Source organism: Peromyscus californicus, unplaced genomic scaffold, assembly GCF_007827085.1.
Source record: "Peromyscus californicus insignis strain IS unplaced genomic scaffold, ASM782708v3 Scaffold_10__1_contigs__length_136768540, whole genome shotgun sequence".
NCBI lineage: Eukaryota > Metazoa > Chordata > Mammalia > Rodentia > Cricetidae > Peromyscus > Peromyscus californicus.
In genome coordinates, this window is record NW_026294391.1 from 96,591,142 (window position 1) to 96,663,230 (window position 72,089).

Sequence of the window (72,089 nt, forward strand, 5' to 3'; positions counted from 1 at the left end):
ACACTAGGCAAAACTTCATTCACACACATTCATAGAGGCCCAGATGTTTAAACTAAAAATTATAAATTAAACATAAGTAAAAGAAAGGATAAAGAGAATATTATTCAAGCCCAAATGGAAATGATCGCAATTTTCCTCATATATACTGGGGATAAAATTTAAGAAACTGATTAAAAAATTTTTGAGTTAGTATTAAACCTTGGATGGGTCCTAATACCAATATTTGTGATAACTGGCTAGGAATAGGGACACATGACTTTTATCCTAGCATTCCAGAGGCAGAGGCAGTCACATAACTGTGTTTGAGGCAAGCCTGTTATAATGGTGAGTTGCTGAAGAGCCAGTACTATGAGAGCTCTGTCTGGAAAAAAAATTCCTAGCTTTCCTGGAACTCGTTTTTGTAAACCAGGCTGAACTCGAACTCTCAGAGATGAGCCTGCCTCTGCCTCTCAAGTCCTGGGTTTAAAGTCCCGCGCCACTACTGCCTGGTTAAAAAAAAATTAGTATAATTAAAATAAAAAATAAAATTTGTGGCCCTGCTGCGGTGGCACATGCCTTTAATGCAGGCCTTCAGGAGGCAGAGAAAGGCAGACATCTGAGTTAAAGGCCAGTCTGCTGCGTTCTCAGACAGCCAGACTACTCAGAGAAACCCTGACTCGAAAATCCCCTCCCCTCACTCCTGATTGGAGGTCTGATGCTGACAGACACGCAGGAAACTCTGCCCATTGAGCCTTAGCAACAGTGCAGGCAAGGACAGTGATTGGCAGGCGTCACTAGCCAAGTGTTGAGAGCTGCAGGATAGTCCAGGAAGAGAGTCTGCATGGGGCGCCCTCCTCTTTGACATGGCTTGGAATCCAGCTCCTGGTGGCCATATGATGACAAACCGTGAGGGTAACAGTTCTTTGTAGTCATGTCTCTATGCATGTAGCAGTTGGGCCCCTCTCCGTCCTCAGGGTCCCCTCTACTCGGGAAGAATCTTGATGGAGAAGCCTCAGTATCACACAGGCTTCATAAAATGGCGCCTGGCGGTGTGGACCGTTGCAGAGAGGCTTTGAGCTCTGTTTCTCCTGTCTTCTTCCCCACTGAACATCCTTCCATCCTGTCTGTCCCTGGGCCCGTTGTGCGTCATCCACTCCTGTTTTCCAGAAGGGAAGCTTAAAAATGACGAGTGAATTAATGACTTTTGAATGGGGCAGGGACTGAATCGGACGGTATTTTTTTTCCTTTTTTTTTCTTTCGTTTTCCTTTTTGTTTTTTTCCAGACAGGGTTTCTCTGTGTAGTTTTGGTGCCTGTCCTGGAACTCACTCTGTAGACCAGAATGGCCTGGAACTCACAGAGATCCACCTGCCTCTGCCTCCCGAATGCTGGGATTAAAGGCATGCAGCACCACGGCCAGGCTCTTCAGTTATTTTCAAATAACATCCAGCCTCTTACTGAGTCTCGACCCACGTGATCTTTTGGTGAAAGTACAGAGATAGCTTTCTTTTCTCTTGGTTTTCGAGACAGGGTTTCTCTGTGTGTCTTTGCGCCTCTCCTGGAACTCGCTTTGGAGACCAGGCTGGCCTCGAACTCACGGTGACAATCCTGCCTTTGCCTCCTGAGTGCTGTGATTAAAGGCTTGAGCCACCACCGCGTTCTGGGGATCTGGGATGGAAAGATGGAAAATGGGCATTGGTTGGTGGATTTCTGTGGATGTTTGTCGTGATAATGACAAACTGCTGACTATGTCATTGCTTCACTTTGCCCCCTCGTCATGGCTCCCCGCGATTGCCCCCTCTAATCCCCTTGTCCACATCCCCCTTACCATCCAACATACTGTCCCTATTCTCTAAACCTAGAAACTGTAGGACTTGTTGTATGATGTCCAGAGACCCAATAAATCAGAGCGGGAGAGGGGGGAAAGGGAGAGGTTGGGTGTGGGGCAGAGATGAGAGTTCCAAAATAGCAAATAATAGGAGCAAGGAAGGCAGGCTCTACAAATGGGCAGAGCCACACAGGTGTGAAGGGAGGAGCAAAGTGAGTGTCCATAGCTGGAGTAGGGGCTGGACTTGGAGAGGAACCATAAAATGAACTGGGAGAGGAGGGGCCAGCTACTAGAGAGCAGGCCTGCCTAGGGATGGAAAAGGGAAGGGAATTTAGAAGGCACACAGTAGGCTCAGTAGCATTCTCAGATAGTGAGGTGCTGAGGCAGGAGCAGTCTTGACCCTGGGTGTTTTAAGGCAGCTTGGATGAGCAGGTGAGAGGAGAGCTTCAGAACAGGAAGAGAGGATCAACAGAAGCATCAGTGATTCAGGGGAACAGGGAGCAACCAGAACCTTATCCACAAGGAATGCCTCTACATAAAAGCATGGTGATCCAGATGAAACGGCCTCTGAGTAAATATGTGCATTTACATCCTTCTAAGGTTTCTGAAAATGTGTACAGTTGGAATTTCTCAGAAAGGGACATGAATATTGAAAGGAAATGGCATCGGCTCAGGACACCCCAAGACCAAGTTCTTAGCACAAAGGAGATCTATTTGCCCCAGAGTGACAGAGGTCAGGGCATAAGAGACAAATGTAGGAGTTTTCCTATCCCGGGGATGCTCTCAAATAACCACTCAGAGGTTATATTTATTACAAATGCTCAGCCAATGGCTAAGGCTTGTTATTAGCTAACTCTTACATTTAAATTAACCTATATTTCTAGTTATGCTCTGCTCCATGGCTCGTGGCTGGTTACCTCAATTTCTACATGTCCTGCTTGCTCCACAGCTGGTTGATGTCTCCAGACTCCACGCTTCTTCCTCCCAGTATTCTCAATTTGACTTTCCCACCTAACTTTATCCTGTTCAGCATTTGGCCAGTCAGCTTCTTTCTTAAACCAATCACAGTGACAGATCTTCGCAGTGTGCAAAAGGATTATTCTACATCAGATAAAGACAGATAGAGGACAGTTTAGAAGGGGAAGGGAACAAGGGAAAGGGACAGGAATGTTTGTCCTGGAGAGGGACAAAGGACTGCCTCTGGACAGAGAGGCGACAGATGTGGCCCAGCCAAAAATGGCAGTTTATGAAGGTAAAAGAAGAAACCCTGTGTTAGGATGAAGTGTTTCATTAGACTGGAGCATGTTAGTTAGGTGAGCCAGAGGGGGCTTTTGATGGCTGGACTTTAATGCTTGGATGGCTGGAAGTTGGTAGTCAGCCTCAGGAGGAAGAAGTGGTCATATAAGTGAATGGACCTTGATGGCTAGCTTTATGAATGCAATCTAGTGGATTTTTAGCAAGGCAGAGTCATTGGGGGAGAAGGGAAAGGATGGCCAGAGCCATGTTTGCCATGCTCAGGCTTTTAGAAACCCTTCAGTAGCCCTCCCCACATTAGTACAAATTAAGATCTTAGACTCTTGTGGTTTTAGTCAGGGTCTGGCTGTATAGCACAGGCTGACCTTCAGTGAGCCTCCAAACCTGGCAGGTTGTTTGCTTTCTTGGTGGTTTTTTTTTTTTTTTTGCCTTGAAATTTTTTTCTATGCTACTTCTGTACCCCAAATAGAATCCATTAAGTACTTTTTACAAAAGTACTCGAGAAAGCCTTTTGCTGTCACAATTTGTTACCTAGCAATCCAATTTTCAATTTAAGGAATTAAATACTGCATACTTTTTTTTTTTCATATCAAATATCTTTTTTTTTTTAATTTATTTTAATTTATTTTGCAATACAATTCAGTTCTACATATCAGTCACGGATTCCCTTGTTCTCCCCCCTCCCGTCCCCCTCACCTTCCCCCCAATGCCCCCCCCCCCATTCCCATCTCCTCCAGGGCAAAGCCTTCCCCACAGACTGAGGTCAACCTGGTAGACTCAGTCCAGGTAGGTCTAGTCCCCTCCTCCCAGGCCAAGCCAAACAATCCTGCATAGGCCCCAGGTTTCAAACAGCCAACTCATGCAATGAGCACAAGATCTGGTCCCACTGCCTGGATGCCTCCCAAACAGATCAAGCCAATCAACTGTCTCACCCATTCGGAGGGCCTGATCCAGTGTGGACCCCTCAGCCATTGGTTCATAGTTCATGTGTTTCCATTCATTTGGCTATTTGTCCCTGTGCTTTATCCAACCTTGGTCTCAACAATTCTCACTCATATAAACCCTCCTCATTCTCGTTGATTGGACTCCCAGAGATCCACCCAGGGCCTAGTCATGGATCTCTGCATCCAGATCCCTCAGTAGTTGGATGAGGTTTCTAGCACAACAATTAGGGTGTTTGGCCATCCCATCACCAGAGTAGGTCAGTTCGGGCTGTCTCTCGACCATTGCCGGCAGTCTGTTGTGTGGGTATCTTTGTGGATTTCTGTGGGCCTCTCTAGCACTTTGCTTCTTCCTGTTCTCATGTGGTCTTCATTTACCATGGTCTCCTATTCCTTGTTCTCCCTCTCTGTTGTTGATCCAGCTGGGATCTCCCGCTCCCCCAAGCTCTCTTTCCCTCGACCCTCGCCTTTCATTACCCCCACTCATGTCCAGGCTGTTCATGTAGATCTCATTCCATTTCTCTGTCATTGGGCGATCCCTGTGTCTTTCTTGGGGTCCTGTTTTCCGGGTAGCCTCCCTGGTGATGTGAGTAGCAGACAATTCATCCTTGTTTCATGTCTAGTATCCTGCTATGAGTGAGTACGCCTGTCAGAATGGCTAAGATCAAAAACACTGAAGACACCTTATGCTGGAGAGGATGTGGAGCTAGGGGAACTCTCCTCCACTGCTGGTGGGAATGCAAGCTTGTACAACCACTTTGGAAATCAATATGGCGCTTTCTTAGAAAATTGGGAATCAATCTCCCCCAAGATCCAGCTATACCACTCTTGGGCATATACCCAAGAAATGCTCAACCACACCATAAGAGCACTTGTTCAGCTATGTTCATATCAGCATTGTTTGTAATAGCCAGAACATGGAAACAACCCAGATGCCCTTCAACTGAAGAATGGATAAACAAAATGTGGTACATATACACAATGGAATACTACTCAGCAGAAAAAAACAATGGCATCATGAGGTTTGCAGACAAATGGATGGATCTAGAAAAAATCATCCTGAGTGAGGTAACCCAGACTCAGAAAGACAAACATGGTAAATACTGCATACTTAACAGAATTTCATTTCCTTTTCTGATAACACACACTCTTATTCTCTCTCTCTCTCTCTCTCTCTCTCTCTCTCTCTCTCTCTCTCTCTCTCTCTCTCTCCCACTCTCTCCCCCCCCCCCCTCTCTCTCCCTCTCTCTCCCCCCCCTCTCTGTGTGTGTGTGTGTGTGTGTGTATACACATGACAAGTTTGTTGAGCTGTGATTAAATGTGGATGTACTCACACAGGGAGACCAGAAGTCAACACTGAAGATGAACAATGAGAGACAAGTCTCTCATTTGTCCTGGATGACCGATTAGACTAGGTTGGATGGCCAGTGAGTGAGTTCCAGGAATTCTCTGTCATCTGCCTCCTCATCTCTGAGACTACAAATATATACCACTGTGCTCAACATTTTATTTACATTCACTGTTTATTTTTTCATTTCTGTGGATTTGTGCAGTATGTGACCTCCTACACTGCACAGAGTGGATTAGAGGACACGTCACAGGAGTTGGTTCTCTCCATTCAAACCGGGTATCCAAATATCCAACTAAAGTGTTCAGGTGTGGCAACAAGTGTATTTATCCACTGAGCCATATCACTGGCCGTCAAATGTGGGATTTTTAGAGGAAACTGGCTATTCAATTTGAGAACTAAAGGTTGCATTTCAAGCATTTACCAACTGAGGTATCTCATCTGCCCTTCTAACAATGTATATGAATCATAAACTTTCTCCAGTCTAACTAGGAAGATATGGGCATACAGCAATTTTGGAAATCACTTTTAGGAAGAACTAGAGAAATATCATAATATTATGTTCATAATTTCAGGTAATCCATTTGAAATCTTTTAGTCTAATGGCATGTTTATAATTAGTAAGCTTGGCTACCCTATCATTTTCATATAATTCAATTTAAAGATTGTTGCATTTATTTTTTTTCTGTTGTTTGAGACAAGGTCTCACTATGTATCTGAGGCTGTCTTAACACATTATGTGACCAGACTGTCCTGAAACTCGGTATGTAGCTAGCCTCCAAAGTCCCTCTTCTGTTTCGACCTAAAAACTGCTGAGGTTATAAGTGACATTCATCATGCCACACTCATCCATGCATTTTTTTCATTTGTTCCATTTGGTTTTAAAGAAATGGTTTCTTCATGTAGCATTAAATGGATGTGGGCTAATAATGAGCTCTGAACACAGTGCATGCTTCTCCAGCCTGAGGCAATGAGTTTAAACCACAGGATAACACATTTAAAACCATAATATACAGTTAGACATGGTGACACATGAATATAATGAGGCTGGTATAGGAAGATTAGGAGTAACAGGGCCTCCTCAGCTATACAGTGAGTTCAAGGAGAGCCTGGAATAATACAATAAAAAAACACTTCAGATATTAATTTTTCTCCCCCCTTGTGGTGATACACTGTCGCCCAATAAATTGTGCACCTTAATAAACTTATCTGTCGTCAAAGAACAGAACAGCCACTAGATAAACATACAGGACAGAAAATGGTGGCATATATACCATTAATCTTAGCATTTCTGAGGTAGAGATCTATCTGGATCTCTATGAGTTCAGAGCCACATTGGAAACAGCCAGGCATGGTGACACACGCCTTAACCCCAGGAAGTGATGGCTGGAAGCAGAAAGGTATATAACACATGAGGACCAGGAAATAGAGGCCTTTTTAAGTATATAGGCTTTGAGTAGCAGTTCAGCTGATATCCATTCCAATGAGGACTCAGAGGCTTCCAGTTTGAGGAAACAAGATCAGCTGAGGAATTGTCAAGGTGAGGACAGCTGTGGCTGGTTCTGTTTCTCTTATCATTCAGTGTTCACCCCAATACCTGGCTCTGGGTTTGTTTTAATTAATATTACCTTTTAAAGATTCATTTTACACCCCCTTCTCTTCCCTTCCCTTTTGAATCTGAAGTACATTTAAGATTAAAATTTCCTACTCACCTAATTTTCATTCATGTTTGCATTTTAAATTCTGAAATCTGGGCCCTTTGTTATTGAGAGAAGCACCAGGTCATATGAAGTTTTCTCGGGGTGATGCCATATCTGTGTCCCAAGTAGAAAGCAAAACAGAATAAGGGCCAGGTGAGATGACTCAGTGGTCAATGTACCTGGAGACAAGCCTGACAGTCTAGACCCCACATAGTAAAAAGAGAATGAGTGGGCACCACAACAATCTACACACACACAAACACACAACTAAAATAACTGTAAAATCAAAATGATATGTATTGGGTAATTAGCATCCCTAGAGGTATATTATACAAAGCTTGCCACGTAGCTGAAAACCACACAGAAGCAGACATGGAAAGTGGAGCCAGTATTTATTTGGACCACCAGCTCCCAAATAGTAACATAGAGACTTCTTGTTAATTATGAAACCTTGGCCTTAGCTTAGGCTTGTTCCCAACTGTCTCTTAAAATTGAAATTAACCTGTTTATATTAATCTTTGTTCTGCCATGTGGCTCCTTACCTCTCTTCAATATGGCACATCTGACTTTCTCGGCATGTGGCTAGTGAATCTCCCATGCCTCTGATTCTTTCCCAGAGCTTTTGTCTGTGCCAAGAATTCTGCCTTTCCTCTCCTGCCTAGCTATTGGACATTCAGCTCCGTATTAAACCAATCAGAAGGTGCCTTAAGCAGGTGAGGAAAGACAGAGATACATCTTTCCACAGTGTATAAATAGATTATCCCAACAGGAAAGTAACATGCTTGTGTTTGAAGATTGAGTGTGATTGAGTGTGGTATCACATTCCTGTAATCCTTGCTTCTCTGGAGGCTCTGGAAAGAACTATTTCAAGACCCCCTTAGGCTGCATAATAAGGTCTTTTTTCAAAATCAGGAAAAAGCAAAAGGGTGGGGCTGAGCTTATAGTTTTCCTCATGAAGTAGGTACCTAGCATTTATAAAACCCCCAAGTTCAATCCCCAGGGCAGCATTAACCAGACATGGTCTCATACATTTGTGATGACTCAGCAGACAGAGTCAAGTGGATCAGATCTACTAAGCTGTCTTCATCTGTAGAGCAAGGTGGAGGCAAGCTTGGGCTAAATAACACCCTGTGTCCGAAGAATTAAAATTTGCACAGGCCTAGGTATGTAGCTCAGTCTTAGACCTACATAACTTCATGAACATATTAAAAGCCCTGGATTTAGTCCCCAGCACTACAAAAAATAACCGCTGAATGTTATATTAAATTATCCACTATTCCTGTTTTATTTCACCTCTTTCAGTAGACAAGGGAGGGTTACTGCTTTCACCTAAACAAGTCGTCTTTCAAATATTGATCTAGACCTGAACACATCAGACGAATCAGGACTTCAATGTCAACCTCAACTGCTCAATGAGTTCAGGGACACACTAGACTACATGAAAAATGAAATAAAATAACTTAATGAACTAAGTTCATATTTTAACTAAGAGCCAAACAAAACTTGTTAGTAATGTGGCTGGGACAATTGCTCAGTTGCTAAAGAGCTTGTTGTATAAGCTTGAGGGTCTGAGTTTGATTCCCCAGGGTGCTGGCATGATAATAGCACTCTTGAGGTGGTGGAGACAGTAGGATTCCCAGGACTTGCTGGATAGCCAGTGTGGTGAAGGAGTGATGTACAGGTTCAGGGAGAGAACTAGTCTCAAACACTAAAGTGGAAAGTGACTGAGAAAGACACCCAAGTTCACCTCTAGCCACCACCTCTACACACACACACACACACACAGAGAGAGGCACACACGCACTCATGAATGCACGCACACACATGCACACACACAGGCACGCACTCACACACACTTTAGTATGGGTAGAATGTCATAGTAGCTTGTTATCCCAGGACTTGGAGATACTGAATCAGGGAAATTTCTACAAATATGAGGCCAGCCTGTGCTACAGTATAAGAAGTGGTCTTAAATAAATCTTTTGAGAGTTGAAAGTACAGTTAAATTGTTAGACTGCTTCCCTAGTATGCACAAAGCCTTGACTTTGATTGCCAGCCTTGCATAAACCAAAGAATGGTAATGCATGTTTTTTTCCACCACACGTGCTCACAAGAGGCAGAGAAATCACAGATTCTAGATCATATTCAGCTGTGTAGAAAGTTAGCCTGCTTTATGAGACCCTGTCACAAAAAAGTCACTCTCAAATTTTTATTTATGTACATCACCACCAACATCACCTTAGTTTCAACTTTTTAGAAACATACCAAATATTTGTGTCATATGATATTTTGAAATTCACCTAAAGAGATGCAAGACTTATGTTGAAAGTAGTTATTTTCCTTGTTTTCTCTTACATGCACAGGCAATTTTTAAAACTACTTCTTCCATATTTGACATTATGATATAATTAACTTATTCCTAAACTTTTCATTTCCTAATATAAAGGCTCACATATGACTAGGCTTGCTCTCTTTAAAATTCATAGCATATTAGTAATTTTTATTACGTGTATATGTGTATGTGTGTATACATATATGAAGATGGACCTTCTCACACTTTTTAAAATGTTCTTAGAGATATTTCTTGGCCTGTTGATGCAAGGACTCACCTTATATCCCAGGCAGGCTTCAAATTTCTGATATCCGTACCTGGGATTACAGGCTTGGGGCATGGTATATAGGCAAGTTCTGTTTTAGTAAGTCTCTCAGGTGATTCTTACATACTGTATATAGTATGAATTTTGACCCACACTCTATAATCTGTGATCTCTTCTATACTCTGTATGTTACCATATGGAATTGTGAGGACATTCCAGAATGGGTGGAAATGTTATTTTCTTAGCTGAGAAGTAGTCTCACTAGTCACTCAGGCTGGCTTGGAACTCATGGCCCCTCCTTCAGACCTCCACTCTGGCTCTCAGGATTTGTGTAAGGATATATTTAAAGCCAGTGAATATACTTTCATATAACAAAATTCAAACATCGATTACTATCTCCTACAAAAAAATAGTGAAACATAAATTTGCACAGATTTGAAAACAAAAATTCTTGTGGGCAAAAAGGTGGCTCAGAAGTAACGTTTGGATCAGCACTGTTCTTGCATATACCCAGATTTTTGTCCCAGGACCACAGTCAGGTGGCACAAAATTTTCTGAAACCCCAGATTGGTAGGGGTTCCTGTCATCTTCTGAACTGACAGGCACTAGGCAAAAACTTCATTCACACACATTCATACAGGCCCAGATGTTTAAACTAAAAATTATAAATTAACCATAAGTAAAAGAAAGGATAAAGAGAATATTATTTAAGACCAAATGGAAATGATCGCAATTTTCCTCATATATACTGGGGATAAAATTTAAGAAACTGATTAAAAAAATTTTGAGTTAGTATTAAACCTTGGATGGGTCCTAATACCAATATTTGTGATAACTGGCTAGGAATAGGGACACATGACTTTTATCCTAGCATTCCAGAGGCAGAGGCAGTCACATAACTGTGTTTGAGGCAAGCCTGTTATAATGGTGAGTTGCTGAAGAGCCAGTAATATGAGAGCTCTGCCTGGAAAAAAAATTCCTAGCTTTCCTGGAACTCGTTTTTGTAAACCAGGCTGAACTCGAACTCTCAGAGATCAGCCTGCCTCTGCCTCTCAAGTCCTGGGTTTAAAGTCCCGCACCACTACTGCCTGGTTAAAAAAAAATTAGTATAATTAAAATAAAAAATAAAATTTGTGGCCCTGCTGCGGTGGCACATGCCTTTAATGCAGGCACTCAGGAGGCAGAGAAAGGCAGACATCTGAGTTCAAGGCCAGCCTGCTGTGTTCCCAGACAGCCAGACTACTCAGAGAAACCCTGTCTCGAAAATCCCCTCCCCTCACTCCTGATTGGAGGCCTGGTGCTGACTGGCACACACTAAACTCTGCCCTTTGAGCCTTAGCAACAGTGCAGGCAAGGGCAGTGATTGCCAGGTGTCACTAGCCAAGTGTTGAGAGCAGCAGGATAGTCCAGGAAGAGAGTCTGCATGGGGCGCCCTCCTCTTTGACATGGCTTGGAATCCAGCTCCTGGTGGCCATAGGATGACAAACCATGAGGGTAACAGTTCTTTGTAGTCATGTCTCTATGCATGTAGCAGCTGGGTCCCTCTCCGTCCTCAGGGTCCCCTCTACTCGGGAAGGATCTTGATGGAGAAATCTTAGCATCACACAGGCTTAGTAAAATGGTGCCTGGTGGTGTGGACCGTTGCGGAGAGGCTTGATGGAGAAGCCTCAGTATCACACAGGCTTCATAAAGTGGCGCCTGGCGGTGTGGACCGTTGCGGAAAGGCTTGATGGAGAAGCCTCAGTATCACACAGGCTTCATAAAATGGTGCCTGGCTGTGTGGACCATTGCAGAGAGGCTTTGAGCTCTGTTTCTCCTATCTTCTTCCCCACTGAACATCCTTCCATCCTGTCTGTCCCTGGGCCCGTTGTGCGTCATCCACTCCTGTTTTCCAGAAGGGAAGCTTAAAAATGACGAGTGAATTAATGACTTTTGAATGGGGCAGGGACTAAATCGGAGTTTGTTTTTTCTTTTTTTTTTTAATTTTTTTTTGTTTTGTTTTACTTTTTTGTGTTTTTGAGACAGAGTTTCTCTGTGAAACTGTCCTAGCTGTCCTGGAACTCACTCTGTAAGCTGGACTGACCTAGAACTCGGAGATCCTCCTGGCTCTGCCTCCTGAATGATTGGCTTAAAGGCGTGTGCCACCACCTCCTGATTCTGTTGTTATTTTAAAATTATACCCAGCGTCTTGCTGAGTTCGACCCAAGTGACCTTTCAGATATCTGTCCAAAGAAAGCTTTCTGGGGATCTGGGAATTGAAAGCTGGAAAATGGGCATATGTTTGGTGGATTTCTGTGGATTTTTGTAGTGATAGTGACAAACTGCTGACGATGTCATTGCTTCATCTTGCTCCCTCGTCATGGCTCCCCACCATTGCCCCCTCTTATCCTTTTGTCCACATCCCCCTTAGAATTCAACATACCATCCTCGTTCTTTGAACCTTGAATCTTAAAAATGAAGTGGAGATTAAGGATTGTTGAAAGGGGCAGGCGACAAAACTGGTTATTTTCAAAACGTAAAGCCCTTTGCTGAATTCTCACCCACGTGGCTGCATAGCTGGAGCCCAGGGCTAACTTTCTAAGCATATATTTAAGGATGTGCCAGAAAGACACAGATAAAGAAAATTTGATAGGTGGGTGTGTTTGGTTGGTTGTGGTAATTATGAGAAGCTCCTGAACCTGACATTTCTTTTTCTACCACTCCCCACCCCCACCATGGCAACCACAGTTTCATGCTACCTGGCCATTTTCCAAGCCCCCCTTCCTTGCCCTAACCCAGCCAGCCTTTGCCCTGCCACCGGTCATTTCTGATCCTCTAACCCTATCCTGCAGGACTTTCTGTATGTTAGCCAGGGCTATTATAAGAGACAGGAAAGGGACAGAGGTATGAGTACCAAATTATGATAAGACACAGGAGCAAGAAGGGCAGGGTATAAGATGGGAGGATCCACATGGAGGTATGAATGGGGTGGCCAGCCAAGCAGGAGCACAGGACTAGAAACGGGGTTGTACTTAGGAGACTGACCAATAAAAAAGAGAAGAAGGATAGAGGGGACAAATCATAGAGAGGTGAGCTGAGAAAGGGAGGTAAATTTAGCAGGGATACAGAAGGTGCAGGGGAAGTAGTGTCAGCTACTCAAACGCTGAGGCAGGGCAGTGCTTCATGCTGGAAGTGTGAAGGAAGCTTGGGCAAGACAGCAAGGCCCTGACATAAGAATAAGGGTGGATGAGCATGGAGGCAGAGGGTGATCAATGTGGAGGAGTCATTTATAGCAGGGTGGGAGAGTAAGAGAAACCATCAGTGATGCAATGGACGAAAGAGCACCCATAACCCGAAAAGGGGAAGTAGAGCAGGGATAGAAGACTATAGAAATTCGGGAGGAAGTCATGTTGTGTGGCTCATTAGTAAAAGTGGATGCCTCTTTTGAATATGAAGATGAAAAGCACTGCAAAAAAGACAAAAAGAAAATGTGTCTTTATATTATGGGGAGAAGAAGGAGCAAGAAAAGTGTACTTTGTAAATGACAGCAAGTTAACAGGGAGAGAAATTCTGGAAATAGAATGTGTGGATTAAAGAGAACCATATAAAAAAATGAAAGCAAGACAAGTGGAACCTTCAGTGAGTGTGGGAATGCAGCAGACAGAAATGTCACATGTTAAATGATAAATATACTCTTTTTACCATTGAATTCTGTGAGATAATTGTATATTGTGGGTCTAGAGCTTTATGTTGAATTTATCAGCATTTTCTCCTGAGGGTTAGCTTTTTTTTTTTTTTTTTTTGAGGGTTAGCTTTTTTGTTTTTACTTTGTACATAGTATCCTTCCAGCATAAAATTGTTTAATGATAATAGATCAATTCACTTACTATTCTCTTTTGTGTTTGATGCTTTGCTTTCATATCTAAGAGATCCAAAATACTGCTTTAAAGAATGTTTTGTCATTTTCATATTTACCCTTTTGAATGTAAGTGGTGAACCACCCTGGAGCTCAGCTAGCCTCCAATGGAAGTCCATCTAAGTCCCCCTTCTTCTACATGCTGAGATTGTACATATAAGCCATCTTTCTCTTTCCTCGCTCCAGACTCCCCATATACCTCTGTTGTTGAATTTTATTTTACTGTAGCCCCACATAGGGTGCCAAAATGTTGTTATTTGCTTTTTTCTCTTTCTCTTTCTCTTTTGGGGGACCTGCCACCCAGGTCCCAAATAACTCACACACAGAGGCTTTTTCTTAACTATAAATGCCTGGCCTTGATTTGGCTTGTTTCCTAACAGCTTTTCTTAAGTTTAAATTACCCTACCTACCTTGTGCCTCTAGGCTTTTAGCTTTCTCTATTTCTGTGTTTTTCTTTCCTTCTTATTAAATGTCTTTCTGTGTTGCTGAGTGACTGGCCCCTAGCATCCTCCTCTCCTTTTTCTCTTGTTCTTTCTTCTTTTCCTCGCAGAGTTCTCCTTCTGTTTATTCTCTCTGCCTGCCAGCCCTGTCTATCCTTTCTCCTGCCTTGGTATTGGCGATTCAGCTCTTTATTAGATGATCAGGTGTTTTAGACAGGCACAGTAACACAGCTTCAAAGAGTTAAATAAATGCAACATAAAAGAGTGCAATACAGCTTTGTATTATTAAACAAATGTTTCACAGCTTAAACAAATGTAACACATCTTAAAATAATATTCCGTACCTCTGCTTGCTCTTTTCAAAGACATTGTTCTCTTCTTTCATGAATAATTATTACATACATCTCTTTATCTATCTATCTTTAGTGTGTCTGAATATAGAGAAGGAAAGAAAGTTTTCATGAGTACTCATAAATATAAATACAAACTGATCATTCTGATTAATATTACTTCCTGGTATTGGTTTTCAGGGCTATTTGTTTTGTTATAAACAATTGGTGTGTTCTTCCCTGGGGAAGACAATTTCTCCCCCTCAGCATTCTTCAGTTGCCTTCAGCTTTTGGGTTGGATTGAGCCCTCTTGGTGTTCACTGTGCACATTAGCCTGTATATTGGTGAATTCCTTGTTCAGACCTCATTTAGGCAGTCAGATTGATGAGACTTTGTGGATTTAGCTTCTGATTTTACAAAGAGATACAATGACAGCAATCTACCTGTTCCTCTGACCCTTAAAATCTTTCATCCCCCTCTTTCCCAATGTTCCTTGATATTTAGGTAAGGGGTTTGTTTGTTTTGTTGATGTATCCCTTAGATTGGGACCCACAAATACACATTTTGATCAGTTGTAGCTTCCTGTAATGGTCTCAGTGTGTAGCAAATGGAAGTTTTCTCAATGAGGACTTTGTTTGTCTTGAGTTTCTTGTAGAATATTATATTAAGTTTTTTCTTTTAGTTTCATAGTACATTTCCAATTTGTGAACAAAGATGCCATATCCTAATATATTTTTTCTTATATTTCAATTTAAACATAGCTGTATTTACTTATTTTTCTTTTATTTTTTGAAGCAAGGTCTCACTATGTAGCTCAGACTGTCCTGAATTGTACTGTGTGATTCAAACTGTCCTGAAAATCACTATGAATCCCAGACTGGCATCAAATTCAAGCTTCCTGTGTCAAGCCTTTTTTTCTATTTTTAAATTATTTTATTTTTATGTATATTTTGTTTGAATGCTCTGTCTGCATGTATGCCTGCATGCCAGAAGAGGGCATCAGATCCCATTATAAATGGATGTGAGTCACCCTGTGGTTGCTGGGAGTTGAATTCAGGACATCTGGATGAACCATCAGGACTCTTAACCACCCTGCCATCTCTCCAGTCCCTGCCTAAGCCTTCTAAGTGTTGAGAGTATAAATATGAGCCTTCATGCCAGGTTCATTTCATGGAGTAATTGTTTTCATTCATTAGGCGTGGTTTCTAAGAAAAGGTCTCATTTAGTCCACACTGGCCTCAGAGTCCCAGTATAGCTAGGATGAGTCTGAGTTCCAGATCCTTCTGCCTCGATCAAGTGCTGAGATTCCAGCTGTGTACCACCATACAGTGATCATCTGTTAATATGATTGGAAATATTTATGAAATCTCAAGTACTTAGCTTATATAATGTAAACTAATGTAGCATTAATGCACGTAGGCTAGGCAGAACTTTGGGACACAGTGAATTTTTATTTAGCATGAGACTCTCAGGTAAATCCCAAGATAACACAATTAAAAAGATAATATAAAGCCAAACACGGTGACACCTGAATGTTAGGAGCCTGGGACAGGAAAATTAGGAATTACCAGGCAATCCTAAGATACAGTGTCACTGATTGTGGTGTCGTATTCCTGTCATCCCTGCTTCTCTGGAGACTGTGGCAAGAGAATTGTGAGGTCACGTCTTCCCTGGACTACATAATAGGGTACTTTCTCACAGTTGAGAAGAGAAAAATCCCTGGCTGAGCTTATAGCTTTGCTCATAGAATACATGCCTAGCACTTTTAAATCCCTAGGTTCCATCCCCAGAACAGCATAAATCAGGTATGGTGGCATACACTTGTGTTCCTAGCATTTAGAAGGTAATGTTCAGAGTAATCAGGAGGACCATAACATCAACCTCTGACTCCAAAATACACATGTACACCAAATACACACATGCATGCACACACCATGCACACATACACCAAAAAAAAATAGCAGAAAGAATGGTGGGTTCCTTTCAAATAACTGAAGTGGTTATCTAAATTATTGTATAATTATTGTGGAGTATTCATCAGTTTCCACACATACTATCAGACTCAATACTTTCAGTAAGTGCTGTTTATTTGGTCCATTAATATGATCCTGTGATATGCATTATATGAGATGTTCCTTCCTGCAAACACATTCCTGTTCATAATACTGTTTGAGCCATGGTTTCTAGTCCTTCACTGACCCTCGGGGATTTGGGGGGATTTTATGTCTTCTTTACTTTTATAATGCCCTATCTACCTCTACTCTATTTTAACCAGGCTGATCTTCCTCCTGAAAACTCTGGAGTTGTTTGTCTTTCCTGGAGTGTCAGGATCTTTCCCCCTCATTGAAATTCTGTGCCTCCCACATGCCTCGGCCACAAAGCTTTTGCAACTGTTGCAGTGCAGAGCAGTCTGTCTTTTCTCCGCTGCTCTCCTCGAGCATTTATTTTCTATGTTACTCAGTGGGTGCTTAATCACATGCAGGCAATTTACAGCCGGGAAATGGGGTGTTATGTTCTAGTAGCTCATTTGTGTGCCAGCTGTTAGATACACAAAGCATCTCTTCCGTAGAAATAATTTTATAAAGGATGAATTACATTTCTAGGGTGATACTCAGAGGTCTGTTTGATGCACATAATAGCAAAGATGTAATGCTGCCATGCAGATCACAGGGTGTTAGGATGAAAAGCTGGAAGTTGAGGATGGCTCCGTCAGTAAACTCTTTGCCATGCAAGTGTGAAGGCCCGAGTTCAGATCCCTAGCAATTACATATGTGCCAGTGTACAGAGTCCAGACACTGATGCATGAACAGTTCCAGAAAAGTCCTCACAGCCACCAGTTTCCAGGTCCCTGTGCAGAATCAAGTTGGCTAGAGAGATTTTTCTTGGCCTGTCAGAAATGAGAACCCCCTTGGGCTGGAGAGTTCTTACAATAGAAATATCTCTCAACCTCCTATAAGTAATTTTCCCTAGGGAACAGGCATCCTGACAGTCACCTCTTTCCAGGCAAGTGTCTCTGCCTTATATTGTAAATCAGAAACCAAAAAAAATCTACTCCTTGATACATTTTTATTATCTACCTTCTCTACTAGTTACTAGAAACAAGATTTTCCTGTTAGAATAAAAAGAATCCAAAATCATTAAAGAACCCTCCAAATGACAGGAATACAAATCTTCCTGTCTACAGTGGCTTCCAAAGAACCACCTAATGATAAGAAAGCAAAATATACCAGGTTTCTCTCAGACATCTTTACAAGTAGATGCCAAAAACACAAAAGGCAACCACCTCTTCTAACAAATAGTTTCAAGAAACCTTGTAACTCTCACTAACTGGAAGAGCCAAATGACAAATGGAAATTAGGCAGGATCTTCAAGAAGAATTTTTTTTAATGAAAGTATGCAAACCTTATACTCTGCAGACATAAGCAGATGACTCCCACAAGCCAAAATCTTTTTCCTTTTACCACTGAGCCATGGTAACAGCCAACACCAGGAGTTGGGAGATACCCAGGACCTCAGATATGACCCTGCAGCCGCTGAAATGTGCCCAGCTTCTAACCGTGGGGCAGACTTGCCAAGAGAAGTCTCAAGATCTGGGCTCTTTGTCCTGGCTGAGGCTCTTCAATACTTTATCAGTCACATCAAATCCACTACTTGCCCCTGTATTTAAGAAACAAACAAACACGGTGCTAGGAGTTTGTAATAGTAAATGGTTTTATTTATCGTTTGAGCCAGAACTGGGTGGGCTCTCTTTTCTTTTATGTAATGTACATTTTCTCTAAATTGTAAACCAAACACAAGTACATATGCATATATAGATTTAACTGTGAGACACAATATCAGAATCTTTCCCTGGAAGAAAATTCCTTCCCCTGGAAGTTACATCTTCAGACATTTCCGAACACTAGCCAGGGATTACCTGAAGAAGTTGCAATCCTTTACCAGCCCTGCTACAGTGGTACATTAGCATGACTTTTGAATGTTCAAGGGATTTATGTTCTAATTTTAATTCTATCATTAGCCACCTTTGACATACCACTTCCCCTCTTGGATTTGGTTAGGTTTGGCTATTTCTTTGATTTTTGTTTGTTTGTTTTGTTTTCTTGAGACATGAGTTTTATGTAGTCCAGGGTAGTCTCAAACCCCCTATTTACCCAAGGTTGTCTCCTAATACCTGATTCTCCTTTCTCGGCTTCCCAAGTGCTGGTGTTGCACGCATGTGCTGATAAACCTGGTGGTGTGCACTCTCTGGAGTTTCTGATTTTTCATCTGCAAAATGGAAGATTTAGTTTTTCCCAACTGGTGTCTCTGTTGCAAATTCAGAGTGATTCTGACTACATTTTGGCTAACTGAATTTTAGTCTGATTTCAGGAAAGGTGACTTAGGAGATGGTGGAAATGAAACAAAATTTGGGAGTGATTATTTTCAAGCCTAAAATTCTCATGTCCTTTCTAGCTTTTCACCATTTTCATTTCCTTGTGTGATAGACTGTCCAGACATACTGCTGTTGTCTACTGTGGTGCTTGTCTTTCTATCCTCTATGGAGATGTTCCCTTCTGCACTGTATGTATGTCTTCCCTGGCACAAGTGACTTCTTTACCTGAAATTAAATAGTGAAATAAATATACCAAAATGGAAAAATACCAGAGGAAATTGAATTTCCTTTTAACATGTGATGTGCCATTAAAATGGAGCCCAGCAATTTGGGAGAAGGGTCGGTTAGTAAAGTGCTTACCACACACACATGAGGACCTGATTTTGGATCCTTGACACACATAAAAACCTGGATATGATGGTGTACTTGTAATCCTAGCACTGGTGAAGGGGAGGGCACAGACAGGAAGATCTTGGGCTTTCTGTATAATCAGGGAAGCCAAGTCAGTGAGTTCCAGTTTGAATGAGAGATGCTGTCTCAAAAACCAAGGTGGAAAATGATTGAAGATGACACCAGACATGGACCTCTGTTCCTTGACAAGCATACACACACACACACACACACACACACACACACACACACACACACACACACACACACACCATAGAGAGAGAAAAAAATAATTTTTAAAAAGCTGATCCCATATTACATGATGATGGTACTTTATAGAAAAGCCAGTACTGTTGCTTATAGATCTAAATTAAGTGAAAACAGTAACCATTTTGAAGAAAACCTAAATACCATCACCTTTTATTTTTCCAGGTGGTATACAGCCTTAGATTAAGGATAAATAAGTAACAATATAAGGTGTTATCAAATCAAGAGGTTCTGTCTTTTATATATTTGGGTGGATTTCAGAGTATGTATCTGCCTTCTCTCTTCTAGACCAATTAGTATGAGTCCAAACATCTTGATGCTTTTAACCAGGTAGTGGATGTGAACCATCTAACCATTTGTTGAATACAGACTACAGCAGTCATCAGACTGCAGCAGTCATCCTGTTAGAAATGAATCTCCTAGATGCTCGTATTAAAAGCTCATACCAGTGGCAACACGGACCACTGTCATTGACCTGGCCACAATCAGTAGCACAGACCACAAACAGCAACGTGGCCTCAGGCAGCAGCACAGAGCATGAACATCAACATGACCTCCGGTGGCTGCACAGAGCACAGATTCCAACATGGCCTCTGGTGGTAACACAGACCACAGATATTAACATGGCCTCAGCAATGCTGGGCTGCTGCCTAAGACCGTGTTGATGTTCATGGTCCATGTTACCACAGAGGACATGTGGATGTCCATTGTCTGTGCTGCCATCGAGTGCCATGTTGGTGTCTGTGATCTGTGCTATCACCAGAAACCATGTGGAAGTCCATGATCCCTGCTGCCTTTGGCTGTTATGGGCAAGAAAGCTTCTTTTGCAGTGGTACCGATGACTGCAGACTCATAATTGAGAATGAGAGACATTGAAGGCTTTGGTGACAAACACTCCCCCCCCCCCAAAAAAAAATAGAAACAGTCTATACAGGAATACATTGAAAAGAGTCCTTTAAAAGTGTGGCAGAGCTGCTGAAGTGAAGATCTTTGCAGTTGATGGCTTCTATAGGGGTGGGGTGGGGAAGGACTCAGTTATCTTTAAGGGGCTGGCCACTGGGAGCTTGACCATACTCCAGTGAGTATATGGGCAACACAAATTGATCTTGGTGTATGTTTTTTCTTTTTGGGAGGAGGGCACAAGGGTGGGAGAATGGATCTTGGGAGAATGGGAATCAAGTGTGATCAGGGTGCATTGTATGAAATTCCCAAACAAATAATAAAAATATTCTGTTGGGGAAAATGATGCTCATCCCATCTGAAGTGTGGACGTTTTCCTTTCCATAGCACCACTATCGTTCTGTACTCTTGTTTTAATGTTTGTTCATTCATACTATTAGGGATTCATGTCTTACTTGAAATTAGGCCAAACTGATGGGAAAATAAAACCATATATTCTATTCAAAAAAAAGGATTTTTAAAGTTATAGGGCTACTTTGGTACTGACTGGGTGTCACGAAGACTGAACTTGTTTTTTTATGAAGTTATGGATGAGCTGAAAAGTAAACATTCAGTTACATGGTATTTGGGTAGCAATTTTATATATTTTACTTCTGATATAAAGGGAGTGATATGTGTTGGAGTGTGTTTCGATTGAAACGTCAGGTGTCTTAAGTTGTCTGGGGCAAGTGACACCATGGAGAGCCTTTAACTATGTAAGTGTTCTCTCCCTGAGTGCATAAGGGAGACTACTGATTACAAAGTATTATCTCCTGTCCAACTTGTGTTCAAGAAAATATATGTAATTAATTGTCTTACATTGGCATTTATTTACTCAGGAATGATGCTATTTCTCTGAAACTAAAATAACACTAGGTAAAAGCATTATTTAAATGGTCTCTATTGAGCTACTATGACCTGAAAGCCTTTTGTTTGTTTGTTTGTTTGTTTGTGTGCTTGTAAATGAAGTTATCATGAATCCGTTTGATGGAGAAGCTTCATGTTATTTATGGAAACTTACTAAGTATGTTGGCACATGCCTATAACCCCAGCACTAAAGAATCATGGATAAGTTAAGTGCTCCTTGAGACCAGCTTGGTCTACATAACAAAATCTTTTCTCAAACAAACAAGCTGGAAAAAAAAAAAAAAGGAAAACATTTGGGAAGATGTCTCCATGGATAAAACACTTGCCTGGCAAGCATCAGAACCTAGGTTTAAATATCCATAATCTGCATAAATCTCTGTATAATAGCACAAATCTATAATCACAGCAACATGAGAGGCAGAGATAGAGAAATCCCAAGAAGCTCGAAGGGCCAGCTAGGCTGACATGCACAACAAATAACAGACCCTGTCTCAAGGTGAAAGGTGGGGGCAGACACAATGACGTTGTACTCTGACTTCCACACATGTGCACCTACACACACACACACACACACACACACACACACACACACACACACACACACACTGCTTTGTGACTTAAATCCTAGGGAATCATGAACAAAACATAGTCACCACATACAGGGAACCAACAACAGGCTAAAATAAAGATAGCACTGAAGTTCAGTGCGATGAACCAATAAGTTCATTGGAGTTACTAATTAAAGTACTAATGAGAGATTACTCACAGCAGAAGGGATGGCTCAAAAGCAGCTGCATCACAGAAATTCCACCCTAACATCGATGACAGTTTAGGAATGCTGGAACCCTGAAAATTACTGCAAACTTGCAGTCAGCTCAACAACTCCACAGTAGCTTGGCTAACCCAGTCCAGGTCTCCTCAGCAGTCCCTACTGTTTATATAACACTGGGTGAGAGGGCCTTGTACATCTATCTGGTCAATTTCAAGGGTTTTCTGAGTGATTTACCGCCTGAGTCTCAATGAGCCTCCTTTTAGAACTTGCTAAGTCTCGTGGAGTTGGAGAAATGATTGTGACAGCATGCACAGTACCTCAGGCCAGACGAATTCCCAGCATGGTGGGGAGAGATGGGCAATTTCTATTGGCAGTTGATAGCTGCCTGGAGGGAGAGAGTCAGTTTTCTTTAAGGGTATGGCCCTAGCATGTCACTCACACTCAAGTGGATGGCTACATCCCCAAGAGTGTATGGGCAGCTCAGATTGGAGTTGAGGAAATTTGAAAATAGGAGGGCTCAAAGGTGAGTGGGTAAGAAATAGGAGATGGATCTGAGAGGAGTTGGGGGAGGAAGGTGAATATGGTCAAAATCGATTGTATGAAATTCTTAAAGACTTAATTTTTGAAAAAAGTTTAACTTTTTTTAAGAGTGCTTGCTCTTTCAAAGGACCAGAGGTTCATTTACCACATGGAAGCTGGATGCTTCACCACTGCCTATAATTCTGTTTGCTATTGCTGTGGTTTTCCAAATTTACTACTATTCTAGTGTTAGGAGTTTTTTTAAGGGGTAATGGTTGTTCTATATGTTCTGAAGTATGATGTAGATTTGTGGCTAAGAACAGATAAATTGTCATTTGACTTTTTCCATTTTCTTCATTTTTCCTGTAATTTCTGGTGCAGATGAAATTGGACTCCATAGACATCTAGAATCCTCTGACACTGAAGAAGAATACCATGAGGAGAATGACATACAGAGACCAAGCTCCAGAGAGCGAACCATTACCCCTATGCATCATTGGGGGAGAGGTAAAGTATATTTTTTAAAAAAAGCACACATGGTAAAAACTAACATGCAGCTTCTAGAACTTCCAGTGTTCTAATGTTGTGTTGTGTTACATGCTTCATTTCTCTCGGACATGGGCTTGTACAGGGTTGGGAAGAATTTATTCTGGGTCAAATGAGAGAAATGATTAATTGGTGAGTTACTTTTCTAATGGAGAGCAGGGTGAGAAAATAAGCGGATCAATAACCTAACCACTCTAACAACCACATGTTGTTATAAAGGAATGTCACTTGGTAAAGAGAATGAAGTAGAATGTGAAGAATGTCTCCTCTAGCCATAACATCATTGTTTAGAGTAGTGACCATATTTTAATATGAACACACTATACAGATTGTCATTGTAAAGAAGTATTTCCAACAATTAAGGGTCTCTGATCTACTCAACAGTTTAGCATCATCTTAACATGGTGCATATTACAAGCCTCTGCAAGCTTACCCAAATTTATTGCAGCCTTCATATGAATCTTTCAGTGGTTCAGCCTCTAATGAGAAACAGAGAGAGCAGTTATTGTAGGGGCTATACAGCTAAGACAGGTAAGAAAGTCTATTCTCGTGTATTTCCCAGTAAAACACAAAACTGATCTTTAAAGCTTTTCAGAGATTTTTATTTTTTTAATTAATTTATTTTTCTGAGATAGAGTCTTATGTACTACAGGCTAGTTTCTCATTCACTGTGAAACCAAGGATAACCTTAAACTTCTGATTTTTCTGCCTCTACCTGTCAAGTGCCAGGACTACAGATACGTGTCGGCACACTGAGTTTTATGTTGTATTGGAGATCAAACTCAGGGATTTTGTGTGTGCTAAGATGGCAATGTGCCCACTGAGCTACATTCCCAGATCATATTTTATAAGTATTTCCTAAGCTATCTCTATACCCAAAACAAAGTAGATAGTGAGGAAAATATTGATAGGATTAATTAAAAACATCATTTTTCCCATCTCTCCTTTTTTATGCTGGCATATTATTTTATTTGATTCCAGATATGTCTCAACCTTTGTACCATACACAACGAAACCTTAACTACTGTGTAAAATGAAGATTTCCCCTTCCAAGTAGTAAGTATAGATAGGATGGCAAAAGCTGTTATAGAATTCAGTTAGACAATTGGACACTGTCAGAATGATGAAAGAGGAGATGTTTTCCATACCAAGGCCAAGCTTCTAAAAACTGATTCTGAAAGTTACTGAATTCAGTGATGAAAATACAGAAAATAATTTTTGTCAAAATAATATACAGGATTCAGAGGTGGCCATAGGGGAAGAAACGGGAATTTTTTTGGACAAAGACTTTCAGAAAATCAGCCTTCACATCATCTGGTAAGTGAACACCAAATGTTAACAGAAATCAAGAGTCTGAAATGTAACATTGTTCCTTTTTAACTCTCTCTGTGTGTGTGTGTGTGTGTGTGTGTGTGTGTGTGTGTGTGTGTGTGTGTGTGTGTGTGTGTGTTTTGAGACAAGGTCTTGCTGTATAAGACAAACTACTGTATTATTTAATACTATGTAGCCTAAGATGGCAAAGAACTTTTGATGTTCCTCCTGCCTCAGTCTTCCAGAGTGCTGGGACTATGCTCATGTTGAGTGTCTTAGTTACTTTTCTCTTCCTGTGACAAAACACCATGATCAAAGCAACTTAGAAAAGAAAGAGTTTATTGGAGCTCATGGTTCCAGAGGGTTAGCATCCATAATCATCATGGTGGGAATGTGACAGCAGAGAGACAAGCATGACATTGGAGCAGTAGTTGAGAGTTTTCATCTGATCCACAAGCATGAGGTAGAGGGAGAGTTCTAACTGGAAATGGCATGGGCTTTTGTAATCTCAAAGACACCCCAAGTGACACATCTTCAACAAGGCAGTGCCTCCTAATTCTTCCTCTGGTGGTTTGAATGAAAGTGACCCCCATAAGCTCATGGAGAGTGGCACTATTAGTATGTGTGGCCTTGTTGGGGGAAGTTTGTCATGTGACAGGCTTTCAGGTTTCAGATACTCAAGCTAGGCCCGGCATCACTCTCTCTTCCTGCTGCCTGCCAAACTAGATAGAGAACTCCATGCTCCTTCTACCGGCACCATGTCTGCTTGTGTGCCCCCTTGTTCCCCACCATGATGACAGTGCTAAACCTCTGAACTTTAAGCCAACCCCCAATTAAATGCTTTCTTTTATGAGAATTGCTGTGATTATGGTGTCTCTTCACAGTAATAGAGACCCTGACAAGACACTTCCCAAGCAGTTCCAATAACTGGGGATGAAACATTCAAATATAGGAGCCTATGGGGGTCACTCTCATTCTAAACATCATGCTTAGCTAACATATTTTGTAATAATAAGAATAATTTTCAATTCTGTTGAAATCAGAGATTTCTTCTTAGGTTTTTCCATGCTAGTATGTATTTAATTTAAATTTGGTGTTTTTGGCTAACTTATTGTCCCTGAAACTATTATAATAAACATTTTATTTTTATTTTCAATCATTATCAGGAATTTTGAATTTATAAAATATAAAAAATAGATTGCTGGTGACTGTATCATTTATCCAACATAATTAGTCTCATTTTTGTCCTCATACAACCTTTGATCTTAAGTTATAGTGTAAAAATATTTTAATAGCCTTAAAAATTAATTACACAAACCAGAAATTAAGACTAGAGTGACGTTTTCATGGTTAAGAGCCCTTGCTGCTTTTCCAGAGAACCCAAGTTCAATCCTCAGCAGCAACATCACATAGCTGACAACATCCTATAACTCCAGATCCAGGGGCTGTGGTCCTTCTTCAAGCCTCTCTGGGAACGCACACATATGTGGCCTCAGCCTTTCAAGTGCTGGGATTATAGGCATGAGCTATTACACCTTGTCTATATAATTGTTTTCAATAGGTTTGTGCTTGCAAATAGGAATAGAAAATGGTATAGGTGCTTGCTACACAAGCCTAGCCAACCCAGTTGGATCTCTGGGACCCTTGTAGAAGTGGAAGAAAGAAGTAGCCTCATGCAAAGTTGGCTTCTGACTTCCACATGCGCACCATGGCATATATACACACACACACCATGGACATATACACACAACTCTCTCTATATATATAAGGTTAATATATATATATATTAAACCTTTAAAATTATTTATTTCTTAAGTATTTACTTTTTTCTTAATAGTATTTATTTCTTAAATTTAGGAATCTTATAGTACCTAACTTGATGTAAATAATTTCTTGGGATAAAACAGATGGGAACCACAGCCCTGCTCATACTTAGCATGTACTGTACCACTGAGCTACAACCCCAGCCCAGAAAATATTCCTTATATAAACATTTATGAAAATATTGGAAACTCTGTTAAAAGGGTCTTCAGGAGATGTGCCTCAATCCTGTCTTTCATGATGACTCACTGTTCTCCCAACACTAGTCACTTAAAATGAAAAAGTTAACATGGGTATTCTACCTAATATACTTACTCATGTTTTCAATAGAAATACTGGAGAACGGCTATGGATTTAGCCTATAGCAAGTCAGCTGATCTTTCATACTTTTATTTTAGTCAAGTTGTGTACACATAATATTCTTCGTGCTAGTACCTGCCTCAGATTTAGCAATTACTTCCAGCATTTATCAGTGTTGTCGCAGGACATGGTAATTCCAAATATAAGGGATGCTTTCCTTGCTAAACCACATATACTAGTTTACAGCTTGCTTTCTTAGCACAGTCCATATGACTATTTATTTACACTTACGGACATCATAGACATTTGTCAAAGTTTTCACTATTTCCTTTTTGATGATTCACTATACAGGACTTTTGGTTTAAAAACTGAAAGGATAGAATAGCTGAATTGTTACCTGATCCATTTATTTGAACTGCATCAAGCCAACACTTTGCTTCCTCTGTAGCATACTTCCCACTTGATTGTTTTTCTCCTTAGAATTAAGTATTTTTTTATTGAAAGATAGTTTTTTTTAATGACCACTGGGCAGGGAAATAATCAACAGAATAATTTGGAATGCTTTTCTTTGATCTAAAGAAGTTGTGTTACAAAACATTATTAAATATTCTATCACTCTTGGGGCTGTGGAAATAGTTCAATTGGTAGAGTACTCACCTTAGCATGCATAAAGATCTGGGTTCAGTCCTCATTACCACATAATACCAGTTGTTGTGGTATGTGTCTTTAATCATAGCACTTGAAGTGGAAGCAGGAGTTTCAGAAGTTCAAGGTTACACTTGGATACATAGTGAGTTTCTGGCCAGCATAAGATCCTGGACCACTCCGCCTGCCCCCCCAAAAAGAAAAAAAACACTCTCCTCAATTATGAAGTCGCATAGTTTGATTGTTTCATTATTTGTTTTTTTGTTTGTTTGTTTTCAAGACAGGGTTTCTATGTGTTGTTTCAGTGCCTGTCCTGGATCTCGCTCTGTAAACCAGGCTGACCTCGAACTCACAGAGGCCTGGCTCTGCCTCCAAAGTGCTGGGATTAAAGGCGTGCGCCACCACCACCCGGCTTGATTGTTTCATTATTAAAACTCATGGGACAGCTAATTTTTCATATTTTTATGTTACATTGTATTAACATCTTTGTGCAAGTGACATAGTACATCAGACTTAGGTCTTTAAGTTGCATCTGGAAACTAGTATATAAAAAAGGTAGTCATAGTATAATTCTAGGAGAAAGTCACTGATAGAAATGGTTTTGAGAACCTGGGTGTACTGGCACAAGCTTATTCAAGCATTCATGAGAATCTCAACTTCCAGGCTAACCTATATATAGTGAGATCCTATCTTAAAAGAGAGGAAGGGATGGAGGAATGGGAGAAGGAAGGAAGGAGGGAAGGAATGGTTTTAAAATATCCTTATGACTTAATCAAATCATGGACTATCTGTCTCATTTGTATTATGTAATTGGACTCCTTTGTAGATGAGGCATGATAACAGTGAAGATCGATCAGAGTGGAATGGAAACCAATCAGAAGAGAGACAGCTACAAATAGAAGGAAATCAAGTTTCCTTCAGGAGAGTTCATGGCCACTCCCAATCTCGTGGCCGCCATATTATCAGATCTCATGGCCCCCACTCCAGAAGATCTCATAGCCACTTTAGGAGAGCTCCTGTCTACTCAGATAGATCTCATCATGACCATGCAGATAGACCACATGATGACCACCGAGATAGACCACATTATGACCACCCATATAGACCACATCATGACCACCGAGATAGACCACATGATGACCACCCAGATAGACCACATTATGACCACCCATATAGACCACATCATGACCACCCAGATAGACCACATCATGACTACTTAAATAGACCACATCATGACCACCCAGATAGAGTACATCATGACCACCCAGATAGACTACATCATGACCACCCAGATAGACTACATCATGACCACCCAGATAGACTACATCATGGCCACCCAGATAGACCACATCATGACCACCCAGATAGACCACATTATGATCACTCAGATAGACCACATCATGTCTACTCAGATAGACCACATCATGACCATTCAGGTAGACTACATTATGACCACCCAGATAGACCAGATCTTGACCACCCAGATAGACCACATCATGACCACCCAGATAGACTGCATCATGACCATACAGATAGACCACATCGTGACTACTCAGGTAGACCACATCATGACTATTTAGGTAGATCATATCATGATCACCCAGACAGACCTCATCATGATTACCCAGACAGACCTCATCATGATCACCCGGAAAGACCTCATCATGATCACCCAGACAGACCACATTATGATCACCCAGGTAGACCACATTATGACCACCCAGGTAGACCACATCATGACCACCCAGGTAGACCACATCATGACCACCCAGGTAGACTACATCATGACCACCCAGGTAGACCACATCATGACCACCCAGGTAGACCACATCATGACCACCCAGGTAGACCACATCATGACCACCCAGGTAGACCACATCATGACCACCCTGGTAGACCACATCATGACCACCCTGGTAGACCACATCATGACCACCCAGGTAGACCACATCATGACCATCCAGATAGACCACATCATGACCATTCAGGTAGGTTTCATCATGACCATTCAGGTAGGTTTCATCTTGGCCACACAGAGAGAGCTCATCTTAACTATGAAGGGTTAGGTCACCATGACCACAGAGGGAGAGCTCGTCTTAACCACACAGGGATAGCTCATCATGACCATGCTAGGAGAGCTAATGATGGCCATGGAGGGAGAGCTCATAACAACCATACATGGAGATCTCGCAGTCATGAAGAGAGATATCGTGGTCAAGCAGAAAGATTTGGAAGAATCCAATCATCACCAGAATCTGAACCTGAAATTGACAGGTAAAAGCAAAATTAGTACTTTATCAATGTTAGTACAATGTTTTGAATGATAAGGAAATGTATAAGCATGTTTTCTATTTCTGTATCTTAATAGCAAAGTGTGTATTTTCTTAATTCAGAAATTGTTCCAATTCAAACTGTTCTAATTATGTGGTTCATGGTATCAACTGACATGCACATGCAGTTACCCAAGTTTGTTTCCCAGTTTCTGACCTTTCCGATGAGGCCTATCCAATAACCAAAGTATGTTCACTTAGTATCTAGTTCTTTTGCATCTTCCAAACTAGTAGGCAAGGTAATGTACTGACAAACTGTGCTAAATCGATAAGATATAACTAATGGTAATAAATTTGTTTCCTTCCTTTATATCCTTCCTAAGGAGTCCTACAAGTCTTTAGCAGACAAATAATCTCAATCAATCTCTCTCCCCCCCCCTCTTCTTTATGTGTATTTCTGTCTGTGTCTGTGTCTGTCTGTCTGTCCGTGTGTCTCTGTGCATCTGTCTCTGTCTCTCTGTCTCTCTCTCTCTCTCGCTCTCTCTCTCTCACTCTCTCGCTCTCTCGCTCTTTCTCTCTCGCTCTCTCGCTCTCTCGTTGCTGTTAGAAATTATGCCGAAGGCCTTTTGCATGTTAGACAAGTGATTTACTTCTGAACCACAACCTCAGCCCAGCAGATGTATCTTGGAGTAGCTCATTTCCTCCAAAACCACTGTCTAAAGTGTATGCTGTCTTCAGTAGTAGGGTTACCTTCAAGGTAAGCAAGGCAAACAAGGGCAACAGCACTAGCCTGTATTGTTTTGGGAGTCTCTTCTACTTCCAGGACCAACCATTGAAAGGGAGGTTTCCCATGCCTAGCACTGGGATTTTGTTAGGTTGTCTATGATCCTTGTGGGGAGCATTGGCACTTAGAATAGCATAACTTCATTCAAACTACATACATATGTTTAAACACATGTTTGTGTGTATTGTAAATACTTTAAGTAAACAAAAATTACTGTTTTCCTATGACTTTGTTAAACATTCTTAGTGTTAACTATTGTTCCATCCTTCTTCTCCCTCTGTATTTCCTGCCCAAATTCCAGTTAAATTCCTAACCTATTTTCTCATATTTCCTTTCACAGCACCAGTGTCCTACTCTACACCTCTCTAGAGCACCTAACTCCTCCCACTATGGTCCCTTTGTACTTTCCTAGTTCCCGAGGTTATTCCAGGTTATATATTCTCCTTGAAGGATTAAGAGGATCCACAAAAAAGAGAGAACATGCAGCATTTATCTTTCTGGGTCTGGGTTACTTCACTTGGTATATTTCCTAATTCCATCCATTTACTTGCAAGTTTCTTAGATGTAGCATACAGCTAATAACTGATTATTCTACGTTTCAGTAAAGAGAATTCATTTGTAATGTTCTCCTTAAAAATGTTAAATAGGGGGCCATAGAGATAGCTTAGCAGTTAGAGCACTTGATGTACCAATACCCACATGACAAACCAGGTGTCCTAACCAAACCTGTAGCCAGTTGCTGAAATGGGGAGAGACAAGACTGGTCACTGGGGCATGCTGGCTTCCAGACTAGTCAAGAGAATGTGAGCCCCAGTATCAGGTAAAGACCTGGCTGAAAACATAGGTGGAAAGTGATTGTGGAGAACACTTGGTGCCACCTTCTGGCATCTCCTTGTGTATACAGGAACATGTATCAACACATCCGCATACTCTGACAGAGATGCATACATACATAAAATTAAGTAAATCATTCACAAATGTTAAATAATCTGTCAATGATATGTTGTAGTGAAAATTATTTTTCTGAATTTTAACCCTTTATGATGAATGCCAGATTCTCTACAATAAGAGAAACGACTGAATACTTACTAGCTCAGGAACAGCAGAGAAATGAGCTAATTAATCTGAATGGAGAGGTAAGTGCAATGCTTTCTACTTTCTACCCCCCAAATTTTATGTATCATGTTCATTTAACTAGGCTTTCCTTTTGTGTCTTTTTTGCTTCTTTGAAAACTTGGCTTTTATTTGCATTAATGATTATTTTCATGAGTTTAAAAACAAGTTAGCAGAATGAATGTACAAAGAAGCCATATATCATGTTATATGTGCTTACAAAAATGGTTTCCAGTATAATTATTGCTTGAAAGTTTCCTCCTTGGGCTGGGCATGGTATCAGACACCTAAGATCCCAGTATTCGGGCAGTTCATTCAGAGAGAGCTTAAATTCAAGACAGTCCTGTGCTACATAGCAAGACCCTGTCTGAAACGAAGCATGAGGAGCATAGCTCAGTCAGAAGAGGGTTTTTACCTAGCATGGACCAGACACTACTTTCCATCACCTACTCTGCAGAAACTCAAACATGGCGCCACACACCTGTAATCTGAGCCTTTCATTCCCGTTCTTTTTACCTCCGCACACTAAATGCTGTGCTGTGGTTACAGGTGGGTGCCATCATGGCCACTCTCGGGTCCTCCTCCCCCACTGCCACCGCTACCACTGACTAGGACCTCTGTTAGACAGTCTATTTTGTGGTGGGTTGATCAGGGCCAGTTAACATTTCTATGAAGTGGTTATTTATGCTTTATTCTGTTCAACTGACTACACATAAATATAACATATCATCACTTACAAAGTAATTGTAAGAACAGGAGAGATAAGTTGGTGGTTTTAAAGCATCTAATTTTTATCAAAAATCTGAAAACTCCAAATTGGTATAGAAATGATACTTCATAAAATGAAATGACTGATGTAGCACAGTTTTCCACCTTAGTTAGTTGTTACAAAGACCATCAATGTCTCAAATTTGTCGAATATACAGATTTTGAGACAGTCCTATGTGGCTTTTTCTTGTAACTCTGATACTACCCAGGCTTCAGATAGATAATGTTTGAACCCAGGGCACATCAAGATCTAAGAGAATTTCTCTGGATCACTACTCTAAAGCCTTGGGGAAGTCACTTGATTCTTCTCAACTTCAGTTTTACAACATATAAAGAAGGCTTAGACTGATTTATCCCTAAGGGCACACTGCCTTTGACAGTATTGAATCTCTGTGCAATATCAGAAATTGGGTGTGACACTTGTAAGGTCAGCAAGAATGAAAGACAGACAAGGGACTGAGTGACTACATAACAGCACAGGCTATATTTGGGAAGACATGTAATAGGGAGATCTCTAGTTCAAGAAACGAAAGAGCCTGTGATGCTCTTAGTACTTCCAGAGTGGGAAAACTTTCCTTTTGGCCTGATGGTGATCATAGCTAAGAGTTAGCAGTCAGTGTTCAGTTAAACAATGTCAGAGGATCAATATCACTTGGCTAGCCATTACTGGGGGGGGGGGGGTGGAAAGCATAGGGTAGGCAAGAATCTAGGGAAGGAATTTACTTTAGTTCTAGGAGTTTAGTCACTTTAGTTTGGTGATTGTCATGGTTAACCAAGATGGGGAGACTTTACAAGATGGCCAAGGCCAGAGCTAAGCAAAGGGAATATTGTCATGTAAATGCTAAAAGTTGCAATTTAGACTAAAAAACAAAACACCTTGTGCTGAGTAAGGCTATCGTTTCAATAATTTGTTTCAACTTTGTCCATTTAGATGATAGAAGAAGGCTACAGCAGCTCTGAAGAAAGTGATGAAAGTTCTGACAGGTGAGACAAACTTTGGACAATCTTAAGAGGAAAATATGAAAACTGGCATTGACTATAGCATCCAGGCCAGAGCCTTACAACCTGACTTTGAAAACTAACACTTTGTGTAAATAATCCTAGTCAGAATCAGAAAAGCTTTAATTAAATCTTCCTGGCTTGGTTTTATTTTTACTTCTGAGACTTGTCTATATCATATTCTGTTGATATATGTTCAGTATCATAATTTTGCATCTAAACTAGCTGTCTCTCTCTACAGGAATTATCACTGGAGAAATCAGAATGATTAAGATTGTTTGATCATTTCAGTTTTAAAATTGGAAACTGGTGTGTAATAACAGGGTATGCTAGACAAGCTAGATGAATCTCAACATCCCATTTTTAGCAGCAATCGTAGCAAAACTTAGCCTGTGATGGGATCAGGGAGGCAAGAATTCTATGTTCCATTATGCCGTCTTAGATCTTTGTTGCTATGGACCTCTGTAACAAAAACAGGTTGAAATACAAACATAAGAAAAAGAAGTTTCTGGCCATGACTACTTGCTATACAGGTGGGAGGTAGTGAGGGTTCCTACCACAAGAGCAGACTTGAACATGGTCTATTAGATTTTTGTACTTAAATATCATCCTCCCTGAAACAAAGATCTGGGGGAAGGTCTGCTCAGGAAGATGGTCAGGAAAAGAGTGGAAAACAAGAGCTGCATTTGTTGCTTATCCTTCTCTTTGTAGGGTAAGAAAGGGAAACCCTTATAAATGGAGATTACCTTTGGAGATGTACGTTTCTCTCATAAAAGGGTGACTTTTACTTTTTCATTTGGTTTCCACAGCTGCCCATGTGTCTTGTGTTTCTCAAAAGGATTAGCTCAGCATTAGTGGTTACAGAAAAGAGGCTAATTATGGATAGTATATTTTGGCCTCTTTCAGTGGAGTTTAGGAGTTGGCCTCTTGAAGTGGTATTGGGGGTGGCTGTCTAAAACTCATTGAGTGATACTAGGAGAATTTATGCAAATGGAAGGAGAAAAATGTTGCCATACTACCTTTGAAATGGACATAACCTAGGTAACTTATGAAATAATTGAAAGCTGTAAGTAAGTACTTTTATATCCATAATTTAATTTAGCCCTAAAATTCCTTTCTGGTAAGGTATTAGCATTTCCATATTACAGAATGATAGATTCAAACTGAAGGAGGACTGATGGTTGATTTTTCTGGCACTACTGGGGATCAAACCTAAGATCATGTGCACACACAAACTAAAAAGATTTACCAGTGTGCCATGGAGCTCCACTCCAGCCAAAGAAGATGGTTTTTGTTTTGTTTTGTTTTTTAACTTCCCCAAATCATACAACTAATAAAAAGTGTGAAGGTACATTCAAATACAGTTTGTATTTCTACAAAACCTATGGGACTGGGCAGTGGTGGCATACACCTATAATTCCAAAACTAGGGAGGCAGAGGCAAGTGGATCTCTGTTAATTCAAGGCCAGCCTGGTCTACAGAGTGAGTTGCAGGACAGCCAGGATGATACAGATTGCCTTTCCACAACTACAAGTACAAAGGAGGTTTAATTCTTACAGTGCTAGAACATTCACCTTCTTTCATTGTTTAGACAATTACTATGGCTGTAGGCAGCGGATTCAATCTTGGTGAGTAGGAAAAGGATAACCACAACCAGGGAACAAGAGTGGAAAGAGGTTTATTACTTGAACAAGAAGGTGGTGTGGGAAGTAGTGGGCTGTCTTCAAGAGTGTGGAACCTTTCTCAGTTCTTGGTGAGCTTAGCTTTGGAGGGCTAGAGTCTTGGTAAACTCAAGAGCCACCAAAGCCAATGGCTTTCTAGTTCTTGTCTTATAAATTTGAAGAGTGAAGTTCATGGGCCACAGAGAGCAAGTTTTAGGAAGAAGTATTTTGTTAGAGCCAGCTTAAAAGAAAGAAGGCATAATTCCTGTAGAGGAAGAGCACATCTCCAGGGACAGGGACTGTCAAGGTGCTACTCTGGGAATATTTTTAAGAACGTAGAACAGAAACTGGTGTGAGGTATAAGGAAGGAAATAGGCTGATCAGTCCAGTGTATCATCCAATAGGAAATGTCTAGGCACCTCCTCTCTGTCTCAGTCACTCCCTCCTCCAGAGCTTCCATTCAAGACTAAGAGGAAATAAGAAACCAGGAAGCAGAACTCTCTTCTGATGTTCTTGGCCTCCAAAAAGGACATTCTCAGGACTGCTGCTTTGGAGCCTAACACATTATACAACATGCTCAATCAGAGATCATAATATCATATGGTACAAAACAAAACAAAACACTGCCAACTGCCCCTAGGTGGAGAATTTAGTACAATAATAAGTAAGGTCAACTGAACTGAATGAGTCAGATACTAAAAGTTTCTCTAAGAGTTTCGGCTAAAACGTTAGCTCCACAAACAGATTTGAAAGCTGAGGACATTTAAAAAGTCATTCAAAAGATCAGTAGCCTTTTCACCACCACCACTCCATATGCTTGGGAATTTGCCCCAAAATGTGCCTACCTGTACCACACACAGCAACTTAGAACAAAACCCGTCCATCACCTCCCAGTTTGGTAGGTCAGATGTCCAGCTTTGCTAGTCTGCTAGAGATTCCCATACCTGGAATCATGGTACTACCCTGGGTGCCCTCTTATTAGAAGGTTCTGGAGAGGTGCCTACTTCCAAGATCATTCCAGTGGTTGGCAGAATCGAGTTGCTTGCTGCTTGTAAGCCAGAGTCCTTTCTTCAAAAACAAAACCTGAACTACCTCACTCCCCTCTTGTAAGATACCAGTTCCATCTTCAACACAACCCACACACACGTTTCCACCCAAATCACATCCTTCTCACTGTTGATCATCCTGATTTCCACTTTTTACCTTGTTCTATGATTGCATTAGGTAAGCCAGGTACATGTTGTTAAAGGGAAAAAAAAGGGAAAAGCTAGAGAAAATGCAACAATAATTTTATGAGGAAACTTAACATTGAAGGACTCAGTAGAGTGCTTGCCTGGAATTATATAGCCATGAGTTTGATGCCTAACACTGTGAAAGGAAGGAAGGGAGGCAAAGAAGGAGGGAGAGAGAGATGTACAAAGGAAGGGAGGAAGGAAACTATTATATATCTAATTATTCATTGAACTCTAATTTTCCCCCCCAAAACAGTGTTTGGTCCACTTAAAGCCTAATAGGAACAATATAGCAAGACAAAAAGTTGTTATAGAAAGCACCTTGTTTATATAGAACTACTGACTATAAATTCTCAAGTAATAATATCAAGACAACTACACAGCCTTTGGACATTGGTTGTGTTATGGTAAAGTGCAAGTACATATGATTAACCTCTTCCCTGATACTACTTTAGCTGCCTATTAAAAATTTCTCCTTGGACTGGGGGTATAGTCCAGTTGGTAGACTACTTGTCTAACATGTATGATTCATTGTCTAACATGTCTTGATTCATTCTGCAGAAGGGCATAATGCAGGTTTATTGGCCGATGTCTGTAGTCCCAACACTCAGGAGGTAGAGGCAAGAGTTTCCAAAGTTCAAGGTCAACTTAAACTAATGAAATTGAAGTCAGCCTAGGATACATGAGATGCTGTCTCAAAAAAATTTCTTTTTTTCTGTGATGTTTACTGACACAAAGAGCTACTGTAAGGGAAAACATAAACCTGATCCACTAGCAGCCATCCATGAGGCACTTTATGGAATATACCTTTGCAACATGGTACAACAAATGTCACAGGAATCCAAGGTGGCTTTCATATTAACTTCTATATAACCAGGCTGCCCTTAAACTCAAGATCTCTTGCCTCAAACTCTTGATTTGGGGGATTCTAGGTATGTGCTACCACATTGTTTTCCATTATTTTTCTTTCTTGGGTGGGAGACACCAAAGGCTTAATGCCATGGGGTGGCTTCCATTTTTTTTTTATATAAACAGGCTGCCCTTAAACTTGAGATCCTCCTGTTTCAATCTCCTGGTTTGGGGGATTCTAGATTTGTGCAACCACTTTGACTTTTCATTCACTTTTTCATTTGGGGTTTTTATGGTGCAGAGAATGGAACTCGGGGCTTCACACAGGCTAATGAAGTGTTCTGCAACACTGTTCTGCAACCTTAGCCCTCCAGCTAATATTTTTGTAACTTTTTTATTTTTGTTTAAATGTAAGGACCATTTTATGAGTTAGAAAAAAGACCCAGTGACAGGGCAGACAAGTTGTAAATCTCGCCAGCTGTGAGGAGGAGGGAGATGGAGATGAAGAAAAGAGGAAGCTGTATCTTGGGACATAAGGTCCAAGAAAGCACATATATTCATTAGCTTCTTGGGAAAGAGTAGGATTCAGACTGTCTGAACAGGCTTAGGATTTTAGCCACTATCTGAAAGTGATAGAAACAGGGAAAGGGAATGTTACACTTTTAAAGTTGGGACTCACAGGTAGGTAGGCTTAGTGGTACAGATAGCAAGCAGCTGCTTTCTTTGGATTTTTTGAGACACTCTCATACAGCCAAGGCTGGCCACAAATTCTCATGTTGCCAAGGATGTTCATGAACTCCTGATTATTTTGCCTCTACCTACTGAGTGCTAGGATTATAGGCACAGCTTCTAAAAATTTTACTGAGCTACAGGTTTTATATTATGTAGTTAAACTACACAGTTCTTTCCCTTTTAGTTGACTAAGAGATGTGCAGTCCTCGTCATAGTCTGATTTTAGAACATTTTAACCATCATTCCCCCAAATTTTATACTCTTTGAGTCATTCTTCATTCAGACCATTCCTTCCCCCATGTTCTCCCATCCTTGTCAGTCCAAGGCAATCACAAATCCATTTTCTTCCTATGGAATTTGTGGTTATTTTTGTTCCAAATATACTATAATTAAAGAAGAATAAAACTGGATTCTTATCTAGCAGGTGAAAACTCATCTAAAGATGTGAAGGAAATTAATAATACCTACAGTTAAGAGTATAGTTCAGTGATAAAACACATACATCCTTCTTTTAAACCTCTAGAAATGAGATCTACGGATACTAAGTTGAAGGCCCCAAACTTGCTCATCTGATTAGTGGCTACTATATCTACTTACTTATTATTATGCTTTAATTGACAGTTTATGGAGACCCGAAGTTGATGCAGAATTCCTGAATGGTAGATACACTACAATTAAGACTATTACACGTTTTCCAAAAGGAGTAAGACTGAACTTCAATGTCGCAGCACGGACTAATCGGGTACTTATGATGGACTTGCCCAATTGTTTGCTCACCAGATGTTAAGAAAGCCATGTTTATTTTAGGTCAACTTGAAATATATAAGATTATCTTTTACATATAGGAAAAATGTGAATCTCTTAATACACAAGAAATACTTTCCTGTCCCCTGCTTTTGGGAAAGACAGAAAAGTTGGGAAAATAGCTAAATAAGCCAACCTCAGTTATTTATTTTTATGTGTGTTTATGTCTTGTCTGTCTGCCTGCTCCCCACCCCCCACCGCACATGTGTGTGTGTGTGTGTGTGTGTGTGTGTGTGTGTGTGTGTGTGTGTGTGTGTGTGTGTGTAGGGCAGATAAGTGGTGCCTGATCTTCTGGAGCTGGAGCTACATGCACTAGTGAGTCACCTGATATGGATGCTGAGAAATAAGTTCAGGTCCTAACTGCTGAGCCATCTTTCCAGACTTTGAAACAAACCTCAGTCATATCATGGAATAGCCCACACTCCTATACACTTAGTCCTGTAGCTGCATTAAGGCTCATTACGATTCTCATAAAGGAAACATCCATGTTTACCAGACTATGTAGTAAAGAAAAAACTAATAGATGTCTAAAGACTTTTATAAGGGACTGAAACTAAAATAATTTTCTGCCATTCTTCACTTAGCAATGAGATGAAATAAAGTACATTATTCCATCTGTGTTCTGATTATATTATTCATAGAAGTATGTAACTCATAAATAAAGCATGGTAGTGTGGGAATCAAGAGATCAAGGACATCCTGAACTACATATCAAGACTATCTTAGAAAAACAAAAGAAAAAGGGTGTGTGTGTGTGTGTGTGTGTGTGTGTGTGTGTGTGTGTGTGTGTTTCATAAGTGCAAAACAGAAAACACACAAACTATATCTCAGAACAATAATAACCCTGTTTCTGAATTAGGTTTAGGGATAATATTGAAAGGAGTATGTCTGAAAAATGGGGAAAGAGACTTGGACTTTGTGGCCATGTATATAAGATGAAACTGGAATTACGTCTGACTTGGCAATATTTGAGGTACTGTAGTCAGCTGTAGACCAGTAAGAACAATAGGAAGTTGCTTGTACCTAGGACTGCTCTCACAGAATAGATTTCAAACCCTGGACTATAAGGCAGACATTTGAATTCTAGCATATAGAAATAAGCCTGCCCTTCATTTGGCTATGAAAACGTATTGCTACTTGGTCTGTGGTATGCTCTTCCATACTCTTCCATTAAAGCTCTTTGATTCTGCTGTTCAGCATGGATGGTCTGAATAGAAACCTCAGGTGTAGACCAAGCATCAGACAAACTACACATGATTCTAGTCTCAAGGAAAGCTCATGCACATTCTTCAAACACAGATAGATTTCATACCCCTCTCAGAGTCTTCTCAACCCCAGGCTGCTGCTTGTAGCTGGAATTTTCCTGTGTACACCCAGCTCCTGCAGCCACTCAGACCCAGGTAAACCCACACAGACTTATATTACTTATAAACTGTATGGCCATGGCATGCTTCTTGCTATCTAGTTCTTATATCTTAAATGAACCCATTTCTATTAATCTATAAGTTGCCATGTGGCTTGTGACTTACCAGTACTTTTACATCTTGCTTCCTCTGTGTCTGGCTGGCAACTCCTGACTCAGCCTTCCTGTTCCCAAAATTCTCCTCTCTCTGTCCTGCCTATACTTCCTGCCTGGCTACTGGCCAATCAGCACTTTATTTATTAACCAATCAGAGCAACACATACACAGCATATAGAGTGATACCCACAGCACTTCCCCTTTTTTTTTTCAAAAGGAAAGTTTTAACTTGAACATAGTAAAATTGCATAACAAAACAATTATCAAGAAAAAATTACAGTTACAATATCGACTCTATTTGTATTTGGCAAAATTAAAGAAGATATCTTGTCCTATATTTGTGAGTATAAAGTTTCATATCTAACTTATCTTTTACCATAACTAAGGAGATTATAACTATCTAGTCTTCAACTACATCAAAGGTCTCAGAAGGATATAATATCACCTGAGAAACGGTAGGACACAAGCAACTTTCAGGAGTCTCGTGAGAATAGACAGAGACAGCTGGCAGCCTGGACAGTCATCCAAAGTTTCTCTATAAAGTTGGGGCATCTGTCTTTAGCCCACAGGCCTTGAGTCTCTCAGTCACTTCTCTGTGTCCTGTAGAATGCCTGGTAGTTTTCTCTGCAAAGCAGGAACCTAATGGACCATTTTGCTAAGCAAAGTTCAGTGGTCACCTTCCTATGAGTCCTGCATGTCCAGTCGATCAAGCAGTCCAGGCAAGAACAGTTTCTTGCCCAAATGGCTATTTTTGCCAAGAAGAAGATAAACTCCATATAGAGTGTTTTCGATGTCCATCCTCCACTCTGAAGTAAATCAGTGCTGCCAGGAACAGACATGTCTCATTGTCCAGAAAGTCTAAATTTTTAAAACATTTTAAATGCCATATTCTGTAGGTCTTTGAAGTATTTGAAGATTACCTATCTATCTGAAATGTATCTATGTATACCTAGAAGACTTAACATGACTATAAGTTTGACTATCATAGAAGACTAATTATTAATCTGTATTTTTTAATTATCATTATAATCTAGATGAGGTACATAAACATAATAACTCAAATGAGAGTAGAAATATATATACAGTATAACAAAATTGTTTAAAATTGTATCAATAAACTAAAATCCATAGCAATGTAAAACATTTCCAAACAAGTTGTTGCTCTTTAAAAATAGGTTCATTAATCTACCCTTTTATCCTATCATATGTATGCTATCCCCTTTTCTTCTTTAGAAAGAGATTGCATTTATAATCAACCTGCTTTAATAAAAATAATTGGTTTTTCTCTGTCCCACACCAGAGGGCTCTTCTGATATAGGACAGAATAATATCTCAACCTTTTGTTTTTTTAGCAATATGCTTGGGTTTAGAGAAGGAGTGAGCCAATTCCATCTCCAAAGCCAACTTGGTGTATTTGGGAATTTTGGCGTAGCTTCTCATACTACTTCCTGCTGGATGGGGGTGCTGTATTCTTATGGGGACATAAAGAAAATTTTAGGATTATGGAGTAGTCCCTGAGGCTGTATTGTCTGAGCCAGTTGCCTTGAAACCATTCTGGATGTTGGATCATCTGGGCCATGGTGTCATCGGAGACCTTTCAGGGGGTCTTGGCTGGTCAAACCTGACGTATCTTAATCTGGAACAAATCCATAGCCTGTTGCTTTCTGTAGAAACAAAAGCAGAGCCTCCTTTCCAAAGCAACATATCCTTATATCCAAATTTTGAAGTTAAGGTACCTTTAAAATATACATATTGGTTTAACTGAGCAGCTTTTACAATCAAATGTCTTTCTGCAGTTAAAAATCCCAAAGACAACACAATCTAGATTCTCTGTGTGATATCTATCTTTACATGGCTTATTTTTTATATTACTTTTACTTTCTCTTTAAAGACTTTATTTTTAAAAACTATTTCTTTATATAACTACATATATTTCTTTGTCTTTCTTCCAAGCCTATGTACATTTTTACATACAATATAAACCATTTAGAGGTTTATCCCATCTGAATCTGTCTTGTTGTGAATCTATTGCTTTAAACTGCAGTATTTTCTGCCCACCCCAGCTTCCCAACATGGCGATGGTATGTTTACCACCAGCTCTGGGTCTGGAAGCCATGTGTACCATCAACTCTCAGAAGCACTTGGTCTATGCTTTTATCAAAGCAGTGTGTAGCCCAGAAACCTGTTTTTTTTCTTTTAGTAGCAAAAGCTATATCCACCGTGCACCATGTTGTGCAGCTTGTAGAAACCTCTGTGTAACTTGGCAAGAATGTGCCATGGTGTAGCTTTAGTCTGCATGCTGCAAACCCACCATAGAGTAGCTCAAGCACGCATGTTGCAGCATCTCGCCGACCACATGAGATATGAAGCAGGAACCTGTTTTTGGCTGCATTTAGAATTGGTTATTAAGTATTCCCAGGTTTAAGGTGGAAACTCGAGCCATTGGGCGCCATTTGTAGCTGGAGTTTTCCTGTGTCTACCTGGCTCCTGCAGCTGCTCAGACCCAGGTATATACACAGAGACTTATATTACTTATAAACTGTATGGCCGTGGCAGGCTTCTTGCTATCTAGTTCTTATATCTTAAATTAACCCATTTCTATTAATCTATGCTTTATCTTGTGGTTTGTGGCTTACTGGTACTTTTACATCTTGCTTCCTCTGTGTCTGGCTGGCAACTCCTGACTCAGCCTTCCTGTTCCCAGAATTCTCCTCTCTCTTTATCCCACTTATACTTCCTGCCTGGCTACTGGCCAATCAGCACTTCATTTATTAATCAAAGCAACACATACACAGCATACAGAGTGATATCCACAGCAGCTTCTTTGCCCTTTGACATTTTTCTGGTACAGAGAATTGAGGTACCAGGGCTTCACACATACGAGGAAAGAGCTCTATCATTGAACCATATACCGTGTCCTCTCACTACTCTAATGTCTCACTGCGTAGACCAGATTAGCCTGGAACTCACTATGTAGATTTGGCTGGCCTTGAATACATAGGAATCTGCTTGCTCTGACTTTCCTGAGTGCTAAGATCAAAATCATGTGTCACTATGCCTGGAAGCATTTTTTTTATTTCAAGGTAGGGTCTCACTAAATTGCCCAAGCTGACCTTGAACTCTCGATGTAGCCCAAACAGACTTCAAACTTCCAATCCTGCTGCATTCACCTTCCATGTTGCTGGAGCTGTTGGCATGTACCAACAGTCCTAGATGCCTACGTTTGTCTCTCTCTTTCTCTCTCTGTCGATCTGTCTCACAAGTAGCCTAGGCTGACTTCTAACTCAGTATTGTAGCTGAGGATGACCTTGAATTTCTGGCCTTCCTGCCTCCAAGGGCTGGAATTACAGGTGTGTGCCACCACAACTGGCTCCCTAGTCTAATAACCAAATTCAAGAGTATTTTATTAAACTGCTAAGCTCCCAAACTTAAAGCTTTTTGTCTCTTTCACAGACTAATCTGTCCCTCCACACTAGATTCACCATCCTGAGGACTTTGAGACGTGCCAGAATGAACAATGTGAACAATAGACCCAGAAGACAGGAAGACTGAACTGTCATTTACTATTAAGGGTTTGCTGATAATTGCACTGAACTATACTTAGGAGCATAAATATATTCTTAGAATGTTGAACTTTGGACTGGTTTTGTTAAAGTAGGTATTCGGTAGGTTTTGATGTCAAAATTCGGTTGATACTAAGCAATTGGAAGAAAAACTGTTTAGCGCTGTTTGCATAAATGAACAAGGAGATGAGCAAGAAGAAAGCTGGCTTAAATGGGGTTATTTTAGGAAAACAGCTATTTTTAGAAATATATGTTATGTTTTCAATGTTAGAGAAAACTGTAATTTACTGTAGTCCTTAAGCTCTGGAACCTGTACAACTGATAAAGTTCTGTCCACAAAAATCAATCCCTGAGTGACTTTAACAATTGTTAAAATAGTAAACTTTTATACTTTTACATTTTATAGAAATTTATAGTGTAACAAGATGAAACTTACTCTTTTACTTTTGTAAGAATTCTAAATGTAGTGTCTTTTTTTATTGGTTTTGTAAACACATGACGAATAATAAAGAGTTTGAGCATTGTTATTTATTTATTTATTTATTCACTCATTCATTCATTTATTTCAGTGCTAGGACTAGAGTCCAGGGCCTTGGGAGTGTGAGAAAGCTCAGCAGGTAAAGGCACTTGCCAACAAGGCTGATCCACCTGAGATCAACCCCTGGTCTTACATAGTAGAAAGAGAGAACTGACTCATAAAAGTTTTATCTAACCTCTTCTACATGTATGTACACACACACACACACACACACACACACACACACACACACACACACGTGCACACACATGTGCACGCACACACACAACTAAAAAATGTAATAAAATAAGAGCCCAGGGCCTTAAGCATAGTAGGCAGTGATCTACTACCATACTATCTCCCCAGCTCAAATAATATTTAAATATAAATGTGATACTTTTCTTGACCATTGATACTTAGAGTCCAAAATAATTATGATCCTAACATGGTGAATCATCAAAGTATGACTTGGACCTCAGCCCCTGTGTCCATCTAAGCTTACAGATATACATTCCGCAAAGTGATACTGTAATTATGTGGTATTTCTGTATAAGGCTGGTGTGATGTTTAATCTCATTTGTCAACTTGATGAGGTCTAGAATCAATTGGAAGAGAGCCTCTGAGTATGCCTGTGGGAAATATCATGGTTAGATTAATTGAGGTAGGGAGACCCACCCACTGTGGGTGGCACCATACCCTGGGCTTTGGTTTTACTGTGTGAAAAGTAGAAAGAGCCGAAAACGAGCATTCACAGCTGCCTCAAGCATTCATAGAAGCCCCACTGTTGCCCTCATGTACTCATAGCAGCTGTTGATGCCTGCGCAAGACCTAAAACCAGTCAGCATTTCATCGTGGAGGGGTTGAAGGGCTCCTGAGCTCTAAATCCTAGCTGAAGAGCTATTGTCAGTTGTGTTCTGGAGAAAGAAGAGTCAGATTTCTTTAAGGGCGTGGACCCTGGTAGATTGAACATGTTCTTGGCAAAGGTCCCACACCTTTGAGTATATTACCACAAACAGGAGTCCATTGATGGGCTTTTCCCCCCATGAGACAAGGTTTCTCTGTGTAGCCTTAGCTGTCCTGGAACTCACTCTGTAGACAAGGCATGCCTCTGCCTCCTGAGTGCTGGTGTTAAAGGTGTGTGCCACCTCCATATGGCAATGGGCTGTTTTTTTTAAAAAAGACATTAAGCTGGAAGAACGGAATGGGTCTAGGAGAAGTTGGAGGTAGAGCAAATGCAATCTGTGTGTGTGTTAAAGAGGTTAGTGGCAGAATGATAAACCTAAAGCAGGTTTCTTCATTCCAAGGGCATTTTTAAGCCACACTACTCTAATTAGCCATAGGTCTAAAACATACTCATCTCTGTAATTATTAATATCTGCTAACTCGTACTCCAGGTCATTTGTTCTGTTAGGGCTTGGGATTTACTAGTAGTAAAACAAATGAGTTTTCATAAATTGTTTGAAACAGCACTTCATTTAGCCCAGGCTGGCCTCAAAGTTTCTGTGTAGCTAGATTTGAACTCTAGCTCTTCTTTCCTCCACCTCTTAAATGTGCTGGGATTACAGGTGTATGCAAATGTGCCTGACTAAAGAAAACAGTTTATAAAAATCTGTCTCCATGCTGCTAACACTCAAGGATATCTGTCAATCAGGTTCCTGTTTGCCTCCCTGACTATATAAGTGGTATTTCTTAATTGTCAAACTGATGGAGGACCTAGTGAATATAGGCCAGAGAGGCTACTAAAATGTGCTAGAATGTACAGGAGAGTCTTTCATGGCAAAGAATTATCTGGGTCAAAATATTGATAGTGACTCACTGTTCAAGAGGAAAAACACGAAGAAGTAAAATACAGATTATGACATTTATGCATGTATCTTACATTTAGAGAGGCCCCTTTGTAAATAATACAAACTTTTCATATGCCTCCTAAATTATGAAACACAGAAATAACAAATGTTCTGTGTTGCTACTGATAAATGACTAATGCATGAAGACGCAAAGGGTTCAAATTGAAGTTTTTTTTTTGCTTCTCTGAGAATTTTTTAATGTAAACAAAAAATTTTTGAAGAAATCATTGGAAAAAGTAACAAGACAATCTGTAAATGTATTTTTAAACAGGCTATGAAGTCAGCATAGAAATATATCCTGAGGGCTGACTCACTCACCCACACACCCCTGCTTCACTAGAAAGCCAGATTCAGGCACCTGCTTGGTCAAGAGGCCACCTGAGCACATAGGAGCACATTGCGGGCCAAGGACTCAGGCTGGACTTGGAGCCCTGGCCATGAGTGGTGGGAACCTCGGTGGCATGCAGGTCACTGCAGCTAAGTCTGATGGCACTGGAGCAAAGAGGGAGGGAGCTGCACAAACACAGCCCCATGTGCAGAGCTCTCCACTGCAGACTAGCTCTGGACCAGGACACATAGCCCAGCCTCCTGCAGTTGCTCTGAGCACATGGGGTGTGAGGCTGGGAGGTGTGAGGAGGAGAGTGAGTGACTCACCGCTGTAAAGGTGGTGCTTTCTAAACAATTCGGTATCTCTCACGATTGGTGTTCCGAATCCGTGTGGCTCCATCAGATCCAACCAAGTGAGGCTGGGACAGAGTGTGCATCCATGCGCACGGTCAGCAGTCGGCGCAGTTCACTAGGCTTTGGTGTCCTTCGCATATTCAGTCAGCGTATCAGCAATCAGATACGCAGTCACTGGGCCACACAGCCCACATCTTCATACCATCCATCAGTTTCTTAGGAACTCTGGACATTGGTGGGGGTTCAGGCGAGCATCTGGTCCTTCGGATGCTGCCCAAGAATGGCTTTACAGCCGGGACTATTCCCTTGAGATTAGTGAGCACCAAGTCTTGGTTCTGTCATCGACTTGCCTTGAAACTCCACTAGCACCAGTGAAAAGGGAGGAGGGCCACGTGAGTAAAGCGCATCGCATGAAGTTGGTAGAAATGAGCTAACGACAAGACTTCTCCGACCCTTACACTTCCTAGGTCAGGGTCACCAGAAAGCACTGACAAAAGGCCCTGAGGGCTTCGAGACCATGTTCTCAGTGACAATAGCAACCTGTACATGGCTGCCTAGGGCCTGCCCATTGTCCTTCTCAAGGCAGTGTCTAGCTTAGAAAAGGGGGTTTGGAGGTTAATATATTAAGGAATTTAATTTATAGATATTTAAAATTACAGATACCTTACAAAACAGTTCTGTGATGATTCTGCAAGCAAGATATGAACAGAAGTCAGTCCGGGTGCGAAGGCTCCTCATTATCACTGTCAGTGAGAGCACAGAGCACACCCTAATTAAACTGCACACAAATCTGTAACACTGACATCTTTCTTTAGGATTTTTTCAATCATTCCTCTTTCAATATTTCAACGCTACTGAGACAAGGCCACCATTGTGAAATCTCTGCGGTGTCCTTCAGAGACCAAGTCTATCTGGGCTGACATGCTGCGTCCACTCATGGTGTTTTCATGGTATGAAACCTCTGTGGCGCTTTATTCTTCGTCACCAATAAAAACCTCAGCACTTGGCCCGAGCCAAGGACAGGACAGGACTCTGCTGCAGGTGTGGCTGGAGTCTCTGAGGACAAAGAGCTCCTGGGGTGCAGTAGCTACGACAATGCTGTTGCTAGGATAATTCCAAGGATCACAAGCAAAGTAACTACACAAATGAGGACAAACATCACCTTTGCCACCCCGAGGGAGAGGCAAGCACCCAGTGTCATCTAAGCAGTCATTTGCCAACCGATAAGCCAATGATTAGAGACAAAACAGTGATGACAGCCACCACCACAGCAGCAGTTATCCACTTTTTCTACCGGGCTTTACTCTGATATTTGATGGCTTTCTTGGTTTCTTCCTTGGGATGTTCAACTTAGTCTACAGCATTCATCACGTTTCTCTTGATGTAGTTGAGCATTTCACCCTGGGTCTCCACAAACATGGCCATATCCGTGAACATCTCGCACAGCTCTCGGATGCTGGTCTCCAGCTTTAGGATGTCTTTGTGACGTGACTCGATCTCGTTGAGAGCTTGCCTAGTGATTTGTGAATATGATATAATATCCAAGAGGAAGATGGACGGCTTCCTGCTCTCCAGCATCTCCACCAGCTCATCGTCAGTGGTGGTCCTTCCCGTGATCTCTAGCTGGCGCTGGATTTGGCCTTTGCTTCGCTCCCGAAACAGGATCTGAGCTTCATTGTACTCCTTCATGACCTCCACAAACTTGCCTGACTGTACCAAGTGCTGGATCTGTCATATCTGCAGGTCCACGGAAGTTCGGTTCCCACTCTAGTCCTAATCACAACTCTGCTCAATAGCCTTCAGCTTGCCTCAGATCCGGTTAGCGGTTTTCTTGATCTCTTTGTCAGGTATTCTAGCTCTTCTTTTATTTTTCCTTCTGGGTTTGGGGCAGAAAGGATGATGCTGTGGTTCTTCACGTCTTCCACGTACTGAGCAATCCTGACTATGCTGCCTCAAATCTCCTCCACCTGATGGAAGAAATCATCTATGAAATAGTCCTTTTCAGCAATGATGACAGTACTGTCTCCATCTTCGCATTTCCTCCATGCCTTGAGGTCGGGCAGCCAGTCCCAAAACCCCACCGGCCAGTAAGGCGGGGCGCCCGCCTCCCAGCTGCCCTCGCGCACACTCTCAGTGGCCGGGGCCACCACCCTCCCTTGGGCCAGCGCTACCATGGCAACGCTCTCTGCGCTTGCGCCTGCCCCACCCCCAAATTGAAGTTTTTTATACTTTTAAAAATGTTAAAATTTCAGTGTGTGTGTGTGTGTGTGTGTGTGTGTGTGTGTGTGTGTGTGTGTGTGTGTGTGTGTTCGCATGTTCTCAAGTGTGTGCATGCCATGTCTCTCATGTGGAGGTCAAAAGAGAGCTTGGCAGATCCAGTTCATCTCCTTTCACCTTGTCATCTGGAGATTGAATTCAAGTCACCAGGCTTGCGTGGCAAGTTCTTTAAGCCCTGAGCCATCTCACTCCCCCACTCCCCGGCCTTTAAAAAAATAATTGGGTCATGCTTTTGTGTGTTGTGTGTGACGAGTGTGAGTGTGGGTGCACGGGCATTCCTAGCTCAGTTCTCTCCTTTCACTCTAGGTTCTGGGGATAAAACACAGGTCCTCAGAACCTCAGGTTTGGATTGCCAACTACTTTTACCCACTGAGCCATCTTGCTGGTTCTAGCTCTCTCTGTCTCTCTCTCTCTCTCTCTCTCTCTCTCTCTCTCTCTCTCTCTCTCTCTCTCTCCCCCTCCCCCTCCCTCTTTCCCTCTCTCCCCTCCCCCTATTCTCCCTCTCTCTCCCTCTCATCGTGTTGTTGGCTAAGAGTTTGCTATATATCCACAGATAACCCTAAACTTCTGATCTTCTGCCCTACCTCCTAGTGTCATGCTGTGGTTGCAGGTACTACAGGTCTACAAGACCACAGCCAGCTTATGAAATTCTGGGGATCAAACCCAAGGGATCAAACCCAGGGCTCAACACCTGCTAAGAAAGCATTCCACTGACTGAGCAAAACCCCCAACCTCTCTTGTCTTGAAAATCACACCCAGAAAGCATCAATACATGACACTGGGATCCAAGATCTCTGAGATACAGGTTAAGAGTTCTTCTGTCTCACAAATGGAAGAGTTGTGACTGGATCCTGGTGGCCAGCAGCATGAGATCCAACAGCTTCATTGGAATCTGCAGTACACAAAACATATCCTAGGATTTTCCTTTCCTTTAGCATTCTGACTTCCAAATGTTTCTATCCTCTGTTCGAAAAAAAATTACAGTATTTGGTATTTAAACCATAATGCAAAGATAATAGGATTTAACACTTATGCAAATCTAGCGGTAACAGGGCCTTTTCATTAAATGTGTCATAGTTACCTCCATGATCCAGCAATATGGCAGCTGCCAGCCACATGTGCCTTTATCCTGATACTGACTCCACCATTGTGTTTAGTAAGTAAGGCCGTAGTTGGTACCTGCAAACTGTACAGCCCTTCCAGTTATCCATCATAATGTTTTCTGACATTTTGGTACCTGGAATACTTAGATTCACAATGTAGAGCATCTCTTTCCCACAAATAAAATCTGTTCCTGGGGGTGGGAGAATATCAAAGCCCAAATGACAGCACCAAGTAAGCAGTAGGGTACCACCAGTTTGCAATCTTTTTCCAATGCCACTTCTATGTATCATGTACAATTTGTGAACAACTGTGGCCTTGGGGGGCATGGGAGCAGTAAGGAAGGACAGGGACAATACCTACCACTTGCTGTCTTTACTCTCATATTTCTTTTCCTGTCACAGAGGTTTCTTCCACAACAAAGCTCTCCACTGCATGCATCCAATTTCCCGTTGGTGGACTGTTAAGCTGTTTCCAGTGTGGTTTTTGCTAAATTATGCTTATGGAGAAGTTCCATGTATTATACATTTACAACATATGTTTAATTCATTCCATATGGTAATTTTCTAGAAGACGGCTAGACCAAATAGTACATATGTAGAATGCTACTTATTTTAATAAATTGTCCCACAGAAAGACTGAACTGTTTAACAGACGGCTCTACTTCCAAAAAGGGGATATTTTCATAGATTGAGAATACAGGATGGAAACATCGAACATTGCTCTCAGTGTCTTGCTTCCAAGGAGTGATTAAACTTGTCATGTCACTCACAAGTCTCTTCTTTTCTGCCTTGAATAACATAGAAGCAAGGGAAGACAATCATAGTTGTGAACACTTTGAAGAGCCAAGCACTCTGCCATTTGGTAGTACGTGAACAACTCCATATACGTCTCCCTTGGCCCTAATTTTCCAAATGCATGGTCTTCAGGGCAGCATTGACAGCTCCCCCTGAGAACTTGCAAATTCTCAGGCTTCACATCACATCACTTGAACAAGAAACTCCAGGTACAGACCCCAGAAACCCACATTCTAACAAACCTTGCTGCAATTCCTGATACGTCCTAATATCTGAGATGATGCTCCATAATGATTCTGAGTAGCAACTGAGATTTCTGCCCAAGATGAGTGAAGATATAGTATCTGCATGGGGCTCTGTCTTCTCTCTCTGTCTCAATCTTTTTACTTCTTAAGAAAAAAACATTTTATTTTAAATTGTGTGTAGGCATGTATCTGCATGTAGATATATGAATGTGAGTACAGGTGCCCAGAGAGGCCAGGAAAGAGTGTTGAATTCCCTGGGGCTAGAGTTACAGGAGGTTGTAAACTAATGTCTCAAGAGCTCTTCCTCTCATTTCTACATTCATAGTGCTTTGGGTTTTTGTTTTGATACAGATTTTCCCTATATCTGACTAGCTGGCCTCAAATTTCCTATGCAGATCAAGAACTTATGGCAATCCTCCTGCCTCTATCTCCTGAGTGCTTACAGCTATGAGATACCATGATCAGCAAGCAGAGTTATGCTTTTGGCGTTAAAACCTAGACAAAGAGGCAGGCTTAACAGTGATGTGCAGAAAGCAATGGCCAGCTTCATGTCTGAAATCCCAGCACTCTTGAGATTTAAACAGAAGGGTCAGAAGTTCAAGACTAAGTAGAAAGTTCTAAGCCAGCCTTGGATACAGTAAAACCTGTCTCAATCCAATACATTAATAAACACATAAAGATTGGGGGCTGAGAATGGTGATGTCCTCCAGTTATCCTGGTACTCTGAAGCTGAGGCAGGGGAAGGGAGAGTTCAAGGCTAGTCTCAGCTATATAGCAAGTTCTAACACAAAATAAACAAATAAGCAAAAAAAAAAACCAAAAAAAAAAAAAGGAAAAAGAGAGGGGAAGGAGGAAAGAAAAAAATGCACCAAGGTGTTGAACTGAGGAGTGATGGGACATTTATTTTTTCCTATATTCACATTTTCCACATTTTACACACTTCTGAAAGAATCATATTTTACTTAAGTCATAAAAAAAGTAAGCGTTTTTGTGGGTAAAACTATGTTGATTCTGGCATGTACCTCTGAGGCCTTTGGCTGTGCAGGGATTTGTTTTTGTTGTGTCTGAAAGCCTGCCCTCCTCAAGGGCAGCCAGCAGAGGGCAGCACTCAACTTCGCAAAACTAGCCTGTCCCTATTATCGCGAACCGCTGTAACAGAAAAAACGAACCAGCACCAGCGTTTTGCGGTTAAATGCATTTGAATACTTCAGAAATGGACATTTGGGAGGAAGCTGGAAAGGAGTTTCTCCTTAGGGCTGTTTCCCAGTTTAATTCAGACAGATGATTTGGGGGCCGTTTAGCGACTTCCTTTTGAAAGTCAGCATCCAGCTAGAGGAATGGTGGCATTCACTAGCCTTTCTGGGAGCCACACTTGACAGTTATCCTCAAGAACAGCCTTCAGTGAACATATTTTGGCAACTGCTCAAAAAAAGGGGCTAACTCTGAAATTCTAAGTTTTAGTAATTCTAAAGAATACTTCTGTCCCCACAGTTCTAACTAGTGCTCTCTCAAGCTACTTTCCCTTACCAGGTAACTGGGGGATATTAAACATGTGTTCCCTTAAAATTCAGACAGCCCTAGAAGAAAAGGAATAGTCATAGAATTTTAATGTTGAAAAGTAATTCTCTGTTTTTTCTGTTGTTGTTTTGAAAAGAAGTCTGAAGCTAAGGAGTTTACAACATAGCCATAAGTATATAGCTAGTGAGTGGTGGAACTAAGTGAAGCCAGGCCTCCTCTCCTGCCCTCAGGACTGGGAGAGCTTCACATTCATTCGTATTTGCAATAACAAACTGTCCTTCCTTATGAACAGATAGCTAAAAATGGCACAGTGTGAGGTGCATTAAAATATCCCAGTAATCAATAATAAAGGACTTATCCACTAAAATACTATATACATAATCATAATTATATGTAACATTAAAGTAAATGTTATGGGTAAAATAAGCAAATTTTGAAAACTCTACTGTAAAGTTTATTAAGAATGTATCTTTTTTTAATTTGTGGGTTTTTTTTAAATTCTTCTTCTCATGAGGGTTCATGTAGCACAGATGGTCCTTCCTCTCTTATCAGGCCTAGATATCTTCATATCCTATTTTGTTTTTGTTTTCCAAGATAGGCTTTCTTTATATATCCCTGGCTGTCCCGGAACTCACTCTGTAGAGCAGGCTGGCCTCAAACTCAGAGATCCGCTGGCCTCTGCCTCTCAAGTACTGGGATTAAAGGCATGCGCCACTCCCCCCGCCCCAGCTTTTTAGTATTTTTTTTTACTTTTATTGATTCTTTGTAGATTTCACATCATGCATTCCAATCCCACTTATCTCTCCATCTCCTCGAATCTGCCCTCTGCCCTTATAATCTCACCCCCACAATCAAACCCAAATTTAAAAGAAAAAAAAACAAAACAAAGAAACAAAACAAAACAAAAAAGAACAATCTTGTCATGGAAGCTGTAGTGTGGCCTGTTGAGACACACAGCTGACACTTTAATCCCTTCATCTTTACTTGTAAGTGTTCATTGCCACGACTGATTGGTCTGGCTCGAAGCTTCAAGGCTTCCAATTTCTGCTACATCATCAAAAATGGGCCCTCACTGGGGCTCCTCTTGGATATCCTGTTGTTGTCCTGTGTCATGGAGATCCTTCTGTTTTGGATCTGTAGGTTTGTTCCCTTAACATGCTCCAACAGTTCATAGATTCGTTGGATGTTGGGGTGGGCCAACAGAGCCCTGGTTCTGGGCTTGCATGGTAGCGGAGTTGGTCAGCCCACCAGCTTTCCCTCATCTTTACCTGGGCAAGCTCTCCAGCACTGCCTCAGCTAGCTCATCCAATGCAGCCTGCAGCAAGGAGCAGGGCCAGTATTCCTGCTCTTGGGTCCTCAGATCTGGGTCCCCCACACTCACATCACCAAGGCCAGCTCTATTGTTTTGCCCAGGCAAGGCACAGGGTGCTCTCTCCTGATTGCTGTAGGGGCAATCAGTTCTCCTGCTCTCATACCCTAAGGGCTGGTTCAATTGCACCCAGGACAACAGGGTCAGATCTAGTGTGCTACCCAGGCAGGGTACAGGGCCCACTCTGCTGGTAACACCTGAAAATTCTGCTTTACTTAATTTCTATAATAAAACGTGATTCTTAGCTATATGATCAATTTCATGATAGAGAAATAGTTCCAGATGCAAGTGGAGAGGGAGAGAGAGAGAGAGAGAGAGAGAGAGAGAGAGAGAGAGAGAGAATTTAAAATAGGTAAGGTCAATAAATTTCAAATGCAACCAATGCAAATTAAAACATGTGTGATACAAGATGTTTGTTGGTGGGTTCCACTAAGAGATGCATACTTTGTGACCGCACTTTAAGATTTCCCCTTAGTGACAAGTGAGTTGGATGAGAAGTCAGCAGGCGTGTTTTCTTGTCCTACCTTAGTTGTCCTTGGTTACTTTTGCGTCTCTCTGCTGTTACGCACTTGAGGGAAGGATTTGTTTTAGATCAAGGTTTTAGGGAACTCAGTCCTTAGTCACATGGCCTCATGTGGACCAGACAAGGAGGTGGGGTTGTGTGGTTCAGGAGCTTCTTCAGTTCCTGGTAGCCAGATAGCAGAGAGACCGTCTATTCTCCTTAGCATTCTCCTCCTCAGACCCACTTTTTTGTGTCTAGGTACCAGGCCCATGGAAGATGGTGCTCTCACTCAGGGTGGGTTTTTTCCTCTTAGTTAATCCTCCCCGGAAATCATTGTGATGGATACTGGGCTTTACTATGTCCTAGATATCTCTCAAACCAAGCAAGATGAATACTCACAGTTGCTGGCTGAACATGAAATTATTTGATTGCTAACTTTCCCTATGAAGGCATTGGAAATAGGAATGATACATCTTGACAAACTACACACCCTGTCTTCTCACTCTGCTTTTCCATCATCCCCCACTTACACCCATGCTATGCAGAATGTGGCTTTCAGCCAAGCAGCAGCTTGTTAGAGGAGGAATCTTGGGCTTCATTCCAGACCTACTGAATCAGAATCTGCATTTTAACAAGATCTCTAGGTGATTCATCTGCACATTAAAATTTGAGAGTGACTTACCTAGACTAATTACAGCCTTTGAGTGGGTTCTGTCTCCATTCTGACTCCTTCCAATATGCCTTCTACATTACAACTAGGAAGTTCTCTCCAGTAGGCAATGACTATATATTTCACTGTTTGTAATCCCCCAGGAGCCCCCATTATAAAACTGCAACATGGAAAGGGCATAGGTTGTAAATTAAACATCAGGTCTTGCCTGAAACACTTAATGGTTTTGTGACTTGCAAAAACAAAAAATTAAAAAATGGGACCTCCTGTAGCCCAGGCTGGCCATGAAATCAGAAGGTAGCTAATGTTGGCTTTGACTTTCTGATTATCCTACTTCAACCTCCCAAATACCAAGATTATAGGTATGGGCTTCCATTTCTGTTCCCTCATTTGTAAAATGTTGATTAAAATGCCTGTCGTGTAAGTGTGGGGTAATGATTAAGTGAATCCCTATTTGTAGAAAGTTTTGCAGATGGAAAGGTAACATACATTATTCAGTTGTGAACAATCAATGGGGATGGGAAGAGTATAGAAGAGGCATACGTGAAATGTTAAAAGTCTAAGAATGGAGATCACTCACAATCAATGTAACAGAATGGGTGTTGTATGTCTTCTAAAACAAGGGCAGAATGGGTCATGGAACTCCTGCTGAATTCTCTTGGGACACTTGCTCAGGAAAGAGACTGGAAGAAGTCAGTGTAGAGACTATGGTGCCAAAGTCCTTCTTTCAGATATTCCCTTGCCATCAAGCCACCTTCATCCTGGAGGATGAAGCTCTTTGGGCCTACAGGTCATCTTCCTAGCAGCAGAACACTACAGAGCAGCCCTAGCTGGTGCTGTAGGAATCAGAGAAACCCAATTCTTAGCTCCTTGGATCATGGGCTATGATCAAAGTTTTGTTTTATTTCACTAAGTTTGGGAGGATAGCTTTCTATAGTGTAATACAGTCACAGGTGATTTGGAATGCAGTCCCCTTGGAAACATGTTGAGATTTAATGCCTACTGTTTGAGAGTGAGAGGTAGAACAAGGCAGTCCCTTCAAGAGGCTCTCAGGATTCTACCACTTGCATATATTAATTCACTCCTGGATTAGTGAGTCTACTATAATATCCAGCTGTGTTAGGTCTCATGTGAGCTTCTGCGCGCTAATTATATTGCCTTGGAAGTGTTCTAGCAAGAAGAAGGCCATCGCCTCCCAGGCTGTTGATGAAGACCTACAGTATCAACTACCTAGGGGGCTGAGGCAAGAGGATCACAAGTTCAAAGTATACCAGGACCACTTAGCAAGTCCAACTTAAAGCGAAACAAATTGTTTTTCTTTTTTGTTTTTGTTTTGTTTTTCAAGACAGGCTTTCTTCCTGTAGTCCTGACTGTCCTAGAATTCATTCCATAAACCAGGCTGGCCTCAAATTCAGAGAGCTCTGCCTGCCTCTGCCTCCTGATTGCTGGGATTAAAGGCATGTGCCACCACCACCCTGCTAAATTTTTTTTTTTAGTAGAGAAAGAAAGGAAGGAAAGAAGAAAAGAAGGACAGAAGGAGGGATGGATGGAAGGACATAAGGACGGACGAACAAATGAATATAGTTCAAGCCAGAGCACTTGCCTGTCATTTGCAAGGCCCTAACTTCAATCTCCAGCATAGCATGATTAATATTAATTAACAGAGGCAAAGAAGGAAGACTGTCACCAGCTATAAAATCTCAACCTTAGACCAGAACCAGGAGCCAAACTGAGCCTCTTGTGTTTTAACTTACCCAGTCCATGTTACTGTAACTACCAACAAGAGAAAATAGGGATGGTGGTAAAGCACAACAATATAGCATGTATTAGGCCTGAAGCCAGATGCCCTAGGCCAACAACAACAAAATTAGTAATGGAAAATAGAGACAAAACATGAGAATAACTGGCATGCATTGATAGTGGTCGAAGCTGAATAATGACTATACCTAAGCTAATGATAGCATTCTTCTTATTTTTTCATATACGGATGCTTCTATAATAAAAGCTTTGAAAAAAGAAAACCCATGCAAAATACTCAGCTCCAGTTATTAGTAGTAGTCAAGGACTGTTGTAATTGTAGTGACGATTATCCGTCATTGGTACCTATCAATCGTGAAAGGAGTGAGGTTTACATTGAAGAACACAACATTCCAAGTGCTCCTGGGAATCTCGTTCCCCTTTTCTATTTTTGTTTTTGTTCTTTCAAAGATAGGGTCTCACACTATAACCCAGGCTAGCCTGGAACTCACTCTTTTGCTCTGGCTGTCCTCAAACTCTCAGTGATCCTCCTGCCTCGGTTTCCCAAATACTGGAATTATGGGGGTGAACCACACTCCCAGACTAGATGCTTTCTTCAAATTCCTCTCTGACTAATTCACATGCTCTGATCTTACACATTCAAGAAATGACCAGAACACTTACTGTCCAGAACACAGCCTGCTGTTCCGTCCCTCTGTGCTTCTCTCTGTCGCTTTCTCTTTTCGAGAGCATTGCCCTCAGAGGAGCGTCATGAATCAGCTCAGATTAACCCCCACAGGGAGACTGTTTCTGACACATAGCAAGAGAATTTCTTCCTTGGGCTGTTAGGCCCCTGCTCTAAACAGACTTCTGCCAAGGCATCCGGACTAGTTTATTATGTTTCTGGGTGTGCCTGTCTGTTTCCCTTTACCAGACTGTGAAATCTTCAGTCTCTTGAAGCTTACAGTGAAACAGAAGAGCCAGACGACAAATAAATAAAGCTGCAATTGGACTGGATTGTGATAAAGTCCTACGAAGAATACAATCAGGGAGCTGGGGAGGCCCTTCAGTCAGTAAGGACCTGTTTTCAACCCCAGAACCCGTGTGGAAAGCTGGGTGTTTGTGGTACTGGGTGCACCTGTAACCCCAGGCCTGGGAGGTGGAGAACAGAAGGTCCTGGGTACTTGTTGACCAGCCAGTCAAGCTGAACTGGTGATCTCAAGATTCAGTGAGAGATTTCATCTCAAAATAATAAGGTGGTAAGGTATTGAGGGAGACGACTGATGCAGTTTCTGCCCTCCACACAGGCACGTGCATTCATTCACACATAAACACAGAGCACATACACAAAGATAGAATCAGAAAGGGGTGGGGCTACATTCTGAGGGAAAAAGACATTGGGGCTGAGCTGGGAGGATGAGGCATTCACCTCATTTAGATGCTTAATCCAGAGTAGAGCACACGGCCTGGCATAAAGTAGGCGGCATTATATACTAAGTGAACCTGCTCTGCCACCTACAGAAGTTTCTCAAAAGGATCACATGTGATAGCATCTGCAAAAGTCCTTTGGAGAGGATAAAGTTCAGTTCAAATGCAGCTTTGTTACGGGCTGTATCCTGAGAAGACAGGAGGCAGCATTCTCTCTTTCATCAGAGTGACTTTCTGCAGACAGGCAAATTGTGTCCCAGCCAAGTGGATCCAGGCATACAGTCTTCCTCCTAAACATCATTTTCCCATTCTGTTTGGATCATCAACATCGCCTTTAATGAGATACAGAAGGGAGTAGACACATGGCGTGTGTGGGTGTAGGTTTGGATGGAGTCCTGGGGCGGGAAGGTAGCCAGCTCTCTAGTACATTGACTTGAATATCCAACTGGATGATTTTCGGGGGGAGGGATGCTAAGAAGAGTGGAAATTGGGGAGGTAATTATGGGTAGGAATAGTAACTCCATGTTTGCCTCTCCATCTGTTCTAATTCTATAGCCAAGTGTTTAGTTTCCTCTTTCTGGTTCCTTTACTTCCCTGACTTAAAATATTTCTCATTTCCAGTAAGACCAGAAAATAATTGACACAACATCTCCTGTGTAAAAGGCACAGTGGCATGTGCTTTTACAACATGAAGGACACAATTTCAGAAGTCAGATGGTCTAGACTTGAACCCCTCACATCACAATACATGAATCCAAAATATCCAGACCCTTTATGATCAGCATAGTACTTCTCAACTGAAATTACTATTATACAGAAATGATAGATTATCACAATTATGTACATTGTGTGCTTTCCAATTCCAGTTCTCCCTGTATACGGAGGATGGAACAAGGCAAATTGGTATCATTCTCTGGGACTCAGGCCCATCTGTCTGTGAGGGTGTAGGGTACATAACATAGATGGTTTTCAAGCCATGTTTCCGTGGGAAGCTGAGTTTTGAGCAAGATCTTGAGGAGTTGCTATGAGAGTCAAAAATAGAATCTGCAGAAAAATAGACACACCTACTTTGCTTCAACAAAAGGAGTTAAATTTTATTTCTAAGTATGTACGTACCTTTTGTTCAAGATTGCCATTGAAATGGGATTTGAAATATGATCTATGTTTTCTAACCACTGAAGTATCAAAGACCTATTTCTGTGGCAATATTCTATAGTGACAAAGGAATTCATTTAGAGGAGCTGGGGATACGTAGCTCACAGTGCTTGGCTAGTCCTTGCAAGGTCCTGGATTTAAGGCCCTGCACCGGGAAAAATGAAACAAAATGGAACAGAAAACAGAGGTATTTGGGTACTATTATCTCATTAGATACACCCAACACTCCTAGATTTAAAGAATGAGAGCTGAACAGAAGGGAACTTGGGCCAGAGAGATGTCTCAGTGTGAAACCCCCAAGCCTTTGGAGCTGAGTGTAATCCCTGAGCCCCATATGTAGAAGGAGAACATCAGCTTCCACAAGTTGTAAGCTCATCTCCGTTATCTTGGAGGCTGGGAGGCTCAGCCTGAGCTGTACTGTGAGGCCAAGTCTAGCCTGAGCTATACAGAGAGGCCCTGCTCAAAAGATTCACTTAGCTTTATTAAGCTTCTCCTTGGAATGTTGACAAAAACAAGGACATTGCAGGCATAACACCTACTGTGTGTGCTTGATGTGCTTTGCGATGTTAAAAGGTTTTTATATTTATTCCTCTCATGTATTACATCCTGACTGCAGTTTCTCCTCCCTCTTCTCCTCGAAGCCCCTCCACACATGTCCCCTCTCCCCTAAACCCACTTCTCTGTTTCCCTTCAGAGAAGGCGTCCCAGGGATACTAACTGAACATGGTATAACCTAACACAATAAGACCTCAAAGGATGAGGCACAAATCCTCAATAATGCTGTTTTAAAACCTTGCTATTTCAATGCATTTTATACTCCAATGATTTGAAATTCACATTGTTGTGATATCAAGGCATTCATAATATCTATTCTGAAGAATTCTGAGAGAGTGAGTTCTCTGTGTTGAGAAGTTGCAGTAGTGTACAAGTGAATTCACAGGAATGGTTTTTGGAGAAACACTATACTGGGAAAAGAACTAGTGTGGAGACTGATTTAGAAAGCTATCCACAGAGTTAAGACAGTAGGAAAGATGCTATGCACCTTGGAGTCACCAATGGGTAATTGGAACAGTATTAATACTATAACATTACTAGAGCAATATTGCCAAAAAGTATCCAAGAAAGGAAGGGATAATGAAAAGGAAAGATATGGTGAGTGATATGTGCTTGGGACAGAAATGGCTTCGAGAAGAATTATTAGTCAACTGATTGACCAGAACATCAGACCTGTTGCATGACCTACCTCTTGATGGTCTAGACACTCCTAACTCCCTCCTACAAAGCTGTCGAGCTCTTGCAACTCCTAACTATTGCTTTCATCTTTGCTTAGGCCTCAAGATGCCACAGGCATTCAGTTCAAAAAGGAATCCTTTGCTTGGTGGGAACATGGATTTTCAGGCATTATGGAAGGATTAGTGACAGCTGGAAGGACTTCATAAAGGAAGTCAGCCCTCGTCCTCATTAGGGTACATCAAAAACAAGGGCATCTAACTTATAAAAGAGAATTATGAGCTGGGGTGTGTAGATCAGTGGTAGTTCACAAGCTTAGCATAGCGAGGGTCCTGGCTTCCAACCCCAGCAACCCCTGCTCTTCTGTATTTTTTCTGGGTTGGAAAACTCAGTGAATTACTGTGGGAAACTATCTGGACTTAGTTGTGGATGTGTTGACTAAAATCCACATCGCTGGCAAGGAAAGCAGAAGATCCAGTTATTGTAGGTTGTTCTATTAGGTGGCTCCAGCCCTTCCCAAGGAGGGGATGCTCTGACTTCAGGCCACTGGGCACAGGTCTGGCCAGAAATGATCATGCGGTAGAGGAGCTAGCTGAAAAGGCCTCTTACAGCTACCTGAGCCTGAATTCCTATCAGGCAAATATACATACCACCATAGAGGATGTAACTAGTTCTGTGTTTCTGTCAATGGGCATCCTGACCAAGGAGAGGTGGACAGAGAACAACAGACAGTGGAGTGTAATACAGGATTTTGGTGTAGTACAGGTTTGGAACGTATGCTATTCTGAGTAGCTTACATCCTGGAAGAAGTTGGCTTTCAGGATTTGGGGACCATAGAGCTGAAAGACACTTTACCTTTGAGATTCAATCTTCTTGTCTCCCCACCCCATGTGGCCTTGAGGAACCTCTGTCCAGATGCACACAGACATTGTCAACACAGTCTGCATATGCCATTTCCGCTGAAGTCCAGCAAGTTGACTCAGACATCTCTCTCCTAGAGTACTCTATTCCGTATTCTGCTGTGTACAATAAATCATAATTAAGAAATGCAGCCCAACAGGCTGCTGTTTACAGTGAGTATGCAAATATTGATGGGTGCTTTTTAACTATCCAAATGCTCCAGATGCTTTTTAATGCTCCAAATGTAACCTCCTTCACCACAAACGAAAAAGCTTAGAATCCATTTGATAGTATTTTGTCATTCAAAGTAGTAATAGAAAAAAAAGTGATTCTTGCACATATTCATGTTTTCTCCTTAAAAATGGATTTAAAAAAAGCAATTAGCTAATGGCTATCTGCAGGATATAAGGCAAGGCTACTAAAGGAATTTAACTGAACCTATGCTCTCAGAACTGGCAAAGATGCTAATCTGAAAGAAGTGAGAACACGTGGGTTAAAAGGGATGTGTACTAGGCAACCTTCTATGACTGCGCTATGTCCAGCATGAAGCCACTTAAAGACCATTTTAAAACTCAAAAACCAAAAAAAAAAAAAAAAAAAAAGGAGAGCATTAGTATGGACTTTACAGGTCTACTGCTGCAGGTAAAGGAGTTCCTTGGCAAATGTAGGACTAGAAATTCGAGGAAAAGGTCAGTGTGGTGGTTTGAATGAGAATGACCCCAGTAGGCTCACAAATCTGAATGCTTGGTCTAAATTTTGTGGACAGTTCAGGAAGGATTAAGGGGTGTGGCTTTGTCAGTGGATGTGTGTGTCCACTAGGGGTGGGCTTTGAGGTTCTTAAAGTCAGTGCCATTTTCCAGTTAGCTCTCTCTCCTCCCACCTCGTAGTTGTTGTCTCAACGTGTAAAGCCCGCAGCTACTTCTACAACACCATACTTGCCTGCCACTGCCATGCTCACAGCCATGATGGTCATGGCCTCTACTACCCTCTGGAACTGTGAGCTTCTAAATTAAATGCTTTCTTCTATAAGTTGCCTTGGTCATAGTGTCTCTTCATAGCAATAGAAACTAAGGCAGCAATGTTGATATATTACGGACAAGTTCTCCAGCAACATACTGAATCACTTCTGAAAATCTATAGACTAGGATCTAGCTTCTCCCGAGGCCCCAGGATGGAGGTAGAGCAGTGCTCCCCTCCTCAAACTTCATATCATGCAACAGTTAGAGAAGATGGAATAACATGGGCTCTTTTGCGTATTTGGGGCAAGTGCAAGGAAAGGCAGGAATGATGCTTATTTCTAAACCATGATGTTTCTCAGCAGACAAACTGGCTGGAGTGTGAGTGAAGTACAGATGCAGTGTAACTGTTTGCTGTGGTAACTCCCTGCAGGAGCCTAGAGATGAGCCAACCTGGAGTCTCCCCAGGGAGCCATTAGGACCCAGCAACAACTCCCCGTAATTTCTTCCTCCTTTTCTTCTTTCTCTCCCCCTCCTCTTCTTCCTCCTCCTCTTATAATTTGAGACAGGGACTCACTTGGTAGCACAGGCTGGGCAGAAATTTGTTACATAACCGTGACTAGCCTGCAGCTCCCACTCTTCCTGGAGGATTATAGGTGTGTCCGGGACTGGCTTCTCTTTTCAACAGGTTCGGAGTATCTTATCTGGAAAGACACGCCCACACTTGATACTGGGAAATGGGTAAGCATATTTGGTTTGGTTTGTGGGCTGTTGGAAGATTCGTGGGTCAAACGATTTTCCTTTCTCAGCCTTCTGAGACTGCTACAGGCGTTGCAGAGCACTGTGCCTTAAACAGGGGAGAGTGGCTGGGCACTCTTTTCCTTGCTGTTCCTTTCATCTTTTTTTTTTTTTTCAGAGCTGAGGACCGAACCCAGGGCCTTGTGCTTGCTAGGCAAGCGCTCTGCCACTGAGCTAAATCCCCAACACCCCCCCCCCCTTGCTGTTCCTTTCACTGAAAGCTTCATCACATTAGGAATAAAGAATAAATTGAGGTTGGGTGCAGCGTAATGAGCCTGTAATCCTAGCAACTCAGGAGGCAGAGGCAGGAGGATTGCAAACTCAAAACAAGCCTGAGTTACACGATGAGAAGTAGGCTCAAAACCCCCACAATAAGTATGGATAAATTACATTAAAATTAAAATGGGGAAATATTAAGGTGGGCCCAAGAGTGACAAATAACCAAATGTTTACATTGAAAAGAAGGCATCTGCTAATTGCCACTTTACTACGGTTTTGCTTACAGTGCGTTGACTTCCCAGCTGACTGCCCCAGATAATTGCTGAGATCATTTAAACGTCTAGGAGTTAAGCTGTGGGGAGCTCCATTTTTCTCTTTCTTGCCTTTTTCGGTAGATTTGTTTCCATCTTAATATGGTGTTAATGAGGACACTTTGTACGCTTCGGGGTTGCTCGGATGTAAAATCTTGGCTTTTCAGCCTGCACTTTTAATACTGGACCTCAAAACAGGATGAATATTTCAAATACAATAAGCCATTAAAATGGAGTCATTACCAGCAACAACAACACACCAAACAAGCAAACAACCACAGGTTTCTGGAGTCACTGGAGTCCTAAGCATGCTATATTATTAGTTAACATATATTTAACACGATCCAGAAACTAGTCACTGCACTAATCATGTTAACAATTTCCTACATTCTTGAGGCCAAGGGGATTGAACCCAAGCTGCATATGGCTAAGCAAGTGTCCTGTCAATGAGTTATATTGTCAAGCCCTTCTTAACATTTTAGCTCAAGACAGTAGTCTTACTAATTTTCCCAGACTGGCCTTAAATGCTCAGTCTTCCTGATTCAGTCCCCCGAGTGCTGGATTACAGGCATAGACACTGGCTACCACATAGGTTATTAATCTTTACGACAACCTTCCACAATGTGAAAAAATGATTTCCCCCTATTTTACAAATGGGGAAAACATGGCTTGCAGAAGGTAGGTAATTACTCGATAATAAATAGCGAGTGATAGACTGTAGCACAATTGTTAGAAGGTCTTATTAATAAAAACAAACCCAGAGCCAGGTATTGGGGTGAACGCTGAAAGATCAGAGAGACAAAATACAAACCACAGCTGATCTCACCTCGCCAACTTCTCAGCTGATCCTGTATTCTCGAACTGGAAGCCTCTGAGTCCTCACCTGAATGAATCTCAGTTGAACTGCTAAAAACCTAAAAGCTTAACCAGCTCTAGTTCTTGGTTTTCACACCTTATACACCTTTCTGCTTCCTGCCATGACTTCCTGGAATTAAAGGCGTGAGTCACCATGTCTGGCTGTTTCCAGTATGGCTTTAAACTCACAGAGATCCGGATGGATCTCTGCCTCCCAAGTGATAGGATTAAAGGTGTGTGTGCCACCATTTTCTGGCCTCTATGTCTATCTAGTGGCTGTTCTGTTCTCTGACCCCAGATAAGTTTATTAAAGTGCACAATATATTGGGGGACACAATACCACCACAATAGACTCCCAATCACTGCCATCGGGCATATGAGAGATGTAGGACATAATGCCTTTGAGAGGGAAACAATAATAGTAGTTGGTGTTATTTTTAATTTTTTATTACATTCATTTATCTAGTGTGTGTTTCTGTGTCTGGATGTGTGCCACAGTAGCATGTGGAAGTCAGAGGATAGCTTCCGAGAGTTGGCTCCCTCCTTCAACCATTTGGGTCTCCGCTATTGAGTTGAGGTTGTCAGGCACAGTGGCAAGCATCTGTACCCACTGAGCCATCTTACTGGCCCAGCAATTGATTATATTCTTAAAGGCTTATCATAGACATTGACACCATCTGAACCACTCCTCCATATCAACTCATTTGTCATCTCAATCTCACGACCCCTTAGAGAAGGTATCGCAAGTGACCCTGCATTACCACAAGGAAAGTGGGACACAGAGGAGTCACTGAGCCACCTAATTTTACAGAACGAAGTGGTGGTGTACTGAACTACAGACGCAGACAGTCTGACTCCAAAGAGCATCCTCTTAACTGCCATGCTCCAGCGAAAGTCCTGTATTCATTGCTGCAGGAGGAAGGCCACATTCAGGGTCAGTTTTCTTTCTTAAAAAGTTGGGCCTGAAGCTCCCAGAGACTTTTCAGAAGCCAGGGGTGGAGTTCCAGAGTCCAGCTAGCTTGCAGCTGAGGCTTTTGCTCAATGTCTTCCCCAATGCCTGTCTCCATTACCCTTTAACCTGCATCTTTGAACATGCTGGTCTACGGGGAGTTCAGCAACGGCAGGCCTCAGCTGTGCCTTTAATGTCTGAGGAGTCTGCTAGCACACCATGTTTCTCATTTGATCTGAAGGAGATCTAATGAGAGATCGTTAACTGATAGCAGTCTGCTTTCAACATCACTAGAAAGGCCATTTGCCGCAAACAATCCCTATTTCGCTTTAATTGCCTTTGAAAGGGGGGAGCAGAAGAGTCAGAAAGAAGGAACTCCTTGGACTTTGGGTCTGATTTCCTGAGGTGTTCCGTTTCAGAAGAGGCCCCTGACAACAGGCAGAGAATAAAAACAAGTGTGGTCTGGGGCAGACAGTGTTTCTCAAACAGTTGGCCAAATCTCTGCTGGCAGCCGGGAAGCAGCTGAATCATCAGACACTAGGCCTCTGACGAGATGGAGGCTAGGCTGCGTGGATAGAGACTTCAGACCAACTGTAAACCCCAGAGAATCTGTCGCCCCTCTAACACTGGCTTCAGGAGGGTGGCTGGCTGAACTGCTGCCCGTAGCTTGGTTTGTCTGCTCCCTTTTCACCCTCCTCTTTCCAGCGGCTTGCACAGCATTTCCTTGTCTTGGGTGGAGTACCTGTGTGAATTGTGGGTCACTTCAATGATTATGTCTGCTCAAGCTGTTGAAATGAGTCCTCCAGTTAGAAAGTGGGAATGGTGGAGAAGAGAGCCATTGAGACAGAACACGCAGGAATAGGCAAGAATGGACAGCCCCTCCCCCCTTTTTTTCAAGAGGCAGGGATTACCTAGAAATTCAGAAACTGAAAGCCAGATGTTTGGACAAAACTCTAGAGTCAATTTGAGTCACAAACTGGTTGATATTTTATAAAAATCCCTTGATCGAAACTTTAGAGAAGAGTGGAGAGATGGCCCAGTGGTTTCAAGCACTGTCTGTTCTTCCAGAAGACCTGCTTTTGATTCACAGCACTGACACAGAGACTAACAACTGTCTGCAACTCCAGTTCCAGAGGATCTGATACCCTCATCTGGCTTCCAAGAGCTCTAGGCATATGCATGGTGCCCAGACATGCATTCGGGCAAAAGACTTGTTTGTCCACATAAAATAAATTTAAAATTAGTACACACACACACACACACACACACACACACACACACACACACACACACACAGATGAACCCAGGCAATGAAAATTGATTTATATCAGAGACAAATGTTTGGACTCTGCTGCTGTGGTTTCAATGTCAATGTCCTCCTTCCCCAATTTCATGCCGTGATCTAATCCTTAACATGGTGGCACCAAGAGGTGGGGCCTTGAGGGAGATTAGACTCCCCTCCCTGACTCACGAGTGGGATTGGTGACCTTTCCAAAGCGGTTTGAGGCAACCTGTGTAGCCTTTCCACCTGTGAGATTACAGCAGCAAGGCTGTAGCTCCGAAGCTGAGGGCAACTGTCACCAATGGAATCTCCTAATGCTGCAGTCTTAGACTGCTCAGTCTGTAGAACTGTGAGAAATACATGTCTGTTATGTATCAGTTACCCAGAGGCTGTGGGTGCACATCAGTGGTAAGGCAATTGCCCTGCTCTACGTAAGGCACTAAGTTCAATGCAGAGAACTGGATGAAAAAAAGTCTGTCAATCAATTACCCATCCTAAATAACTTTGGTTGTCACATGTCTGTCTGTAGCATGTACAATTCCTGTGTTTAACTACGAATGAGCACAAGAAATATGTGCTGTTTACTCTTCAATACTAGTATGTATATGACTACCATCTAATTACATTTGCTCTTGATAAAGAAAGGGAAAGACCCAATGTCTGACAGTACCATGTTGGGCAGTAATCTGAAAAGGAGCTGCCCTGGGCTCTCTCAGAGCTGCTCTTCCCTCAAGTAACACCTCGGCAGACAGGGGCCTTCTTCACATTTACCAGTGAACAGCGAGCTCACAGAGGTGGAGAGAAGGGGATTGGAACTGTAAATAACTTGGCAATTCCATAATATAACCCACTGTATGGAGTCCAGGAAAGAAAGGAAGAGAACTTTCTCTTTAGCCCTTAGCAACAGTATTCATTTCCCAATATTTTCTCCTGCTTACACCTGTGACGATGGTAATAATGTGTGTTTGTAAAACTACAAGTAACTTTTGGATGCATTCTTGAGTGGATGGAGGGAAGACACTTCTCCCTTTTTACAGATGAGAACACTTAACTGATTCATCCAAAGGTACATGGGAAATAGATAGAGCAGGTGATAGAGCAGGTCTACTAGGTAGTTAGTTCTTCCTCCTATATGCCAAACCATGCGGTGCTCGTTACCATATGTTCATGTGCGTGATAATCACTGGAGGAAGTTTTCACAAATGAGGGCTTTGGGACTCAATGCAGAAGGTCTGACCCAATTGTCTGGAATCTGTACTTCTAACATCGGCATCCAGGCACTTCTGAGGCAGGTAGTCTTTAGGCTCTATTTCAAATGGAAATGAAGACAAATCTATAATCTTGAACTCTTCAGAGATCTCGCTTCAATATCTAGAGACTTTCTGTTTTTTAGTTCATGTAAGAAAAGAAGAAAAATGACAATATTGTTATCAAGAGGATCATAAGAAGGTTGGAGATGTATAGCTCAGTTGGTAGCTTAATTGGTAGCGATCAACCTTCAGCTCTGAGCAAACCTAGTGTGATAGTACACTAATAGAGATGTTTTATCTGTTGTGGCTGGAAGAGCTGTCCCTGCAGTTAAGAGCACTTGTTGCTCCTGAAGAGGCTTGGGTTCGGTTTCCAGAACACACACAGCCCCTGACAACCATCTCTAACTCCAGGTCCAAGGGATCCAATGCCTTCTTCCGACCTCTGAGGGCACCACTTATACATAGGGTGGATGAACATACATATTTGCAGACTAAACAATGATACATATAAAATACAACCAATCTTTCATTTAAACATTTTTAATAAGGACACTATGAGCTCAGAGGGTCGGGGAGAGTGGATATTCCTCGATAAAGCACAGTTGTTTCCCAACTCCCTCTCTCTTGTACCCCTTTTCCAGGTATCATTAAATGTAAATGATCACCCAAGGGATCCTTGACATGGGCTTTGGATATGGTTCAGTGATGATAGAGTGCTTGCCTAGCATGCACAGGGCCTTTGTTTTGGTCTCTGTTACTGAAAGAAGAGAGAGAGAGAGAGAGAGAGAGAGAGAGAGAGAGAGAGAGAGAAGAAAGGAAGAGGGGAAGGGGGAACCTTGAAGATGTAGAATAGCACAAGAACTGGCCTAAGAAAGAATTTGCAATCATGCCACAGGGGGCACTAGGTAAATGGGATGTATGAATCTGAGACTTGGATCATTATTTAGCAAGGTTACTATGGGTTTTGGCTTTGTTTTTGTATTTTACTCTGAAGCTAAACTGCTTTAGGATTGAATCTTCCCATTGTCAAATCCCACAAATCCATTGTCGCTTTGGGCAAGGCACTTTGCTTTTCCATGCTTCCCCAGTCCTCAGTTAAGTGTGCACAACACTGAATGGTAGCTGGTTACAGAAGTTACGTACAAGGACTAGTTTCTCACAATTTTCTGAAAGGTAATATGTGGGGACTTTGGAATTGTTTCCAAGTTGATAGATTTTGGGGAAATGTATTAGGTGCTTGGAGACTCAAGTGATTAGTGTAGGGGACAGTGTGTATGAGAAACAGGAGGGGAGGAGAGTGGGAGAGAAAGAGAGAAGGCAACAGAGACACAGACAGTGATGACATAAGTAAATGTTGGTTAGGAGTGAGGGTAGAAGATGGAAAATGAGATAAGTGAATCTTTCAGTAGGGCAGATGAGAGACAAGAAGAGGCATAGCACTGTATCTAGAATCTTCTGGAAGCTTCTGGAGTCTATCATGTCTTGTGGGGATAATTGAGTTTTGGTCCAGCTTGTGTCGGCCCATCTACCAGCAGCTTCGCTCTCTGCTGCATGTTTTCTCACTCCTGCCCACAGGCACATCTGCTTCAGTGCCCCAAACCATGGCATGGAATATTCATCTGTACATTTGCCGCTCATATGATTGGAAGCCAGTCAGCGCCAGCAAGCAGCCTGGGTTGAAGGGCAGAGTAAACACGGACAAATGCAAAATACTTATAGCCATCAGTTCCTGGTGCCAATTACAGCAGCCAGCACTGCAAACACATGAGAGGCTCAGATCAGTGGTGTCAGTATTGGAAAGCAAAGGCTTGTGTCTTTGATTATGTGCATATGTGCGTCTAAAGAACACACTTGTACATAGAAATCTTTCAGTAGCGGGCAATCTTCCGGAAAGTGATGTAAGAAGGATATGTTCATTGCTGCTTTTTCTGTTGTTCTTTCAACAGGTTCAGTTACATAGTTCAGACTGTTCACAGATCAGATCATTTATTCCCTAACAAGTGTATGTTTGGCAGGGGCCCAAGGCCTGTGAGGCTGAGGGGGATGAGGTTGTAGGCGAGGCTACTGTGTTTCCCAAGCATATGCAGCTCCCACATTTTACCCTTGGAATTGGATAGTCCCTTGCAGAGTACACTGAACTTGGAAGATTTCCCCCCATACACTCTGCACCCGCCAAAACAATTCCAAGGCTTTTTTTTTTATGATCCCAGTCCATTTAAACTTTGATTAGCTTCTATATAGACATAGTTCACTTTAAGCACTTAAACAGAAGACTATCATGAAATGTGTTTTCCTCTTATACATAACTAGGAGACAAGCTCCAAATACAAAAAGCTTTCAGTATTCTTTATTACTGCTAGACATAAACCTCTAATTCCCAGACAGATGTACAGTTTAATGAACTAACGCTAGGGTTGATGGAAGGGCTGGTTAGAAAGCTAGAATTAACAGAAATTAATGGTTTTGCTGTTTTGGAGACAAATTGAATAGCAAAGAACTATTTATCCAAAGCCAAAGTTTTCAAAATACCCAGTGAACCAGAGGCTATTCCCTTCAGAATTAAAGCTTTGGAGCTGGGACTGTAGCTCTAATAGTAGTGTATTTGTGCTGCACGAACACAGCCCTGGGTTTGATACCCAGCACCACATAAACCAAGCATGGCGGTGCACACTTGTATTCCACACTTGTGTTCCCAACACTCAGAATGCAGAGGCAGAGGATCAAAAGTTCAAGGTCATTCTTAGCTAAACAGCCAGTTGCAGGCCAGCATGGGCTACATAAGACTCTATCTCTAAATAAATAAAGTGATTGGCTTTGGAGATGTCGCTATTAAGATAATCAGTGGAAATTTACATGCCCTGGTATGGATTAGAAAAGTAAGTCAGTCAGCCTGATGTTCAGGATGTACATTTCAGATATTCTGATCAGCATTGGGCCTGTTATGAAGCTATTCACTGACGTTGTCTACACACCTTTAAATAAATTGTAACAGAGCTTGATCATGAGAAAGACTTTCCTAAAAGTTTTCCACCCAAATTGGATAGCCAATGTATTTAGGTGGCAATGCACGTCTGATTATGCATTTTTAAGTACTTATACATTAGATGACTCTTGTTCATAATACACTGCAAGATCACTGAAGATAAAGTCTGCATTATACTTGTATTTAAAATATCACTACTGAGGCTGAGAGTGTAGAGTGTTTGGCTGGCATGCTGATCCCTAGCACAACACAAAATAAAACAAGACAAATAAACAGAAAATAAAGCACCGTAACCAAAGATTCTGTATGACATTGAGCAGGTACAAAATGTATATTTGTTATTGTTGACATAGTTCAGGCAGTAAAACGAGTGAAAATTGAGCGGGAGGTGGTATAAAGGGAACATTAAAAATATGGTCCTACAGCTAGAGATGTGGCTCAGTTGGGAGAGTGTGTCCTTGATATGCACATACCTCTGGATATGATTCCCAGCATGACATAAACCAGGCACAGTGGTTAATGTGTGCAAGCCTAGCATTTGGGAGGTAGAGGCAGGAGGATCAAAAATTAAAAGCTGGCTGGAGAGATGGCTCAGCCATTAAAGGCTAGGCTCACAACCAAAAATATAAAAGTTAAAAGCCATCCCAGTACCAGGTACGCAGTATCTCAGTATGAATTTTTGCTCAGGGAAGTTGCAGAAGACCCCAAAACAATACAAGCTCTTGCCATTCCTCTTGGTTTCCACCAGAACTAGGTGATAAGACCCTATTGCTGATGATACCACACACCTATGGTTCAATATACAGAGATGTAAAGCTGGAATTGAACTGGAAATGTCCTATCTGCTGTGGGATAATCATTCTGAATGCTGTGAATATTTATTACTCTCATTGGTTAATAATAAAGCTGTTTGGCCTATAGCAAGGCAGGATAAAGTTATTCAGTTCAATCAAACTGAGGACTGGGATGAAGAAGTACAGAGTCAGGAGAGACTCGAGCCAGCAGTCCAAGAAGCAAGATGCCAGAAGACTGGCAAAGCCATGGGCCACATGGCAATACAAAGATTAATGGAAATGGATTAATTTAAAAATAAGAGCTAGTTAATAATAAGCCTGAGCTATTGGCTGAGCATTCTGTACTTAATATAAGCTTCTGTGTCT

The 72,089-nt window shown here is 41.6% G+C and overlaps 1 protein-coding gene and 1 pseudogene across 1 annotated transcript; one reads left to right on the plus strand and one right to left on the minus strand.

Moving 5' to 3' along the window:
- Positions 1–2,972: 2,972 nt before the first annotated feature.
- On the plus strand, positions 2,973–43,341 carry Luzp4 (leucine zipper protein 4). Its single transcript, XM_052749333.1, has 10 exons — positions 2,973–3,057; positions 22,817–22,942; positions 24,219–24,298; positions 27,885–28,098; positions 28,381–29,046; positions 29,192–29,360; positions 31,167–31,252; positions 32,932–32,977; positions 38,088–38,208; positions 43,243–43,341. Exons 1-10 carry the CDS (start codon positions 2,973–2,975, stop codon positions 43,339–43,341), a joined length of 1,692 nt encoding a protein of 563 aa, XP_052605293.1.
- A 3,963-nt stretch (positions 43,342–47,304) lies between these two features.
- Positions 47,305–48,304, minus strand: LOC128115659 (syntaxin-2-like; annotated as a pseudogene).
- Positions 48,305–72,089: the final 23,785 nt, after the last annotated feature.

Coding starts and splice junctions, on each gene's coding strand:
- Luzp4 (XM_052749333.1), top strand. CDS start 2,973: ATGTTTGTCCTGGAGAGGGACAAAGGACTGCCTCTGGACAGAGAGGCG. Junction 29,047..29,191: donor ACCACATCATGACCATTCAG/GTAGGTTTCATC, acceptor TGACCATGCTAG/GAGAGCTAATGATGGCCATG. Junction 38,209..43,242: donor TCGCAGCACGGACTAATCGG/GTACTTATGATG, acceptor TCTCTTTCACAG/ACTAATCTGTCCCTCCACAC.